The sequence below is a fragment of the Raphanus sativus genome, chromosome 7 (genome assembly GCF_000801105.2).
Source record: "Raphanus sativus cultivar WK10039 chromosome 7, ASM80110v3, whole genome shotgun sequence".
Taxonomy (NCBI): Eukaryota; Viridiplantae; Streptophyta; class Magnoliopsida; order Brassicales; family Brassicaceae; genus Raphanus; species Raphanus sativus.
The window spans coordinates 9213186-9283734 of NC_079517.1; the positions used below are offsets into that span (position 1 = coordinate 9213186).

The 70549-nt window shown below is 34.3% G+C and overlaps 7 protein-coding genes across 15 annotated transcripts; all 7 read right to left on the reverse strand.

The window, feature by feature from the left end:
- Positions 1-4126: 4126 nt before the first annotated feature.
- LOC108816151 (small polypeptide DEVIL 3) lies at positions 4127-4592 on the reverse strand. The gene has a single exon (XM_018588718.2). It carries the CDS (start codon positions 4441-4443, stop codon positions 4321-4323), a length of 123 nt encoding a protein of 40 aa, XP_018444220.1. The 5' UTR covers positions 4444-4592; the 3' UTR covers positions 4127-4320.
- A 14920-nt stretch (positions 4593-19512) lies between these two features.
- On the reverse strand, positions 19513-23661 carry LOC108814685 (uncharacterized). Of its 3 annotated transcripts, none has more exons than XM_018587302.2 (21): positions 23308-23661; positions 23043-23140; positions 22888-22974; positions 22673-22805; positions 22549-22567; positions 22380-22447; positions 22270-22288; positions 22109-22197; positions 22001-22019; positions 21841-21929; positions 21729-21747; positions 21563-21648; positions 21456-21474; positions 21179-21378; positions 20952-21094; positions 20675-20866; positions 20512-20602; positions 20279-20438; positions 20089-20199; positions 19926-20022; positions 19513-19808 (listed from the first exon to the last, which is right to left on the reverse strand). In XM_018587302.2, the coding sequence occupies exons 1-21, from the start codon at positions 23410-23412 to the stop codon at positions 19760-19762; spliced, it is 1893 nt and encodes a 630-aa protein (XP_018442804.1). In that variant the 5' UTR covers positions 23413-23661; the 3' UTR covers positions 19513-19759. The 3 variants fall into 3 exon arrangements, with proteins under 3 accessions (XP_018442804.1, XP_018442803.1, XP_056847497.1); XM_018587301.2 differs by having other exon boundaries at positions 21450-21474; XM_056991517.1 differs by lacking the exons at positions 22001-22019; positions 22109-22197 and having other exon boundaries at positions 21450-21474.
- A 1489-nt stretch (positions 23662-25150) lies between these two features.
- LOC108818482 (probable lactoylglutathione lyase, chloroplastic) lies at positions 25151-27448 on the reverse strand. Its single transcript, XM_018591468.2, has 9 exons — positions 27214-27448; positions 26921-27101; positions 26714-26838; positions 26562-26626; positions 26252-26464; positions 26087-26134; positions 25799-25906; positions 25555-25695; positions 25151-25446 (listed from the first exon to the last, which is right to left on the reverse strand). Exons 1-9 carry the CDS (start codon positions 27335-27337, stop codon positions 25405-25407), a joined length of 1047 nt encoding a protein of 348 aa, XP_018446970.1. The 5' UTR covers positions 27338-27448; the 3' UTR covers positions 25151-25404.
- A 643-nt stretch (positions 27449-28091) lies between these two features.
- Positions 28092-30394, reverse strand: LOC108817196 (aldehyde oxidase GLOX1-like). Its single transcript, XM_018589837.2, has 2 exons — positions 29835-30394; positions 28092-29594 (listed from the first exon to the last, which is right to left on the reverse strand). Exons 1-2 carry the CDS (start codon positions 30252-30254, stop codon positions 28263-28265), a joined length of 1752 nt encoding a protein of 583 aa, XP_018445339.2. The 5' UTR covers positions 30255-30394; the 3' UTR covers positions 28092-28262.
- A 2639-nt stretch (positions 30395-33033) lies between these two features.
- Positions 33034-37592, reverse strand: LOC108817959 (probable plastidic glucose transporter 2). Its single transcript, XM_018590792.2, has 12 exons — positions 37433-37592; positions 37041-37290; positions 36889-36956; positions 36663-36795; positions 36356-36568; positions 36145-36238; positions 34296-34455; positions 34040-34183; positions 33877-33950; positions 33698-33786; positions 33494-33608; positions 33034-33401 (listed from the first exon to the last, which is right to left on the reverse strand). Exons 2-12 carry the CDS (start codon positions 37259-37261, stop codon positions 33219-33221), a joined length of 1494 nt encoding a protein of 497 aa, XP_018446294.2. The 5' UTR covers positions 37262-37290; positions 37433-37592; the 3' UTR covers positions 33034-33218.
- Positions 37593-39574: 1982 nt separating this feature from the next.
- LOC108817396 (calmodulin-binding transcription activator 4) lies at positions 39575-49647 on the reverse strand. 6 transcript variants are annotated; one of them, XM_056991215.1, is made up of 16 exons: positions 44786-49647; positions 44626-44679; positions 44391-44516; positions 44272-44305; positions 44154-44234; position 43976; positions 43683-43771; positions 43541-43595; positions 42852-43461; positions 42683-42771; positions 42459-42543; positions 42169-42374; positions 41464-42077; positions 40348-40900; positions 39985-40272; positions 39575-39898 (listed from the first exon to the last, which is right to left on the reverse strand). In XM_056991215.1, exons 2-16 carry the CDS (start codon positions 44633-44635, stop codon positions 39797-39799), a joined length of 2943 nt encoding a protein of 980 aa, XP_056847195.1. In that variant the 5' UTR covers positions 44636-44679; positions 44786-49647; the 3' UTR covers positions 39575-39796. The 6 variants fall into 6 exon arrangements, with proteins under 6 accessions (XP_056847195.1, XP_056847193.1, XP_056847191.1 ...); XM_056991213.1 differs by lacking the exon at position 43976 and having other exon boundaries at positions 43982-44305; positions 44786-45793; positions 45882-49646; XM_056991211.1 differs by lacking the exon at position 43976 and having other exon boundaries at positions 43982-44305; positions 44786-44880; positions 44991-49646.
- Positions 49648-54718: 5071 nt separating this feature from the next.
- Positions 54719-57123, reverse strand: LOC108814765 (ranBP2-type zinc finger protein At1g67325). 2 transcript variants are annotated; one of them, XM_018587390.2, is made up of 9 exons: positions 56974-57123; positions 56752-56797; positions 56503-56618; positions 55911-56267; positions 55776-55824; positions 55559-55668; positions 55411-55438; positions 55174-55328; positions 54719-54952 (listed from the first exon to the last, which is right to left on the reverse strand). In XM_018587390.2, the coding sequence occupies exons 1-9, from the start codon at positions 56980-56982 to the stop codon at positions 54950-54952; spliced, it is 873 nt and encodes a 290-aa protein (XP_018442892.2). In that variant the 5' UTR covers positions 56983-57123; the 3' UTR covers positions 54719-54949. The 2 variants fall into 2 exon arrangements, with proteins under 2 accessions (XP_018442892.2, XP_018442891.2); XM_018587389.2 differs by having other exon boundaries at positions 55411-55444.
- Positions 57124-70549: the final 13426 nt, after the last annotated feature.

Genomic DNA, 70549 nt, shown 5'->3' on the forward strand with positions numbered 1-70549 from the left:
GTGGCATAGTTATCTGTGTGGCTTACTTCCAAAAATGTGAAGATTGAAGTATAGGTTCAAGGGGAGTTTATCTCAGGGTTTAGTGATTCTGATAAAGTTTGAACTCTGCTTAATCTTATAGAGTTCATGTCATAGAAAAATGCGGTAATTCAAAAGAGGCATGCTTATTTTACGCGTTTGTGAATTAGTGTAGTTTGTCTTTTTCTTCATATGAATTTGAAATCTGAATAACATCTCGGAAATGTAGGAACGATCTCGTAATCAAATTTATGTGTCTTTTTTTTTTTCTAGCTTCATCTTATGTGTCTTTTATTATTTTTTTTTTCTAGCTTCATCCGCATATCATATCGGTCGTTTTCGATAGAGATTTATGAAATAGGACAGAGTTTAAATGAAAATCGATAAAAATGGTGTAATAGATTTTTTTTCTAGGTTTGGTGGGTGGTGATCTTTTTTTTTTTGTAACTATGAGGGTGGTGATCTTTTGAGTTTAAATATCAAATCCTATTTTGTGAGCTTGAAGATAAATTAATTTTTTAATAACTTTGTTCTTAAATCCACCCAAAACATCAAAATCATATAAAACGTATTAAAGTTCAAATTACTCCAAATTTATTGTTTGATACACCTCCCCTAGACTAGTGCATGCTATTTTTCAGTTGAATTTTGATCATTATGACAATTTTACCTATTCTTTTAATAATTATGGAGCGAGTGATTTTTTCGTGGTGCATATTTGCATATGACCACCTAATTTATCAAATGAAGTTTTATAGTATACACCTATTTAATATTTGATCAGAGCTAGTCTTTGACATACATAACCAGAAGAAACATTAGCATCGGGTTCTCCAAAATTATGAACTATAATAGTCATAGACATAAGCATTCAATTTGTTAAAAAAAAATTACATTTTTATTATAACTTCGAAATTGCTGATTTTGATCGTCTTTTAAGTATTGTACAATGCATGTCTTTTTCCATAACATGCTATGTTGTCAAAATTTATATTTCCATCATATATTATATACAATGTCAATAATTATTTTTAATTTATTTTACTCATTTGCTATTTTATTTTAAACTCTTAAAAATTACCATTTATAGAAAATTTCATTTTTGGCAGTGACTTCAGCCTCTGCCAAAATTCTCTATTTTCCCTAAAGATTATATCTTCGAATCAAATCTCTCAGGCTCCACAAATATTTTTTGACTCTCGCATCTGTTATTCAGATGCTGCTCGGAACAGTTTAATCGGTGATAGTGGCTTGGGATGGGTAGCAATGGACCCAAATGGAACTATCCGGTTTCAGTGATCATCTGCCCAGCATCACGTAGCTTCAGCCTTGGTTGCTGAAATGCTGGCTCTAAAATCAGGGCTTTCAAAGGATATCTCTATGGGGTTCAAGGACTTAATATACGTGTTTCAGACTTTTAGAGTTTAATTGGCTTCCTGACAGAGAAGTTTTCTATGATTGTTCTTTAAAGAATCCTCCATGACATTAGTGTGTTGAGTAGATCCCTGACATCTATTTTCATTATATATTTATCTCTCGTAATCGTAATTCAACTGCTGATCGCAGTGTGAAAAGTACTCTATTTGTACTCTCGAACTCTCCCTCCGGAATGAGAAACTATGTGTCAAAATTCTAGTGAAGTAATAGTTTGACCAAAAAAATCTTCGTAATTATTTTCTATTTACATAAGAACATGTTTAGAAATAATCTCATTTTGAAGTTTGAAAGTGTTTTTTCTAAAAATAAAGTTTTGATTTTACTTTAAAAGTATTATATTTTACCCTATAATTTTTTATTGATAATTTTTTTTATAAAAATCACAAAAATTATAATAGTAGATCATACAATACAAATTATAAATAATATTAATTAGTAAACTTTAAATAAATATAGAATCATTCATTATAATTATTGCCATACTAAAGTTAAAAGTGGTCAAAATTTGTATTTTCGTTAATCGATGTAATATTTATGTTTTCATAAAAAATGTATTTTTGATTTTGTATTTTGTATTAAGTTTTATAGCATTTTTTCTATAATATTTTATTTAATTGTGATTAATGTATTTTGTATTTTGTATTAGACTCAAAAATATAAGGACCAAATTGATAACTATAAAAGTTAACAAAACTATTTGAAAGACGGATGATTGAAAAGATTTTTAAAATATGGAATTTTGAACAGTGAATTTTTAAATATGAAATTTCATTGTTCAAAAAGTTTGGAAACTGTTTTTAAAGCATGTAAAACTTTGTATTTCAAGTTTTAAAGTTCTTTTTGGAGATGCCTAGTATTATATGATAAGCATTATCTCAAAATAACCAAACAAAGTCAAAAAGTTGAACGACTATAAGCAACCACTCACCAACTATCAAATCTATTGCGTGTTTATCAGTATACCTATATTGCTTTCCTCTATGTGGTGGTATTCATGGATCAAAGTATCAAATACACTCATTTATTACAACATATACCCATTTAGTTAATATAATTTTCGAAAGATCCGCCTACATGAAACTACGATCACAGACAAGTCTCAACCCACATTTTGCTGTTATGCTTTTAAAATATTTAAAAACACACTGATAAGTGTCGGTTCAGTATATCGGAACGCTTAAGGAATGCTTTTTTTTTTTGTTAACGGAAGGTGTTTAGACCAAGTCCAGCTAATTTTTCAGAAGGAAAATATTGACAATCAATCTAGTTACATATTTTCTAATAAGATCTAAAACATATCTCTAGGCCAAACAATATATTTATGGAAAATTGAAAAAAGAACTAACCAATTCCAACCTCACCTTAAACCAAGTCTTACCACCAGATTGTAACCAATTGATTATAATTAAGGAATGTTTCAAAAAATAAATACGCCGACTTTGTCAAATTGATGGCTATTCTTCAACTGTTCAGACAAGTGACTAAAAGAATGAAAATATGATATTATCATATTAGTTATGTATGCTAAACTCTCTTTAAACCATCTTATCTCTAATTACCAGAAACTCACAATCGCCAAAAGGTAATTACTAACGCGGACTTCTTAAAATGCCACAAGGTGTGGGTCATATTTATTGGAGATGATGTGGCGATCGGATCTGATGGTGTATGGGTCCTAGAACATTGGCCTTTGCCCGTGGGCAGACATAAAAGCTGTCATCACTATGAGCATGTATACTTTTACCCAGTCGCGGCACGTTCTCATTGGCCAGCTTTGAATATCTTGTCAGTTCTTCTGAATATCAATCAAGTAATGCATTGTATATTTCATTACATATGAATCAGTATATCTCCCAAACTCGGTAATAAGACACAATGCAAAACAGTAGAGACTAATGACTCTTTTTCTTTCTTTTTTCCTTTACAAATCATGTCATGTTATTTTGATGAAATATCCTTTTCTCTCCAGCCACTGATAGATCTTGTTTTTTATTCTAAAAACAATAAATGAAAGTTTTTAAAATGGTCATGTAAATGTAAACAGTCGCATTTAATAATGTTGTTGAATTAAAGTCGGTAGGTTCAAACAAACACATGTGCTTGAATGTTCAAAATAGGGGAAATATATGGTAAAAGTTTGATATGATTGATACTGAATTTCATTTAATATTCGTAAATGCTAAATTATTTATATTCACAATTTATTATGTTACCAGTTCTTTTTCTCCTGAATATGCAATCACCGAAATAGTTTTTTCCATATCACTTTGAGTTTGATATCTGCGTGCGCATGTCCGTTAGTACGTGCTAAATGCTATATTTCTGTTTAAACTGTTAAATATCATTTTCTGATGGAAATAGAACCAGTTTTAAGAGTAACTGACAGAGTACAATTATGCACAACAATAAAAATAGTAATTGGCATCTTTGTTTATTACTATTGTTGAATATCAAAACAATGAAGATAGTCAGCGAGAGAGAAGTATTTCCCTAGAAAGTATCCTATATGCATTGACAAACTGTGCTCATATTTTCTCTCTTTACTTTATATCGTACACTAATATAAAAAGATGATATCTAATTAATTATTCATTTCCATGCTAGCTAATTCAAGAAAAAAAAAATTCAAGAAAAAAAACTATTATCTAAACTTATATCTCTTAACACCTCGGAGATAACAGGATATATGTCATTCACGAATGCTTGAACTCCAGCTCGTGGACTCATCTCACATCGTTTATAGCCACAAAGATCCAACACCTCTCTTCAATCATATATCAGTAGTACAATACAAATAGATATTGTGTGCACAATATGCTGTCTAGTACTGATGTGTATATGTAGAGGTAGAGGAGCCGCAAATGTTTAGTCACGCCAACAAATGAGCATGACCACACATCTTCTGATGATGTACAGGCGTCCCTTTTGCTCTCTCAAATATCCTCCAAGCTTCTTGCTGCATGGCGTCTTCTTCTTGGTGTCTTCCATGATAACAAACTCTAACGAGAGAGAAACCTTTAGTCAAAATAAATAAAACTCTAACGAGAGAGTGAGAAAGTAGAGAGTATGTGTGAGTGAGGGAGAGAATGTGAGACCATAAAGATATTGTGCAAAGAGAGTAAGACTTAACCTATATATACTCACATACACGTAGACATCATACCCATTATAGATAATAAAAAGAAAAAGAAATGACTAACAAGGGAACTGTATCCCATACTTTATCTCACCATGCATGATGCACATAATATTATATTCTTTTGTATATCAAGAAAAAAGAGCTTTGATATTTTATTTCGAAACTAAAAGAGTGTCTATTTCTCTCTCTTAGTTAAGGGTAGTGTGCCATGTCAACATTTCTAAGAAATAGCAAGATTACAAAGGAATCTTAAGCAACCCCACGCGCATGGTGTTCTTTTCTCTTGTATGATACTGTGGAGTTTGGAAGCTGTCCTTGTCATCGTGTGTCGGATCAAATATCCTTTCGGCAACCCAATTAACCCAAGATCTGAATACTTGGTTATTAAAATAACAACCGCTGATTCATTACTAAGATTTACTCCAAAATTCAGTAACTTCAAACCAATTAATAGGGCTAACATTAACAGGCCTAAAATGTAATTTCACATCATCAGTTCTTTTCCACGTATTTTTCAATTTTTTTACTTATTTAGTTATTTTACTAATATGTTTTGACCAAAAAAAAGAATAGTTATCTCATCAAACATTGCTTCCAACATATAGAAAATCAAGCTCCATTTTAATCTTTTATCTACAGTTCTTTTTACTAGCTAGTAAGAGCAAAAGTATCAAAGGTTCATGTGAAAATTTCACACAGTATCCAAGAAAAAAATAATATTAAAATATTCAAAATTGATGAACCCGTATCGCAGAGGTTCGCGGCAGTGAACCCGTGTTTTGACTGTTACGTGGATCTCACGACGCGTGGCGACCACGATTGGTCTATTATTAATTTTTTTTTAAAAAAAATCAAACCAAAAAACAAATAAAATAATAAAAAAAGAACCTAGGGAATCGAGCCCCACAGGTTTATCAATGCTGATGCCCTAAGTACGCACCTCTTGAGCAATCGAATAGTGGTAGAATCTTCTATAGAGCATCTTCAATGTACACTTCTATATTTTTCTCTAAAATAGAGATCTCTATAATAAATGTCAATTTGCTCCAATGTACACTTCTATAATAGAGTTTCTCTATTTTAGAGGAAAATATAGAAGAATTTCACTTTTTGCCTTTATATTTAGACTATCTCTAACCTATTGCTATTTTCACCTCTATAATAGCATTTTCACCAACCCACCTCTATTTCTTCCTCTATAATAGAGATCTTTATTTCTTCCTCTATTTATAGAGAAAGAAATAAAATTCCTATATTTTTTATTCTACAAAATAGATATTGATATTTTAGAGAAATACATTGGAGCATATCTCACCTCTATTATAGGGTTTCTCTATTTTAGAGGTGAAAATAGCAAAATACATTGGAAATAGTCTTAGAGATGAAAATGGCAAATCTCTATATTTTCCCCTATAAATAAAAGAACTCTATTATAGAAGCATACATTGGAGCAAATCCACTTCTATAATAGAGTTTCTCTATTTTATGAAAAAACATAGAGATATAAATAGAGATGAGTTGGAGATGGTCTAAGGATTTCCAAGTTTATTTGAAGTGAAAGTTACAAAAAAAAAAAGTGAAAGTTACAATCCGCTCTCCACATCAACATGTTTTGTTTGCACACGTAAGTTGCAGCTCTCGAAGAGATTAATCCCTTGGAAGCCCATACTTTATCAACTAAAAATCTTGTAGTCATTTTTATTACACAAAGCACTAGTTGGCGGGAAAAGATTGATAAAGGACAACAAACTGTAACATATTTTCACCAAAAAAAGAACTATTACATGTAAGAAACAGTATCTGTTCAAAAAAAAAGAAAAAAAAACATGTAAGAAACAGTACTAAATATTGAATACTAATACTCATAGTTTTTCTCGCTTTTGTGAATGCTAACCATTAATGGTACAACGTAGCCCTTAGCATCAAACCCTATTTTGTTATCAGCATCGGTAATTTTGATTTTATATATATATATATATATATATATATATATATATATATATATATATAGATCAATTTATGATGCTGAATTACGAAGAATCCTAAATTTTGAGAAAAAATAAGATTTTACTCTAGTTCAGAAACTCGTTAGACGTTACACATATGTTTGGATAACACTTAGCGATGAATAAAAAAATCAGATTATGCGGAAATTAATCGGCAATTTGTTTTGGCATATGATACATTTGCGAAGGAACAAAAAAAAAAGTTGCATAGTGTAGCGGTTAAGGTTACCATCGTCTGTTTAGCAACCCAGGTTCGAGCGAAGGAGAAAGAATTTTTATAGGTTTTTAATATTTAAGTTAAATGAATGGTAACATTGTTATTTACATGTTGTCTTCCTCTTTACATCTTTATGTTTTCTGCAATTTCATAGTCGACGGCTCCCTTTTTTTACGAGTTTTAGATCAAGTTTCTTTATATTGTTTTCTTGCAAATTTCATAAATCCCATGCATATTGGTCGTTTCTTTGGGCAAAACGAGCAATAATTTAAGATTTTCTTAGACATCCAGTTTTTTTACCAATTTTCTCTTGATGGCCGGAGACTGTACAGCTGTCAGCGGAGTGTTTTAAAACATGGAGTGATATACTGTAGTAAAAAATTGTTAAAGATACTACAATAAAATCAATTACCCGATGAAAGGGTATTAATAGTTATGAAATATAGTAGATACGGAGAATGTGATTAGTTAGTTGCACACTAAGCCCGACGGACCATGAAGGTTGCCAAATATGACGCGGTTTTTCTGGGGACGCTGGCTCGATATGCAAGTAGCATATCCGAAAGCTACACTGTCTCCCGAGAAAAGCCCATGACACAAAGCTTACTAGACCTGCGCACATTGCTTCAAAGTTACATATTGTACTTTCTGTTTTCATTTTCAACTCATTGACCAGTTTGACGCATCAAATTTGAGAATGCTATAAGTTAATAATTTCATTAATTTGAGAATGCTAGAGCCTAAGTCAAAACATTACTATATTTTATTTCTAACCCATCATTTTTAAAACGCGTGGGCTTTGGTTTGATTCTTTTGCAATCTTTGTTCAATAACTAAAAACGAATTAAATAGCACATTTGTACGGTTTAAAGCTACTATAGATTATTAACTTCAACATTATAATATTTTTTATTCGTTCTGATGTGAATGACAAGATTAATCAGCTAAATTCGTAAACCCTTTATCAAAATATTAGGAAATTTTAGACCAGCAAAAAAAATATTAGGAAATTAAAGTTCTCAAATAATATTTTAGGAAATTATGAAGAGGTGAGCATTATGTCGGTGTTACGGTAATGTTGCAGGGAAAAGAATATTGTTTCTAATTTGTTACTTCTCGAAAAAAGGAAAATAATTATCTAAAATTTTACAATCAAAATAACGTTTGATAAAAGAAATAGCCAAAACAATTCAAGAAAAGATTCGTGAAATTATATCCTTATAATATTGGACAATAATTATTAGAGATGAAAGTTTTTTACTAAGTTTTTATTGGGGTCGAAAGTCGTAAACATGTTATATGGAACAATAATGATCAAGTTTTACTTTAACCACATATGAAATGTCCTAGACATGCATTTTATATGTGGGTCACCCATTTAAACAGGCTGCATACTCGCTCTTGTATTGCTACATGGGATGCGAACATTGATAAATCTTGTCTATTGTGTAATCAGTGTTGAGACTAGAAATCACTTATTCCTTAGGTGTTCCTTCAGTGAACAGTTTGGAAACTAGTCATCCATCGCCTAGGTTACAGACCTGTTCTGTTCCATACTTGGAGTGCTCTTATCACTTGGCTCGACACTGATGACAACGTCTGTCCTTTGACACTTCTCCGGTTAGCTGTTCAAGTTGTAATCTACAGCCGCGCAATAACCGTTTCCATAGTTCAACTTCATCCGTCCCACAGCGTATCTTCAAGGACATAGCCCGGATGCTGCGGAACACAATCCTTGCTAGGAGAGGACGCACCAGCTTTCGGAGACATGCAAATTTGGCTCAAGTTTTCCTAGTAGTCTGTTGGCGTTTTTGAAACCCAACTTGTAAGCCTAATGCTGTTTTTAATCTTTTTTGGGCATAATTCGGCTTAACCAATCTAAAACTTTGTAGTTTGTACAAATCGGCTTTTGTTTTAATGAAAACTAGATTTTGACCCGCGCTTTCAAAGCGCGGATTTATTTTCTTTTATTTTTTCTTTTAAATTGACAAATATTTAGTAAATGTCATATTTTGTATATTTGTTTTTTTATAAAAGACTTAAGCTTTTTTATTTTTCTTTATCGTGTTTCATTTTAAAAGAGTATAGGCCAGAGCACAATATCCGAACCCGAAGAACCAACCCAAAACCGACCCGAAAATCAGGGTTTCGAACCCGATCAGACCCGGGGTAAATATCCGAATGAGTTCTAAATTGCTATATCCGAAGAATCGGTCCCGAATCCGACCTGAACCGAGAACCAAATGAGTACCCGAAGATATCCGAAATATATCTAAAATATATATGTTATAATTATATTTATAATTATTTTAATTTTTAAATTGATATTATAAGTTAATTATAGTAGTTATTTTCGGTATTTTTGAGTATTTTTGGATAAAATATGATAGTTTGGATAAAAGTTTACCCAAAAAACTATATAAAATGTATATTTTTGGTTACTTTTGAATAATTTGGATACAAAAATTTGAACCGAATAAGATACTTTGGTTACTTTGAGTACAAATAACTGAACATGTTAGATACTTTGGTTATTTTGGAGGTTCTTATGCATGAGAACCGAATCCACCCGGACCCAGAAAGACCCGACTCGAACCTGACCCGAAATTTTATAATACTCGAATGTGGTTTAATTTCAAAACCCGAATGGGGTTTAATTTCAAAACCCAAAAAACTCGATATCCGAAAGAACCGATCCGTACCCGAATGGGTATCCAAACGTCCAGGTTTAGTGAGTATTTATGTTTAGAAAATTAAACTTTATTTTTTAATGAATTAAGTTGGTATAACTCTGATATATTAATTTTATTATGTGGTTAGTTTTTTAATAAAAAATTATATACTTTTAATAAAGATTTATACTTTTCAATGAAAAAATTCAAATTTTTTTATGAATGCTTAAATTATATTAAAAAGAAAAAACATAATAATTAAGTTATTAATTTTTGTTCACTACACAAAATATAAATAATGGTTGAAAATAAATTATTTGAATTTGGAGAAAAAAATAAGAATTAGATGTTATTTCTTAATCGGCCCAAATGGCCCAAAAGAGATGATGTAGGCAGTGGGCTGGATCCAAAAAAATAACCCAATAAAAATGTGTTATTAATATTACTTGATTGCCCTTAATGAAATAATCAATCTTAGTTAAAGAAAGGGTAGATTTAGGTAAAAAACACAATAAGATCCTGCTTTAATAGTATAGATTCATATATTTATAAAAAATATTACTTTAACTTATGTCGTTCATATTTAAAGTTTGGCCCCAAAGAATATTAGGTATATTACATCTTACATCGGGAATTCTAAGAGACATCTATACTATTAAAGCAGGATCCTATTGGTTTTTTTACTAAATATACTTTTTTTATTAACATTGCTTATTTCATTAAGGACAATCAAGTAATACTAATAACATATCTATATTGGGTCATTTTTTTGGATCCAGCCCATTGCCCACATCAGATCTCTCTTGGTTGGGCCATCTGGGCTGATTAAGAAATCAGATCTAATTCTTATTTTTTTCTCCAAATTCAAATAATTTCTTTTCAATCATTCTTAATATTTTGTGTAGTGAACAAAAATTAATCACTTAATAATTATGTTTCTTTTTAATATAATTTAAGCGTTCATAAAAAAAATTGATTTTTTCACTGAAAAGTATAAATATTTATTAAAACTATATAACTTTTTTATTTAAAAAATTAACCACATAATAAAATTAATTTATCAGAGTTATACCAACTTAATTCATTAAAAATAAAGTTTAATTTTCTAAAACATAAATACTCATTAGACCTGGACGTTCGGGTACTCATTCGGGTACGGATCGGTTCTTTCGGATATCGGGTTTTTCGGGGTTTGAAATTAAACCCCATTTGGGTATTATAAAATTTTGGTCGGGTTCGAGTCGGGTCTTTCCGGATCCGGGTGGGTTCGGTTCTCATGCATAAGAACCTGAAAAATAACCAAATAACCAAAGTATCTAAAACGGGTTCGGTTATTTATATTCAAAGTAACCAAAGTATCTGATTCAGTTCAAATTTTTGTATCCAAATTACTCAAAAGTAACCAAAAATACCCACTATATACAGTTTTTTGGTAAACTTTTATCCAAACTATCATATTTTATCCAAAAATACTCAAAATACAGAAAATAATTACTATAGTTAACTTATAATATTAATTTAAAATATTAAATAATTATAATTATAATTATAATTATAAAATATATTTTTATATATATATTAACATTTCGGATATCTTCGGATACTCATTCGGTTCTCGGTTTGGGTTGGGTTCGGGACCGGTCCTTTGGATATAGCAATTTAGAACTCATTCGGATATTTATCCCGGGTCTGATCGGGTTCGGGACCCTGACTTTCGGGTCGGTTTCGGGTTGGTTCTTCGGATCCGGATATTGTGCTCATGCCTATACTCATTTAAAATGAAACACAATAAAGAAAGATAAAAGGCTTAAGTCTTTTATAAAAAAAAATAAATATATGAAAATATGACATTTACTAAATATTTGTCAATTTAAAAAAGAAAATAAAGGAAAATAAACCCGTGCTTTCAGTTAAATATTATATAAAGAGTTAGGATCAATCCACTAATCACCAATAATATGTTAGATTCAGGTTAATTATGAGTTTCCAATTTAAAACTAATTCGTGATTAGTGGATTGGTCTTAACCCTTTATATAATATTTAATGTTCTTTAGAATTCTCGATATGGGATGTAATATTCCTAGTACCCCTCCTTGAGATGATGCTCTTATCGATCAGAAATCTTGAAACTTTAAGACACTTATATTCGGTCGAGCGAGTTAATTACGACCTTTATATCCGGTCGGGTAGGATTAATTACGACTTATAAATCCGATCGGGAATGGTTAATATTAATTATGGGTTTAGGGTATATAGGATATAGGCTCTGATACCATGTTAGATTCAGATAATATTATGAGCTTTCAACTTAAAACTAATTGGTGATTAGTGAATTGACTTTAATCTTTTATATAATATTTAATGTCTCTTAAAATTCTGGACGTGGGATGTAATATCCGTAATAGATAATTCTTTTAGTTGTGCTTGTTTTTTTCTACAGAGGAAATTTTGTTCCTGGTGTCTTAGCATCTCAAATATGTATTCCACAAATGTATCCTTCTTTACTGAATGAAATCTTTAGTGTGAAAAAGAAATGTTATGTGGGGCATAAATGCCCCAGTGATATGACAAATACGAGACAATACCATTAAACTTATCGCGTTACCTCGAACCACCGGATCCAGAAATGAATCCGAATTTTCTTGTCTTTTTACTTTTTTACTTCTTTTTTTTGGCTCAAGTCTTGTCTTTTTGCTTGTTCATCTTATTGTAGGGTCTATTGGTTTTTTTGTCAACTTTTAATTTTTATCATCATGAAATCCAAGTTATGCAATTTCTTGGGTCTATTAATTATTCAAGGGATTATTAAACTGGATAAGATATTTGTTTAACTAATAAGAAATAATACAAAAAGTGTTATTTTTCTAAGAGGAAAGGAAACAATTGTTCCCACAGCGTCTAGTATAATAAACATGTAATGTACGGATGAACACCGGTCGACATGTGATAATCCTGTGAAGAGCATGCTCTTTGCCTCTTCAAAGGTCGACAACGATGGACTTTACATGTCTTGTTAAATAATTTTTATAATAATTATACAACTCTAAATAATGGAGTCGTAACTAGTTGTTGGAAACTATAATTTATGTCTTTAGGTGATACATGTTCTTACTTCAATCAGTATACTACTCTCTCAGTTTCGTAAAATTACATATTCTATAAAAAAAAATTGTTTCGAAAAGATCTATTTTTTTACCTTTCCAATATATATTTTATTTACTAATTACAAACTTTAATAAACTTGATTACACTTATTAAAATTTTATTGGCTTATATTTATAGAACAAAAAATAATCACAAAAAATTATAGATATATAAATGAGATTTAATATGTTTTATTAATATGTGTGAAAAATCTAAAATATATAACATTTTGAGACTGAGGAAATATATTGGTTAATAGCTGTATAGAAAATTATATTTCTTAGGCATTATATTGCTTAGTAATTGAATTAAGCAACCGGTTTATTAATTGTTATGGCAGGTATTTAAAATTCCAAGATAAATTAAACCCAATGGTTTTGAATTAAAATAAAACACACCAGGTCGAATTTGGATCACGTTTGGATATTTTGAGAACTCCCTATGGATCTGTAAAAGTTTAGGGGAAGGCTGACATGTTATCAACGTAGGACAGCTTCTTTCTATGAGAAGCGAGATAAGTCGAAGATTTCAAGGGAAGTAGACTATAAATATAATCTAACATATGTTGATTCTATGAAAAGTTGGATCTATTTGAAGCTTCAAGGAAAGCTGAATGATTCAATTGAGTAAAATCGCAAGTTATACAATTGGACAAACTGAGTAGACGGTTGGACATTTGCACAAATAAATTGATATTTTTGTTTACCCAATTAACAACAAAATTTATAAATAATTTTTGGTAAAAAAAGTTAAACTGTTAAACTGCAAATTTATTTGTCGCTAGATAACAAAATTTGGATTCAGTCCGGATTCCTCATTTTCATTTTCTATTTAATATGAGACATTTTTAAAAAATATATTTTTTAATCACCCATTTTAACTCTTCATTTTTTCATTCAAAATAAATTACTTCATAATGCTCACGGTAAAATTACATCATGTCTAGACATCCCCATCCAAAAACCAATCAGAAAAATGTTTCATACCACTTTATAAAAGAACGAGTTCTAACAACTAGTTCAATCTGACGTCAGGATTTATATTCAAAGTGCTTTTGTGTTTGGGGTCTAATTCGTGTCCAAATGCTTTCTTTTCCTTGCGTTTAAACTGAGGTACATCAAAAAGTATAGACAAAACTATTAATCATCATAAAACGCATAGATATAGGGGTTGGCAATAAAACGCATAGGGTGGTGTGGCCATGCCATTGTTTGTGACTGAGACAGAAGAAGTTAGGCTTAAAGTCCAAATGTTAATGTGCGGAACAATTCTGCTCTTATTCTAACGAGTAACAGAAACAAATATATATTAATTTTTTTATTGTTAACTATGGTATAATGCAGTTTTATCCATCATGATTCAAAACCTTAAATTACGAAGAGTGGGTTACTTTTTAAGATACATTGTTCTCTTTTTTAACATGATATTGCACTTTCCGCGGGAGACACACAATATCCTCTTTTCCTTTATGTATTTTTACACATGTATCTCTCTCGTATGGTTAAAGGAAAGAAGCGTGGTTAATTTTTTTTTTTAACAGGTTGCTTATTTTTTATTATTATTCATTCTATTTTTGTTTTTGGTTTGTTTTTCTCAGATTTTAAGATATACAAAACAAATATAACTGTTACAACAAATTGAAATTTCTTTTTCTCTATCTTTTAAGATCCATATATATATATATATTAATTATTTTAGCAATTATATAATAATATGCATGGACATAAAAAGTGTGGATGAAAAAAATCTGGACATATACAAAAATACATAAACAAAAAAATATGAATAAAAATGAATGAATAAGGTAAAAAAAAATTAAAAACTCCAGCACAAAGGATAAATGTTAGTGTGTTATTGTGAAAGATCGTTTGTATTTTAAGTGAGTCTTTTTGAGAATTTTTTATTAATCTTTTGAGGTATTAAGATTGTAGATTAATAGATAAAATGTTTTATTTAATACATTAAATAATATTTTTTTCTTTATATTTCAATATCCACTCATGATATTTTTAATATTTTAATATTTATATAAAATATATAGACATGGACTATGAATTGTGGATGTAACAAATGTGAACACTGATGAAAAAGGTGTAAACCAAAAAGACATGAACATGTTTGTGTGAATATGTGGAAAGATGTTGTAAGACCTATAAAAACGAGTAGGCATAGAAAGTCTAAAAGTGTGGACATAAAATATGTAAGATTCAACACAATTCATTGTACTCAATCCACATATTTTGAATCATAAAATCTTTATCCACATTTTTGGTATCCACAAACATTGATTTTGTATTTTTTTGTACCCGAAGAACATAAAACATGACTGAAATGTATAATTATAAAATTTGGGACTAATTAAAAGAGAAATCTGAAAATTTGGTAAGTCTGGAGGCAAACTCAAAAACTTACATAAATACAAAGACCAAATATGCAAATGCATAATTCTTGATTGCAGATGCAATCGAGCTTTCTTCAATGGCGATTCCGAGATCGGACGACTGCAACTTCACCAAGATGATGGACGAGACTTATAGACCACCGGCACTGAATCTATTAAGTCGGATGTAACTGCTCTTGGTGTTGAGATGCTTGGTCTTCAGTTTCCTCATGGTTCGCGGCGGGGTTTGAGTGAGAGTGTTATGACTGCGGTGAATTCGAGACGAAGAAGTTGACGCAGAGAGGATGAGACAGAGACTAAGAATAGAGAGAAATTAGGGCTTGAGAATTGGGAGAAAAAGATCTAATTTCGAAAGTTCGTTTATCTTTCTATTTCTTTTTATTTTTTAATTTTTGGCCAACGTGACATGTGAATATTTTGGTTAACTCAATATAGTTAAAGACAAGTGTAGTTAGGTTAAGATTGAGGGTATATATGACATTGTAACAAGATAAAGTGTGTCACATGGGTGAAGTGTCTTAATGTGTAATATGAAACACAAAATGTGTCTTAGAGAGTTAAAAAATCAAAATTCCAATCATCTCCAGACTCGGACAAAAATCTGGAATAGACCAAATGGTCTCAGAAGAGTCTCACACAACCAAAAAAAATCTATGTGGACTACGTTAGGTTAAATAACAATATTATCCTTAATGATAGTCCCCTCTCAACCATTAGATCATTTTATCTCTCAATTAATCTGAACCACACGATTTTTTTTATTTTTTCTTTTCTTCTTTTCTTTTTTGGCTAGGACCCACTTCATCTTTCTTCAACCATAAGATCATTTTCTCATCTTCAATCACAGCCACACGATTTCTCTTCTCTCCTTTAGATATGTATGACCAGTATAACCCATACAACTAAACATGTTAATAAATCATATAATTATTATAACTAATATAATTGGTATAGAAATCATACAATTCATCTGTAATATACAATTCATGAAACTGACACGACTAATAAATTAAGTTTTCTATATAAAATAAAAAAAATATCTTAATTAGTTTGTGGTGACAAAAATACATTTATTTTATTTGAAGGGTTTTAATATTTTGTTAAATTATTACATTATACTGTTAATTTTATATTATATACCTTATATTATAAGGTTTCTAAATTATATTATTCACATTATTATGAAAATAAAATATTCAACATAATTTTACAAAGTTATGATGTGAAAAGATTGATGCAACTAATACAACTATATATCAAATCATACATGGTATACTGGTATAACTGGTACAAATATGTGATGTGTAAACAAACATCAAACAGATTTTTACAAAGTATTGATGTGAAAATATTAACAAAACCCCTAAAACTAGCATATAAACAATTGATATAATTTTTTATTATATATTAGACGAGTATTACTGGTACAACTAGTACAACTTTGACATTTCATAAATTGATAAAAAACAATTTCGTATTCCATATGAGAAAAAAAAAACAATAACATATCCCAATTGGTATGTATTCAAAAAGTTTCTCATAATTTTTTTGAAGTTTTGAAAAAAACATTAAAAGTGATTACACAATTTCATAAGTTTACATAATCTACCTTATACTTTTAAGGTTTGTTAACTTATTTGTTCATATAATTTTTGGAAAACATACATGAAATGTATTTTTACAATATTGATGATTTCATTGTAACCGGGCAATGTCATGTAAACATAAATAAGTTGAACAACTAAGGTAATTGTATTTATTATGTGGTACAACTAATATTTTTCGATTTCACTTTCAAAGTACAACTATGTACAAACTGGTACAACTGAAAAACTAGTACAACTATGTATCGACGGTATAACTAGAAAACTAGTACAACTATTTGTTATTTTATTTAGTATAATTTTAAATGTGCATCACGTTTAAAATGTGTATCATATTTTAAACATTGTGGTTGAACACTAACATCGAGTAGTTGTACTAGTTGTACCATTCATATATATTATTATCACTTGTCATTATTTTTAATCAATTATTTTTTAAACCAAAAGTATTATGATATATTATTTTTTAAATAAAAAGTATTATGATATATTGAGTAAACCTTGTTAATTTAAGAAATATAAGAATAAAAAGCTATATGAAATCATTTTTGTGAGTGAACCTTTTTAAATCAAAATTTACATCACTTAAAAAAAGTGACTCTGAAAGTGGTGATGTAAATAATCAATTGATGTAAAAATATAAATTATTTGCATAAATTCATTGTACACAAAATTAGTATAATTTTAAGTAGTTATTCAAAAATCTGTATCATTTACAACTACTGATTTATATAATTTACTAATTAAATGTAATTTTAACAAAATTATTTGATTAAAATGATTTATTTTGTTAAATAATTCTTAATTAACATTTTTACTGATTAATTTTATTATTCAAAAGTTATCCAAAAAAACAAGTTTAACATCAAAAGAAATATAAGCTATAATACCAAAAAGAGCATAATTTTTACCACCAAAACCAACATATATTTTCAAAGCAACACCAAAAGCTATCACTTCACCAACCTGTATGCCTCCTCCTCATGTCAAACATCATCCTCAATCCAAATGTTTACTTTTTAAACTAGTTGTACCCGTTGGATTATAATTATCATAGTCCAAACACTAAAAACGAATGATTATGCAATATTTTGGAACTCGTGATGAATTCTAAGTTATATTTAGTATACTCTTCTATTGCAAGATTTTCGGCTTTACTACTGTTTTCTTTGGATTCAGTATTAAAGATGATTTTTTTTGGAAAATAGTACAACTAGTACTACTGGTACAACCGCTAAAACAAATAATTATCTAAATATATATTATATAAAACAAAATTTTAATATATTTTTACAAATCCATAAAGTATAAGATTAGACCAACTTTTCATTTATTTTACATCATCATCTTCTATAGCATCATTCGCACGCTGATAGTTATACTAGTTGTAGTTGTACTAGTTATACATATTTTAGTTGTAATAGTTATACTAGTTATACATGTTCTAGTTGTACTAGTTATACTAGTTGTAGTTGTACTAGATATACTAGTAATATTATATGTTCTTCATTGTCGGAAATTTTGTACATTGTAGATGAGATTCGATTTTATATGAGAGAAAATGGATTGATAAAGATGTGAAATTGACCGATTTGGGATGATAACGAAATTTTCTAAGGTTTGGAGATTTTTTTCGATTTTGATTTGGATTTTGGGATGGAGAAATTTTGATAAAATTGAAAAAAAAAAATCTGGGTACTTAAGGTTGAATCAGGATTGATTATGTAATAGATGAAAATGGAACAATATAGAATGGATTAAATGAGTGTTAGTTTGGTTTTTGAGAAATAGGTATGTTTGTGTTTAAAAAAAAAATCATTTTTCAAAAAAGTTATAAAAGATGAAGATGAAACGTGAGAGTAACAATTGAGATGGAGAAATTTGAGAAATTAGGGATCCGGATTGAACAGGGTCGGATTAGTGGGCTAGGATAGTAAATGGTTGGGTTAGTAAATAAGTAGAACTTCTTAAATTTCATGGTCTTTTCATTTTATTTCTGATTTATTTTTAATTCATTTATTAAATGAAAAAAAGAAGAGGTCCATTATAGATTTTTTTGACCCCTCCTAGTCCATCTCAGCATTTGATTCTCCAGACTCCAAGCCACCCTATACAGACAGACTCAGGGAAAAGAGAGCTGTGGCACGGGTGCCAACCTTTTTACTGACCTATATATAGGTTCAACTATGTACTATGTACTCAGTAAAGTTTTCGGCCAGCCCCTGCCTCCATACACACATTCTTGTAACAACTCCAAATTTAGCAAATACGTAAGAAGACTGCATAAAAAAGAACTAATCCACTTTCATAGCATTAATCACTTCACTATTTACCTAATCAAATTTTGAAAGTATATTAACTCTCTGTGCACCAGTAAATTTTTTGTTAGATTGGATGTAGTCTTGCTGAATGTAGACACCGTAAACGCAAGAAAGATAGACTCAAGTTCCATTGGATCGGGTGTAGTCTAGCTGAATGTGGTATCGTAAGCGCAAGAAAATAATTATTTTTAAAATAAACATGCATTCCTAAAATGAAAAAAAAATATTAAATTTTGAAAATATAATAAATATGGATCTAAGAAATTGCAAAATTATAATATATAAATTCTAAACTAATATTTGCCTCAATCGTTTTCCACTTTCTTTATTTTTTTTTCAAATTTTGATTTGTGTTTGTTCACAATAAAGCTGATTGTTGTTTTGAAAAGTTAATCTCGTACAAATAAATTATAGCAGGACTAATATGTACTCATTCTGAAAACACTTTAAATTTATCTTGTCAACATTTTCAGTTTTATATAACCAAACATGTTGATACAATTATTTTAATGAAACATCCAAGATTAAGGTTTCCCCATTATAGTAAGAGTCTGAGGCATAGACAAGCATATCATGTCCATATCATACAATACAATTAAGCCGAACTTACAAAAGAAGCCAAAATGACAAACGGAGAAGATATAGTAAGAGTCTGAGGCATAGACAAGCATATCATGTCAATATCATACAATACAATTAGGCCGAGCTTACAAAAGAAGCCAAAATGACAAAAAGAGAAGATATGAGTTGAACTTTTTAGAATACTGAAAGTTGAATGGTGATGGCCTATTCTCGTTCTTTAATTGATTTCCACATTTGCATTCTTTTGTGCTAGCATCATTTTCATCCTACAAAATAGAAGCAAGAATTGACATTGTTTCATGCCCAAGAATTTGATCAACTTTAAGCTTACAAATCCAACTATTAACAATGCTAATAGCCGGCTTTCTGAGAATTAGCTTTACCTATTAGAAGAGATATACTTCTCTATCTCTTGTTTCTGCTCAGGCTTGAAAGCTAACCATTTTTCATCTGGAGATAAATCATCAAAGGTTCCTAGATCTGTGCATGAATAACAGAATGAGATTTGAAACACTTCGTAAACAGAGAGTTCAGTAAATTTCACACCTTGAAGCAAAAACTTTGGTTCTTCCTCAAAGCACTTGAGTTTCCAGAGAGCAAGACCATCATCATTCAAAAGGATCGGGTCAGTTCTAACAGCATCACATCGTTGCCTCTCTGCAAACAGGTTTCATCAGTTTAAGCATGAAACACAAAATTTGTAAGACCATTGATGATAAAGAATCTTTAGATTTACTTCTAGAAGTTGCCTTCAGCATCTCGCCATGAGCTTCTTTAGCTTCAGCTTTTATTTGAGCCAAAACTTTGTGATGCTCTTCAATGGACAATGGAGCTCCGTTTTTTTCCATATGGGCTTTGATAAGATCACCTTGAATCTTCTGCCTCTGTTGTTTCTCCTATAAAGAAAAAAAAAACAAAGTTTAGCATAATTAGTTTTGATTAAAATCATCTTGCAGATTATAGAAATACCTTTTCCTTTGCAGCTGCAGCCTTTTCTTTTGCTTCCCTTTCCTTGGTTTCAGACTCCTTACTTTTGTCCTCAATGAAATTTCTCATTTTCCTATAATTTTTTTCATACAAGCGAAGTCAAAACGAATCATAAATTACAAGAAAAGTGAATGTGAATACATACAATGTGCAAAGTGATTCATCACATAAGAAGTTGAGAAGCTTGAGCCTTGTTGATGCATCCATTTTCTTATACTCTGAGACACCGGATTTGAAAGTTTCAGGTCGGAAAACATCACTCAGAACTCCTGACTGCAATAGGCACTCTCCAAGAGAACTGAACCAAGTGCTATCTGTTGCACTTAGAGACAAAGACCTGTAAAAATCACGTAAAATGAATCAGAGATAAGAACAGTATATATATACACGTTGTTCGAAGGCAGAAGTAAAAACACTCATACATATCTCTATCATGTGATATTAATTGCATCAACTGGATCATCATCGGTATAACAGAGCAATATTGTTGTCTCCTTGTGTTACGCCCACTTCCAAAAATAGCAGCAACTATTGACTTAGCATGTCCTTGCTTCAAATCAAGAGCCTATTAGAAAATTCAAAATGAAACACAGGTTAAGAGTAAACAGCACAAGTAATGATTACAGATGATAAGTCAAATAACCAATACCTTTCCAAAGGCTGAACAAAACTCAAGAAACTGCAATACATTTCCAGTTTCTTCAATGGGTATGTCAATGCCTGAGACGTTAGTCAAGCTTATACCATTAGGAAGTTTAGCCTCAATCTGAATCTCCTCCTCTTTCACTTTGTTAGTGACTTTGGCTTTCTTGATCTTGCCAGCCGCTTTGTTGTTCTCCTTGGCAACATCTGATTCATAACATTAAAACTTTTAGTTTAGTCTCCCCGTTTTATGACAACTTCAAAGCAAACAGACGCACATGTACCTGCAACCGAAGCATCCTCCTACAGAAACAATGCAACAAATAAGTATGATATAAAAAGTGAAGCTTAGATCGCAAAAACCTTATATATAACATAACGAAATGAATACCGGTTCTGCCTTTGGAAAGCCATTTTTGGTCTTATTCAAAGCTTTCTTGATCTTGCCTGCAACTTTCTTGTTTTCCTTGGCAACATCTGATTCGTAACATGAAAACAGTTAGTTTCATTATCTCCAGTATTAGGATTACTTCAAAGCAAACAGACCCCACTTGTACCTTCAGTGGAAGCATCTTCCTGCAGAAACAATATACTCAAATAAGCATAATATATTAAAAAAATGGAGCCCAGGTCACAAAAACCTTGGATACAAGATAGAGAAATGAATACCGGTTTTGCCTTTGGAAAGCCGGTTTTGGTCTTATTCGAGACTTTCTTGATCTTGCCCGTCGCTTTGCTGTTCTCCTTGGCAACAACATCTGATTCATAACATTAAAACTGTTAGTCTCCATATTAGGACAAATTCAAAGAAAACAGACACCACTTGTACCTTCAACGGAAGCATCCTCCTGCAGAAAAAATATACTCAAATAAGCATAACAACAAAAATGAATGGTAGATCACAAAATCCTTGAATGCAAGATAGAGAAATGAATACCAGTTTTGCTTTTGGAAAGCCAGTTTTGGTCTTATTCGAGACTTTTTTTATCTTGCCCGTCGCTTTGTTGTTCTCCTTGGCAACAACATCTGATCCATAACACTAAAACAGTTAGTCTCCATATTAGGACAACTTCAAAGCAAACAGACGCCACATGTTACCTTCAACAAAAGCATCCTCCTACAAAAGCAATATAATCAAATAAGCATAATATAAGAATATCAAGCATCATCTCGCATAAACCTTGAATATAAGATAGAGAACTGAATACCAGCTTTGCCTTTGGGAAGCCGTTCTTGATCTTGCCCGCCGCTTTGTTGCTATCCTTGGCAATAACATCTGATACATAAAACATCAAAAACCGTTAGTCTTAGTCTCTCCTTCGTAAGACATTTTCAAAGCAAACAATATATAAATCAGCAAGTGCTGCAACTTTCTACCTCCACTGGAAACATTCTCCTGCACAAATAATTTAATCAAATAAGCATAATATAGTAAATTAAAAATAATCAAATGAAGCTCATATCACCAACAAAAAAGAAAAAGAAAAAGAAAATTGAATACCAGCTTAGGCTTTTTCTTCTGATAAGAAAACTTATCATCACCCTCAACCTCTAGAAGCTTAGAGACTGATGATAGCCCACTTGCTTTAGCTATGTGTGTCAATATCCCTGTTGGACTTTGCCCTCGTTTCTTCCTGTAACATCATCATCATCATTAACACAGACATTCACTCTCTCTCTCTCAATAAGCAATAAGGAATATCTGAAAGATGTTACCTGCAGAGACTACAGTTGCAGATGCCTCTGCACTTAGGACAACGCCAATCAGCCAAGGCGCCCACCTCTTCTGCCTTTTCACCATACCTATTGTACATATCGAATCAGTAAACACATAATCAAAGGGGGAAAAGAAAAAGCAAAGCAAAGTAAACCTGTTAAGTAAGCACTTATGACAATAGCTAATGGCACATTGTTTCTCCTTCTTAATGGCTTTGCAGGAGGCAACAATGTCTAGCGTCTTCTGTCGACACTGCAAAGAGAAATTAAAAACCAAATTCAAATTCAAACCCCCACACACAACAATCGATAATCGATTTAACAATTTGGGGAATCTGGGAGCTCGGATTAGAAATTAGTAACCGATCTAAGTTGAATCAATCAGAGTGTAAAGAGTTGTTGTTGTTTGTTTCTCTTTACCTGGTGACAGCATTTGCCGTTACTAGAGTGGTAGATTCTTCCACCGACGACTCGAACGCCCGGGTTCGTTTTGCGATTGGAAGGTTTCACGTCATCCAGAGCCATGGCAAGAAGATGTGAAACAAACCCTAGAAAGAAGCTGAGATACGTAATTCGAAAGAGATACTTCTCGATTGGGTTTGTGGAGTAGACTCCAGAATCAGAGGAGGGAGCAATTTAGGAGAAACGAAAACAGATTGTGGAGAGGGAAAACGAAACGACAATAGCTTTCGAAATTTTTTAGAGAGAGAGGGAAACGAAAGTGTTGAGGAGGGAGAATATTGGCGCTTTCTTATTTTCTTTTTTTTTCATTTGCAGGTGACAATATTTGGAGTTGGTTTGAGAGCATGTCCAATGGTAAAGTTCTCAATTAGAAAATGATGTCATAGTAAGAAAAATATTTTTTCTTTTGCATAATATCTCAAATAAAAACTCTTAAAATATTTTAATTTGAGTAAAAACCCGGTTGATCTATTGGTTTGATTAAATATTCATCAATGTTTCTTCTTGAATTTCATAGGATAGTTTTGAACGGTGAAATTAGACGGTATAATCATATCTATTTAATATTCTTATTATTGTAATAGCATAATTAATTATATTAATATATATATATATATATATATATATTTGTAAATTATTTTTCAAAATGTGATTAGTTTTAATTTTCTTTTAAATAAAGTCAGTTATTTTTTAAAGAATATATTAAAATAATAATATTTTAAAAGTTAGATATTTGGTTAATCAAAAGCAACATCGTGACTGTCTTCAGTGAGATATTGATCTCCATAAAGTTAATCAATGAGACTGGAAGTAGGTTTAGCTGAAAGAGATGAAAACATGATAAATCCTAAGTCCAACCATTCTAACCGAAAATCAAAAGTTAAACCAAACTAAATCAAATCGAAAGAACTAAAACAAAAAAAAAGTTTAGGAAAATTCAAAAACAAACAGAGAAACTGAATTAAGAATCAAATGAGTATCTAAATATTCAAAATATAATTTATTAGCAGAAATATTTAAATTATCTAGTTTTGAAATAAACAAATACCTAAAAAGAAAGTTTAACCTAAATATTTATATCCACAAATATCTAATATATCCAAAAACTGAAATACTCGAAAAGCTTAACTTTCTGTATTTTTTAATTTGAATTACTTTATACTTATCAAAAGGTGTAACCACACCATAACCGGATTGATCCAATTAAATTTAGATATTATACGGTTTTCAATTTTTGTTATCCAAATCAAATCGGATTTCATAAATAATCGAACGTTTCAATTTTTTGAAAGAACTAAAAACCTGAACCAAACTGAAAACGGACGCTTTGAACTAATGCACACAATAAACATGTGCGGTCATTGTAAAATGGAAGTATGTATAAATCGTTTCTTCTTTCTTTAGCCTGAAACAACAACAATCCAGGAAACATATTGTACTGGATTTTGTGTGAGAGCTATAATTGAGATAAAAAAATGCTAGTTCATACCAACGCAGGTGAGAATAAATGCTTCTCGCATTGGAAAAATGAGATGAATGACAGATTGACAGGTAAACAATCATCTAGTTTACAGAGATGAAAGAGTTAGGAGAGATGCGGAGAAGAATAGAGGTTTATATCAATTGTCTTAGTCGTTTTAGCTTTGCCTTCCGAACTGAGTGTCGCTGAACATTTTCTAAAGTACTAACATTGTCATTTCACCAACAACCTTTCGTCAACCATCTATACACTCTGCAAACACTCCTTTCTTCTTTCTTTTGCCAAAGTTTGGATTATATCTTTTGGTTCTGTTCTTATCGATCATTCACTTATCATTTTATTTCAGCGGCAATAATGGTTCAAGTAAAAGTGATATACAAGACGCAACAAGGGATAATTCTGTAGAATAACTACACTAGACTTAGAAAAGTAAATCATTCATTTTGAACAAACTAGATACTCACACTGAGAGATAGAGATATACGAAACCCCAACTGATGTAAAACGAAAAACCCATCCTCCTGTTTCCTTCATAGGCTATGAAACTAGCCATTTTGGTGGCCTCCTTTCTCCTATCACTCCAGTTCTTTGAGAAAATCAACGTTGTCCACAAACACCTGAAAAGCCCAAAAGGTTAGCAACTCGAACACAATTATTCAGAGCTAATTCCATGGAAATGATGAACCTCTCTCTCTATCTCTTTCTCTCAGCATCACAAATCTTACCGACTTCCAACCATCAGGATCCAAACACGCGGTGATCTTCGTGCTTATACCTGGTAAGGGACCAGGCTCCCTCGTGATTTTCCCACCAAAGAGTTTTACAGCCTCTGCGGTTTTGTACACGTCATCCGTCCCTATTGCAATCTGACAATAATTATTTTTGTAAGTTCCAAAAAAATATAGCTAACAACCTCCACATCGAAAGAGATTTTGTATACCCCGAAATGTCAAAAAAAATTATCATTACCTGAGCATAAGCATTTCCTTTATCATATTCAGTGACACCATAGTTATATGTCAGCTCCAGGACTGCAGTTTTATCTTCTGGACCATATCCCATCATAGCTATCGTGTACTGCAAACAAACACTTAATCGAGTTAACACAAACAAAACAAACCACACCAATCAAACAAACAAGCTTAGTAGGATTTGCAGGTAAAACTGAACAGAAAAAAAAACAATACATATAGAAAGTGAAGTTTACGGTCACACACACGAGTAGGAATTAGATTCATGAGGCATATATCATGTTACCTTGTACTCTGGGTTGTCTCTTGTGCGCAGAAGCTCCATTCCAAAAGCCTATAAAGAAAGAAAGAAGCACATGTGATCAGAACATAACAATGCATTCTGATAAAAACGCATATTGGTCCAGCTATTCGACTCTCTTATATCACAAGAATTCCATAGGACTTTAACCTTCTCATAGAATTTGATGGACCTGTCGAGATCACCAACACGGAGCATAACTTGACAAAGAGGTTCAGGTGTAGGACCTCTTTCCAAGAGTTCAAATTTGTAACCATCAGGATCTTCAATGAAGGCGATAACAGTTTTGCCACCTTTGACAGCACCAGGCTCCCTTGTTACTTTCCCTCCCTTGGCTTTTATCAGTTCTACAGTTTTCGCCACCTATTTTTTTGGAAACCGAAAGAAAGAAAGTTCAATTCTTAGGGAATAAAGACAAAGACAAATGAAGTGTAAAAGGGCAAACAACAAGGCGGCTCACGTCGTCGACAGCAATACCAAAGTGACCAAAACCTGCTCCAATGTCATACTTGTCAACTCCATAATCTGGAAAACAAAAAAAAAAAACAACACTTAAAACATAAGCCAAGCCATAAAGCTAAACAAAGAGGGGGCTTAATAATAAACACTTACTATAAGTGAGCTCAATGACGAAGTGTGAATCTTCAGGACCATAACCAAGGAAAGCATTAGTATACTTCTCTTCCGGTATATCACGCTTGCGTAGAAGCTTCATCCCAAGACATTCCGTATAGAATCTGCCAGCAATTAGATATGGCTTTCAGTTTAATAATCTCTTTTGGGCATTTAACAGTAGAAAAAGAAAAAAACAGATTGTACTTAATAGTGCGGTCCAAGTCGCCAACACGGTAAACGACATGAAGCATTCTTCTGTTATCATTTTTGACCCACTTGAGAAGATCCTCTTCCGTAACTGCTTGAGCCGCGTTTCCAGATTCAGCTACTCCTCCTAAGCACCTTACGCTTCTTCTCACAGTCAAAGCCTTTGACTGATTAACATCTGTGGAAACAACAAAACAAAAGATAAATCTAAAATCAAATTGAAACAAGTGATCGATTCCATATATATTTAAAAACGATTGATGATGAATCTAAAGAGTGGAGAGGATTACGGGAGAAAGAAGAGAGGGTGGGGCGAGAGAGATTCCGGGAGGAGACGAAGGGGAAGCGAGGAGATGCAGAGAAGCAGCCCAGGGAAGGTCGGATGGTGGTGGACGCCATTGAAATTATCCTCATCCTCACAGTCTGTCTCTGTGATTCTGAACCTCCGTCGAGTGAAGCCAACGGTGAAGATAAAGCTCTATCAATCCCCTATTTTTTTTTAATTGTCGATTTATAAAAATAGAATAAAAGGAGAGCAGGTTTATCAATTTTTAGCATTTTCCTTTTCTTTTTGATTATTGTTAGTGCATAATTGAACGATGCTCATGAATCACGATATCTGGAATCACGATTCCATTACTAATCAGATTGTTACACGCATAATATATATATATATATATATATTTTTTTTTTTGGTGTAAAACGCATAATATATTTAAATTTTAAGATTTCCAGAAGTATATCAAGCACATTATTAGTAGAGTTTGTGAAATTTTATATTATTTGATTTTATTAAATTATAATGTTTATATGAAAGTTAGAATATTTAAACCAGATAAATTTATATTTATATTATAAAAATAAAATAGTTAAATTTGTAAATATTTATATGGGTAATTCTCTCCAATAGTTATTTTTAATTTGTCATAAAAATAGTTTTCAAAAAATAAAACAACCAAAGAAGTTTTATTTTTTTAAAATTTTTAATTTAAACTAAAAAGACTATCCAAGAAAAATTTTCTATTTTATTTGTATTATTTGCTTATATGGTGACATGGAAGAGCTAGTTTAATGTTAAAAAAAATGGTACTTAAAAGTTGGGTAATAAAATTCATGCATACAACTGCTAATTTCTACAAATTCTTTCTCAATTTCATGGCAGCTTTTACTTCAATGCTCTTATATATCAATCAGAAAAACTTACAGTAATTATAGAGTATCAAAAAAACTTATTCACAATGAGCAAAAATATGGTTTTATTTTACATTTATTATGGGTGAGGGTTGGTATAAAAAAAATAAGGTCATTATTAAATTATCCTGGGAGGAAACTAAAAAAATCAGACGATTTGGATCCATTCTCCAACGCTAGGAACACCTTGGTAGACAACAGAGAGAAGATAATAGCCAGGAGGAGCAACTTTTCCACTGGGAGGAGCAACGGCATGGATCTGATGAAGGTCGCGAACCTCTTTCTTGATATCAAAGATACCCAACATGAGCAACCTCATGTTCATCGACACGGCGTGCGTGGTAAACGGTGGTGCCAACATTGTAACTATAACGTTCTCCTTCGTCACGTCTTTCTGGTTAAGGTTGATCCTTATGTTAAACCTCTCTCCGTACCTGATCTGTTTCGGTGTGGCGGTGTTCACGATGGATGGTCTCAAGTAGGCGAGAGCCGGGTCGAGGTAAGGCGGGGAGTATTTCTGGATGCGGAGCTCGGTCGGGAACATGACGTCGTACTTGTAACCGTCGTTAGTGTTGCTTCCACCTACGAGGACTTTGCCGTCGGGGAGAGCGACCGCGATGGAGTGGTAGACGCGGGGGATAGGGGAAGGAGCGAGCTCTTTGAAACGTTGGCCTAACGGTTTGTTCGGCGCGTAAATGATCGGGGTGAATATTGGGTCTCTGCCGTTACCCCATCCCGAGGTTCCACGTCTCACTCCGTTGATGATTAAAACTTCTCCGTTGGGGAGGAGGACAGCGTCGCTCATGACACGTGGCATCGGCATCGTCTCGGTGATCCATTGGGGGTTCCTACTGGTGATGGTGATCCTGTTGCAATCTTTCAAGGCTGGTTCGTAGACCTTCTTGGTTTCGGCTCGGTAGAACGCGTCTTGTTTGGCGCCACCGCAGATGATGACGTCGGCAGGGATGACGGCGGGGTTTTCGGTGCCGAGGCGGATAGGGAGAAGAGCGGAGGAGGCGGAGCCAGGGTAGTTACGAGCACCACCGGGGAGCTGGGGGAACTCTCTGATGACTCTGTTTGTGTTGGGGTTAAGAAGGATGGAACGGTTGTTGGCGAACATGAAGAGGTTACCATCGGTGTTGAGCCAAACGAAAGGGTATAGATTGTTTTCTGCTGGGTCATCTGTTTCTCTAAGGAGCGGCGAGTCGTAGAGTTTCTTGTTGTCCATCCCTTCGGGAAGGATGTACTCGTAGTTGAGAGCGTCTCGGCCTCCAACGACGACGAATCTGCCGTCAGGGAGAGTGGCTTGGGTTGAGTACCATCTCCTTGCAGCTAATGCCGTTGGATACTCCACCCAGCCGCAGTTTTTGCAGGTCGCAAGGTATCTCGCCGTGTTTCCTCCTCCTTGGAACCCTCCTGTGCTTACCAATGTACCATTTATGGTTAAGCCTCCTGAGGAACACCATGTGTCCGTTGAAAGCTGCCAAATATTATTTCCATAAAAACTCCCATCAAATCTTAAAATAATTATATTCAGATATGTATTTTAAGCATGTGGAAACGGGTGCTTTTAGACAAGATTTGCGATAAATTACCAAACACTTTGGTGTGTTTAGCAACCAAACATAACTTGAAAGAAAAATTTAGCATGTAATTAGAGTCCATATTTCAAATATTCATAATGTTTGGCAGAACAGTAGCAATGAGTAGTTTTTATTACCGCGAGAGGCCTGATGTTTCCGGTTTCGATATCGACGAGAACGGAGTGAGCCCAACAATCAGTGGCACCTGTCTTTGTGTCATAAACATGGCAAGGTACACCAGGAGGGAGTTTGATCTTTGAAATTCTCCAGATGGTTGCATCATAAAACTGCACTTGGTTGATCTTTGGCATAAGAATGGCGTGCATAGCGGATACGCCAGAGTTCTTCAGGAATAACTCCCATTTTCCTGGCCAATTCATCTCAGGAAGGTTTCCTTGTTCCGGTTGTTTTAGCTCAGCCGCTTCGCGTCTGTTCCCAGTCTCGGATGAACCAGCATTGGCTGGGCAGTTTTCTTCCTCAGAGAAGGATGGTTGAGAATAGACTGCCAACAAAACAATGACAGATAGTTTCCATAAGAGTCTTCTCGAGGCTCTCATTTTCTTTACTTTTCTATATATATTTTTTTGGCTTTGACAATGAGAAACGATGTATCAGGTTTTATTGGTTGATGATTTTCTTTTTGGAGAACAAGCTCATGTCTTTGGGAATTTATAAGCTTATTTTTTGCTTGTTTTTGTCATTTCTTTTTTCTTTCTAAATGAGTGGTTAGCAAATTATTCCTCGCCTCGTTGTCTATTTTTCGTAGGGTGGTCAAGTAAAATAAAAATTATTGGCTTTATATTCGGCTATGTTTATGCATGTTAACTGGGTCTTTTGTATGGTGGTTTTTTTTTTCTCTATCAGTTTATTTATGTTCCGCTAAGGTTTCTCTTTTTTTTTAGGGAAAATTTCGTAAAAATACATGAACTAAATTTTGTTAAGTTTTTTAATACCCAAACTTTTTCACTATCCAGTTTAATACCCCAACTAATTATTTTACTCATTTTAATACTCAAACTTTTAAATCTGTGCCCACTTTAATACTTAAACTTTATTTATTTTAATAAAAATACCAATAAGTTTCAAATAAAATTTTAAAAAATCTCTAAAATCTAAGAAAAAAATATTAAAAATTCTAATTTTATTTTAAGATTTAGAAAAGAAGGTAGATAAACCATGGAAAAATTATTTTTTAAAAAATAAATAAATTTGAATGATAAAAATAAAATTTTCGTTTTTTATTTCAGAAAATAAACTAAATACAATATTTAAAACTTAAAAATTTTATTACAAAATTTAATATTTTACACAATTTAGTTACTTTTATTTCTCAAGCACCAAAAAAATTTAGAATTTTCTGAGTTTGTTTCGTAAATTTAGAGATTTTTGAAAATTTTATTTAAAACTTATTAGTATTTTTATTAAAATAAATAAAATTTTGGTATTAAAGTGGGCACATATTTAAAAGTTTGAGTATCAAAATGAGCAAAACAATTAGTTAGGGTATTAAACTGGATAGTAAAAAAGTTTGGGTATTAAAAAGTTTAACAAAATTTAGTTCGAATATTTTTATGGAATTTTCCCTTTTTTTTACTATTATTACATACAATAAACTTAAAGTGTTACAACTATCCCTCAGGGTCATTGCCCATTCTTCCGATTCTCTCTACTTCTTCTTTATTTAAATGTTCGCCAAGGTTGCTCATGCACATACTTTAACAACCTAAAGCTGATAATGCTTTCAATTGAGAACTTATATATTTAAAAATTTATATTTAAAATTACCTTTTAAATAAAAGGGGTTCATTACTATTTGTTTTGCATGCTACATGCAATTTTCAGTTTTGAATAAAACACACATTTTCAGAGTTTTGGTAAATAAGCACTTTTAATGTTTTAGTAAGAAAATAAAATTTAGTAAGTTTGGTGAAAAAATACATCTGCTGTTTCAACAAAAATATTATTTGCAGTTTTGACAGAATATGCAATTTTGCGTTTTAACAAAAAAATGTTTTATTTTATAAAATAAAATAATTGTAAATTCATTAAATTAGTCGAAAAACAAGACCAATAACATGTGATGAAGAATGTCACACATTAACAGTTTATAAGTTTAAGTTAAAGGATTTATTTTGTAACATTTTTATATGAGGTGGTTTTTATTATTCATCTTTGATTGGGGGTTTTAATTAATAAAAATTCAATATTTAAATAATAATATTTTTACATTAGATATACATTTTGAGTTTCTTCTGGATGGGAATATTCTTGTAAATCTTTCTTTCTGCATTCCTAATCTCAAATTTTAAACGACATATCAAAACTTGGTCTCTTATCTGTAACACTGTGAAGATAAAAGATGGTTTATGTATTAGGCAAGTTGGTTTAACAGTGCAAAAGCTATAGGTCAAATTTCAAAAGTTTGTATCATCTGGGTTGAATGTCAAAATATTATTAAGTTTTTTTGTCCAAATAACTAATTTAGGTGATTATTTCTGGTTATATTTTATAAATGAAATAATCAATTTTTAAAAACGATTAAGAAAATCTCATATATATATATATATATATATAATAGTTTAATTATTGTTTCTAAAACTTTAAATATTTGATTATTCGTTTTTTATGGAAAATAACATTCACAGTTTTGATGAAAAATGAAATTTCATAGTTTTTTGCGAAAAAGTTAAATTTGCAGTTTTATAAAAATATAATTTAACAGTTCTTGCGGAAATAAGATTTTGCAATTGCAGAAGAAAGATGTAATTGTACAGTTTTGATAAGAAAATGCTAGATTTAATTATTTAGTAAGATAATTGTGAAGTTTCATTGCTTTTTTTTTTTTTCCATCTAAAGCTTTCATTAAAAGGCAGAAGCCATAACAGAGTACACTACAGATGTTATACAAAAGAGGTATCATCAACAACACAAGTTAAAGGACCAGCAAAATATACAACGGCCCTCCCTGTCAAAAACCATTCACTAGCCACCGGGGATGACCAAGAGCCACATAAGACTGAAACCATCTGTCTTTCACTGCACTCTGAGCAATAAGTCTAGCTCCCCTATTTGCTGCAAATGATTCAAAGAAAACCTTCCACTCCAAAAAATTACCCAGAATATATCTGATTTCTGTAACTTTAAATTTGAAGGAAGGCCACGCCTTTGGTCTATTAATGGCGTTCACCAAAGCACTTCCTTCAAATGAAAAGTGAACCTTCAAACATCTGTGGCTCACTAAACTTTCCATAGCCCACAGAACACTTAAAAACAACGCCTCATCCTTAGACCCCACCGATCCAAAGGAGCGACGACTGTGCAACAACACAACCCCAATTGTGAAGTTTCATTGCTATGCTCATCTAAAATTTACATTCAAATAGTTCATAAAGATAAGGGTATTTTAACAAAACGCTACCGAGAAATACAATCGTATCTTATTTAGAGCATATTTTGATCTACAAACTCAAACAGTGGACAGTACAGTGTGAAGGAATAGGTAGGAAAATGGAAACACACATTCATGGTTTGGCTAGTAGAGAAATCTCAATCTCTTGAAGTGTTTTCCCTTTAGTCTCGATCACGTTCCTCTTCACGAACATCACTGCCATTAAACAGAACGTTGAGAACATCGAGTATAGTAGCCGAGGACCAAGCTGCTCAAGCAATTTCAGGAATAGTAACCCCACGAAGAAATTTATGACCTGAAAACAACATTGTTAAGCAACGTTATGAGCACAATCCATGTGATGATTAAAAAGGACAAGTTTGTTATTATTATTATTACTATTATTACCCAATGCACAGACAAGCAGAGAGCCAAAGCTTTTGCTCTGATTCGACTTGGGAAGATTTCAGGCAGGAGTAAACCTGGTACTGGACCAGCTCCTAGGGCGAATGTTAGCACAAACCTGTATCAGAAAATGACAATATTGTTTTTGCATTTAGAACACCAGAAATGATGAAAAGCAAAATATCTGATTCAAAAGAGACTTCTTACACAAGAGTTCCACCGACTGATAAACACAAAGCCGGAAAATGTGGCAAGTATGAACTTGTCGCACCAACTTGAAGTGCCATTGCTACTGCCTATACACATCACGATAGATCACATTAGCACTGATAATAAGAACAAAAAGGAAAGAGGGTAATTACGCGAATAAATGTGTAGTAACACACCATGCCAATGAAACTCCAAAGGAGAAGAAGCTTTCTTCCTAGTTTATCCATCAACACCATTGCGATTAGAGACCCTGATAATCACAACACTGTTAAAAACAAGATCCATATAACCGAGAAGTCGATGGAGAAGGGAAAAAAGTCGAGGAGAAGGTCACAGTACCCAAGAGGTTTGAAATTCCGACAAATATGTTGGCCATGTCTGATGGAACTCCGGCACTTTTGAAAACGGTAGAAGAGAAATAAAAAACAGCATTTATACCAGATAGCTGTTGCAAAGCAAACAGGGTTGATCCAATAAAAACAACTGCAAAAGGAACGAGTGAATAACAAAGTACTATACAGGTAACATATAAAGACAAGAATACATTACATGTTTGCATTTACTTCTTCGCGAAAAATGGAAAAACATATTATACCTCTTGAATGCCGACCATATAAGAGCTCGGTGAGAGTCACAACATCTGGCTCATCCGTTTTGTCTAACTCTAGTTTGTGTAATTCTGCCATAGCTGTTTTCACATGAGATCCTCCAAGCAGCCTCTCAAACTCAGCTTCCGCTTCAGCTATCTTCCCTTGCTGCATAAGATGAGGAAACTTTCATAAATAATGATCACAAAAGGAAAAGAAAGAGGAGCAGTATTGTAGAAACTCTGCAATTTTCAGGCTCAAAAACGGCAACATTGGTGTGAAGTTCATAATCCTTGGGTTTCTCTCTCTTCTCTACTGTTCACAAATCTCTCTCGCCTCTCACTACAAACTAAAAAAAAAAAAAGAAGATCTTGCTCCGGCGACTGGAGACATCGGCAGTTGGCCCGGTGTGCGTTAGCTCCACCGCCGGAGGCGCTCCTCCTCTCCTCTCTTCCCCCCTTTTTTTCTTTTGCTTCTTTCTCTCACTAGTCTTCCTCGTCGATATGTCGGAGTTGTGGAGCGGTCATGAAACTGGAACCCTAGATCCTCCCGGGGGGAGATAGATCCAGTGGGTATGGCTGTATCTGGAGGCGAGACGAGGCGTTGAAGGCCGTGAATTAGATCGGAGTCGGCTTTTAGGGTTTGGAATCCAGCGTTTCTCTTTTTTCTCTTTGTAGATCCGTCTGGTTTCCATGGCGGTGGTGGTGCGTGTTACTCGGGATCTCTCTCTCCTCGTTCCAATTGTTCGGTAGTTAAATCTCGAGGCTTCTTCCTCGATGTGGAGTGGGTTGTGAAGCTTTCTCTCTCGCCGGAGCTGGGTGTCCTGCTTCGAAGGTTTGTCTGCTTTCGACCAGGAGAGGCGGCGTCTCTTCTACGTCGGTGCGTGCACAGTTTCGCGGCGGTTGTGTGACAGTTGCGTCTCTGTGGTTTGGCGTATGCAATTTCGGAGCCGGTTGAGGATCTGTCGTCTATGACAGTGTTCTCGTTGTCTCTTGCGGTTGCTCTTTCCTTGCAGATTAGTTCTCATGTCTGGTGCATTCTTCGGACCATTATCGCGAGTGGTCTTGTTTCTTTCACCCCTTCCTGTCAGTCGCTATGCGTGTCTCCAGCGCGGAGTGTTCCTGCAGTTCAAGAAAGGGTCGACTTAGGTTCTCTAAGTTCGGACCAAGTCGCTTTTCTGTTACTCATTTGAGTCTTCGGGTAGCAGAAGGCGAGGAGGCTTGGGAGAGTTTAGTCATCTGCGTGCAGAGGAGGCTTCTTGGTCTTCTTTGTAGGCTAATCTCTATCTTTTTTGCAGGGTTGTGAAGTGTTTGTACTGGTGTCACCTCCATTGCAATCCGTTTGTCAGGAGGGTAGAGGTCTTTTTTCAAGCTGAGTAGTCCCTCGGTTAGGCGTCTTTCTCCCTCTGTTGTTTGCGGTTCTGAAGTTTGATGGCACTTCAAAAAGGTTTGCTATCTCCCTCTCAGTCCGTGGGTCACGCTTCATAGACAGTTTAAGTTATGAGCTTGAAGAGATCCTCAAAATCCAGCTACTACGGTGATGTCATGAGAAAACCGGCATCCTAGGCAACTAGGTAAACCCCACATTCGAGTGGTTAACATTATCGGCAGAGAACGGTGCTTGATATTCTAGGGATTTCCGAGCGAAGCTTGCGGATGGCGTCGGATAAGTGGGCGAGCGAAGCGAGTTTAGTTAGGTCTGATATAGAACATTTTGGTTGATTTAAGCTTGTAATTGACGCTGTAATTCCCGGTTCGGGTTGCTAAATATAATTATCTATTAAAAAAAAAAAAAAAAAAAAAAGTTCATAATCCTCTGTGATCATATTCGGTATAAGTTGTGAAATGTAAAGCGGACCTTAAATAGCCACTGGGGAGACTCGGCACAGAAGAACATCCCTAGAGCGAGTGCTGCAGCAGGAATGGTTGATAACCAGAAACAGACACGCCACCTGTGCACCACAACGATATATATAACTTACTAAAATATGATCAACAGAGGCGTACCAAAAGGTGATTCTACTAATAAACAGCCTATGACAGATCGTACAAAAGATGAAGTTTCTTACCAACCAGTAATGCTATGGACTGGAATCCCTATAAACAGGGCCGCCATCAATCCCAGACATGTAGCTATCTGTATGAAGCTTCCATAAGTCCCCCTTACAAAAGCTGGCGATACCTCTGTGACATATAGTGCAGCCACAGGAGGGCCAAGACCCATGCCAGTCCCAACCAAGAATCTTCCCAAAAGCATGACACCTAAGCTGTTACTAACTCCACTAAGAGAGAAAGAAAGATATTACAGCATAAGCAACAAATTATTAAACTGATGGAAACAATGTCAATATTGTGAAAGGGATCACACAAAAATACCTAACGAAAGCACCTAAAATCATAGGCAAAGCAGAAAGCTGAAAGGCTCGCCGTCGTCCGAGTCCATCAGCAGCTCCACCGCTGAATAAAGAACCGATAAATGCGCCACCAAGACACACACTAACCACCAAGCCTTCAACATTCCAACAGAAACATATATTATAATAAATAAACAAAGTAGATATGGTGATGAGTTGATGAGTAACTAAACTAATATGCCAAATACCTTCAGCTAATGTGTTTCCAGTAAAGCCAAGATCTGAAGAAATGCTTTCAAGCGGTTCATTAACAACTCTGTATCACAAAATTCAACACAAGTCATCATTAATAGCAAATATTGAAGAAGAAGAAGGAAGGATTAGGATGATGATGACGAACCCTAAGTGGTAGCCGAAGAGGAAAGACGAGAGCGTAGCGACGAGGACGTGTGGGAGAGAGCAGATCCATGGCGGATTTGTGGTTTCCGTTTCCTTGCTCACGTCGACGTCATCATCAACCAGTAAAAGACGTGAGTTGTTGTTATCTTCGACGTCGACCGCTGGAGAATAATCTCTCGATGACGTTCTCTTGTACATCGAAGACGATTGCGATCCCCACATGCGGCAAGAGCTAAGTGATTTTCAACACTCTGTGTATTGATTCAGATTCGAAAACAAAAATTAGAAAAATCCAAAACCTAAAAGATCATCATCAAAAAAGTTTCCAAAAATCGGATAATCAGCGAGAATCATTACGCGAGCACGGCGAGCAGAAGAAGATGGAAAACTTACGGATTAGATTACGATGAGAAAGTAGAGAAGATGCCTTTGGTGTCTCTCAATAAAGAAGGAGGAGAAGCTTCAAGAGGAAGAGGAAGAAGAGATGCAAGGGTGAGCAGTGGTGGCTAAAGTGCGCGTTGGGCCAATTAGACGACAAAACGTCAAATGAGAATCATGTGCTTTTCTTCTCTCTCTTTTGCTTTCTTACCATCATCATTTGCGTCCATTAATTAAATGCACGTGTCACACTCTCATAAAATTTGTTGCTGTTGCTAGATTTCTCTTTTTGTCGGTGACATCAGTTTTTTTTGTCAACCCTATTAGATAGAGAGTATTAGTCTTATGAATTCAACGAGACTTAACCCAATACAATTAAAATTTAAGCCCATTCGAAGCTCAATAGACATAGAGAGTATTAGTCTTATGAATTCAACGAGACTTAACCCAATACAATTAAAATTTAAGCCCATTTCGAAGCTCAATAGACAAGCCTTGATCTTGGAGCACTGGGGTCAACATCACATTCTTTTAACCAGTGTTTTTAAAGGCGGTCTGAAACCGAAATTTTTTTGGTCTCGGTTTAATGATTCGACCAGATCAAATCTGATTCAATATATTTTTGGTATATAAATTTAAAAATAATATTAATAAATATGATACATAATTAAAACATAAATAACTTTTGAACATAAAATATTATAAATATAAATTAGTTCTATGTTCATATAAATGATTTAAAGATTTTTGATAGTTTTAGTAGTTTAATAATTTGGAGAACTAATCTGATTACGTGATTGGTTCATGGCCGAACCAATTATTAAATCCAGTCCGACTATATATCTGATTCTAGGCCGATCCAATTTTAAAAATACTGCATTTATCCAAATCAGCCACATATTAGAGATAAAATATGCATGCAAGAGAAATTTTTTAAATCATAGGGATCAATCGACCCTTCCTCTTCGGTTCGTTCCGCCACCGATAGATGACATCATATTTAATTAATTACTAAATTTTGTATTTAAATTTTATATTGAATAACAAATGATTTCAAATTCTTTTAGTGAAGAGATTGTAAATATAAAAACCAATAACACTAGATTTTAAAATCTCTTAACAAACTATTTAAAATACATTTACCAATAACACAAGATTTTGATAGAAGATTTAAAATCAATCATTGAATAACACTACATTATAAAACCAAATGAATTAAATTTAAATCCACTAACCAATAACACCACCTAACATTTTTCATTTTATTTTCTTATTTTAGCATGTATAACAAATAATATTATTATTATTAAAAGAGAAACATAATATTGGACCAACTTACTCTTAATAATTATTTTAGCCAAAAAAATTTACATTTAAGTAGAATATTTTTTAAAAAACTATACACGACAATATGTCACCTAATTCATTCATCATACACCCTAAGATCTAGGATAACTATAACAAGATATTTTAAAATTACCAACTAACTATGCCCAAATATTTATAGTGTTTATGATCCATTTAGAAACAAAACATTTGTGGGTAGTATCGGGTTTGGATTGAATTTCTATTTCTATGAAATCTGAAATAAAAACTGAATTAGAAATAGTTTGATAACTGGAAAAACTCTAAAGCCCGAGTTAAACGTGGAAAAAAATGTTCATGTAATTAAGGTTTTTGAATAGTATTTAGTTTATAAATTATAATTTATACGTATAGAAATAATTAATTATTTTATTATATTTAAAATATTCTGATATCCGTTCGGCTTTGAATTTAGTTATGGTTCAGTTTTAAAATTTTGAACTTAAAAAATAAGAACCATCCGAGTTTGGTCATCTAGGTTCGAGTGCTGACCACTGTAGATTAAATTGGGGTGAAAAATGATTCTTTTAGATGTCTTCGGAGGACTTTCCGGCTTAGCTCCGGTGGTCGATAATTAAACATTAGTCGGATCTCTTTCGAAAGCATCCATATATCAGAGTTATCAAAAAAAATATCTCACACACCGACAAAATCTAGTAAATTATTAAAAGCATTGACATTTATGTTAAACACTACTGTTATTCATGTATTTGATCTTTTATATCTCATGAGATCTCTCCAACTTATATTTTCAAAGTTTGAAAAATTTCTTAAAAATAATTAAGCTGACCGTTATTGAATTTATCAACTTTTTAATGCATGTAAAATAAAAACAAAGTAAATGCATATTTGTTTTGTAAAGAAATCATTTACAGACGCTAGTCACTACTACTACCAACAAGTAAGAAGAACATCTTCTTCCTTGTTTTCTTCTTCATTGCAACTTTACAGAACTACTCACACTTGAAACTTCATAAGATCTAGTGATCTTACTACTACACACTACTGAAACCTCTAAAGTGCAAACAAACTGTCATCTTCCATATCAGCCAAGTCAAACAAATCGTCATCCTCGTCACCACCTGCTCCTAATGACTCTGTTTTGCCAAGCTCAGCCTGCAAACAAGAATAAAAAGATTCATTCAACAGACGAGAGTCCCCAACGCATCCATCATTCCCAACAGAAATGGGACTAAACTCACCTTTGTCTGACAGTATCTCTTGAGCACGCGGTGGTACTGCTGGCGAGCCTCTGGAGAGTTAGCCATCGACAGAACACGTGAGAAAGCCTCGTTCACTGCAACGTCTACTTTCTGCTTACGGAACACCTTGAGAATGTCTTCCTCCTCTTCACTGTCTTCCACGTCTTGCCTGAACCCTCTTAGCCCAGCTCCTTTTCTTCTCCACCTCAGCACAACCTTATCTAATATCCCTACCGCCCAGCAGATAACCTTGTAATGCTTCCTTATCTGGTAACCTCGAACATGAGCCTGCCCACAAATAACAAGTTAATAAAGAAGAACGCTAAAGGCTAATGAGAAAGAAACAACCATCTTCTTTCCCACCTGTATCTTCACAACTTTCTTGCGAAGCGAGAGAAACTCTTTACGGCGTTTATACCGGCGGTAATTCTTCTGAATAGACAAAGCAGCCGAATGGTAGTTCTTTACATTTCCAAACGCTAGCTTAGACATGGCCGAGATGCCTTTAATATCTGCATAGATCCCATACTCTCGAAAGTAAGCAGCTGCTTCTCTCTGCTGTCGCTTTCTGAACGAATGTGCACGAAACGCTGCTTGGATTCTCGCAGCTGCTTGAGCTGCGTTTCTCACTGCAGCTAGTGTGTCTTTAAGTGAATATGGACTTCGTTTTGAGATGGAGTTCAAAGTCATCTCTGCTTGCAACTGAGCAGTCTCTTTAGATTTTTCGGTTTCTTCGAGTGTGAGCGAGGAGAGATGGTTTGTTAACGCCACCTCTGATAGATAACCTGCAAGACCCTTGTGGCCATTAGAGGCAGCTATTGAAGCTGCGGTTTTACCAGCCGGGTCTTGTGCAGTGGGATCAGTCACTGCTCCAGCTGATGCCCCTGAAGCTATAAGGGCAGCTACCATCTTTTCACTGCCACAACAGAGAAAACAGTATCAGTTATTGTCTAAAAAGAAAAGACAGTGTTGGTCTTAAACTCTTAATGCATGGGCACATTTATCCAGAACCGAGAAACCAAACCGAAAAATGAAGTTCGGTTCGGGTTTGATACTATCTTATATTTCTAAAACCAACCATAACTGAATTTCTATAATATAGTTTATGCACTTATAAATATTAACTTATTTAGTTTTAAAATAATCAAATAATTTATAAATATTATTTATAAATTGAAATACCCAAAAAACTTGAACTAGCTGAATATTTTTTTATCCAAAATATATAAAATTATTCGAGTTATCCAAATTTGTATCAGAATATAAAAATATGATATTTAATCAGAAAACTTCGAATTTTCTGACTTTTTCTCCTAAATTAGCTAAAAAAAACGGATCTAAGATCCGAAATTAGCTCGGATATTAGCCAGTACCAGATCCGAAATAAGCAAACTGAAACCTAACCAAATTTTTAAATACCAAAGGAGTCCAAAGAACTAAAAAAAAGGGCTAGTTGGTGGTCATATCTAGGCTGCTTACCTCCCGAAACGTGCAGCCCAATGCAGAGCACTCCATCCATTAATATCACGAAAATCCACACTGACTCCACAGGCAAGAATTATATGGAGTGCCCACTCGAAGCCAAGGCCTGAAACCATATGAATAATGCCTTGTTCTTGCTTTGACAAAGAACAACAAGATGGTTGATCTTCTTCATCTTGGCGGGTTCTTGAAGACAGCCACGCATCCAGCTTGTCTTTAAGCAGTTCTCGTAGAAGCCAATCAACTGTACTTGATGATGTTGCAGTGCCATCTAGAACCGTTTCTAAGATATGGCTCCACGGCTCTAGGTTACTTTTACTGTCTGATACAAGTGTTTGCACAAGCCTTACAAGTAACAAAAGCTCATCTCGACTGCACTTGGGGAAAGAAGATGTGTCAGGCTTGTCATGATACTCAAACTCCTTTGTTTGGCTACACGAGAGTCCATCTCCAGAAGTAATGCATAAATTGACTTTTCCAGGGCCACATGGAGGGGCTTGGCACCGTAAGACGCCTTCCTTGATGATCTCGAAAGGAGCTTCAGTACTCCCAAACATGCAAGACCATGTAGATTGTTTTGGATCACAGAGAAATGATCCAACGATTATCACCTGCTTTTGTTAAAATGAAAAATCCAATTACTCACCAACCATATGTTCTAATCATATATGAATCTATCAAGGATGGACTAAGAGAATAGACCTTTGTAGTTTCATTGGCGTAACCCCACTCTGGTGATATGTCCTGGATAGTAAACTTTTGCTTATATGCAACCGTCTGACTCATTACTTGCTCGAAAGGCTGCTTCATTCTACTGTTGTCGGCATTATTTTCCCGAGCTCTCAGCTCAGAATAACAAGTAGGAAGTTCAAAACAAGAACCAAGTTCTTGAGGCAACAACAGTGTAGCTGATTTTTAAATCAGAACAAATCAACGTCAAACAAGGTATGAAGAAGCCTAACGGAATGCTTAAAGCAAAGCAGATGACATACCTTGGTCAGCCTGGTTGCTGTAACTCCAGTTAGAATCTTCCTGCATTCCAGCTAACAATCCTTTCGCTGAACTTGGTGTGCTTCCCTGTTTTCAACAAAAACATTATAGATTGAAAAATCTTACTCCTAAGATTCATAGTTCTTTTCTTTTACTGAAGACTATAATTAACAGATACTAAGATAGTCTTGATCCCACATTTCATTTAATTATATGAGAGGATTACCTCAGAGGTAAGAGCTATAGAAGAATCACATGCCTCCAGCACATCTTTCCAATACTTAGGCTTTTGATCACCACTCCCTCCACTACCATCTGTAGGAAGAATGATGAAGCAGTAACAAAGAAAACAAAAACTGATAATGAAACTTAATGATGCATAAGTTTTGGCCTACCTGAATCATTCTTTACGAGCATGAGATTGTTGGAGTGATAATCGGCTCCAATATGCCCTCCTAAACATCGCTCCAGTCTGTTACTCTCCGGTCTTTGATGTCCAGCTGCTGGTTGAGCAAGGTGGTTGGTATCCTCACTACACTCTGAAGATAAGAGACTCTCCAAACTCTCTTTATGATAGTAGAGTGGACCAACAGTATTATACTGGGGTCCAACAGACCCTCCGTAACATCTCCCTAGTTTGCTGCTAGTCTCTGGTCTCTGATGTACAATTGCTGGTGGAACAAGGTGTTCAATATCTAGAAACTGGAGACTATCCAAACTTTCGTTTTGAACAACATTATCATCATCATCACCAAGACTAAGTTGTTCCTCAAGCCTCTTTAAAGCCTCCCGCTCATAAGAACTTCTTCCACTGCCTTTCCGGGTCTCAACTCCTCCGTTACTATTAGAGTTAACCTCTACGTTGCCCGCCGCCGAAGTAGATGAATGCTGCTGATGACGTATGTCGCTAGAGACACCAATGCAGTGACTACTGTAGCCTGGACTTGTAAAGAGAGTTGAAGGATTCAGTGAAAACTGCAGAACAGTTCCACCAGTTTGTTTTACCTGAAAAAGTTAAAGCCTGTTTTTACAAAGAGTCATGCTTATAGTAAAAACAAATATAGCTTAATGGGAGAAAAGTCACCTCTTTAACATCACTCACATCCCTGTAATGAACAAGGGCAATGTGTTCGTATTCCCTGATATAAACCGAGTAGTAAACTTATATACGTTAGTATACATTTTTCATACATATCTAACGAGAGAAAGAGTATACAGAAACTCACGGATCTAGTATCCAGTAGATACGCCTTTGAAAAGAAGGCTCATGCTCTCCATGTGCATAATAACATTGTAAAGCCTCCGCGTTACCCACCTGTTTCATAAACAAACATCATTAGCAACCTTAAAAAGAACATATCTACAGAGGTGGTCCTGAGCATATCGAAGTGAAACATTGGCTTAGGCCTCCATTTTTTTTAAAGAAAAATTTATATAGGTAATAGCATAATGATTGATAATAATCGATCCAGACAAAAAAAAAAAGACCTCCAAATTTTGTAATTAAAAAAAAAAAAACTCTTACTAAATTGTTTAGAGCCTTCAACATATCAGAGACCCCCTGCATATCTAAAGTAGAAAAAAAGACAAAATATCTTGGAAACAAAAGTAGAGCAATAATCTTCAACTATTATCAAATCAACATCTAGTCGCCACGAACATAGCAACAAATTGAAGTAATTTTTTTTTAAAAAAACTTAAGCCGTTCGTGAGCTTCAGCAATAGCTCTACCATCCTTCTTTTTCTTCCATTGATGTCCATCTTTACGGTAGAACTTTTTTTTTTTTTTTTTTTGATCAAACACGGTAGAACTTAAGAACCCTTTTATTGTAAAGAAACAAAGATCCACCTGATGAGACAGGAGCAAAATGTCAAGAAAAGCCAGTTTTCGTTCCATCTCTAAAGAAAGAGAGCAAAAGTCAAAAAGCTTTTACTTGAAGGCTTATGAGGTGGCTTATCAGTTAACTGATATCGTTCATGATTCAGCAAAATGAAGTGCACCTCGGGAGGTTTCAACCAACGAGTCTGCCCTTCTTGGTACAGAGTAGTAACATCGTATTCTAAAACAAAATGAAAAGGTTTTTAGCCTTTTTTTAAGTCAAACGGAGGAAAACGAAAAGGTTAGTAATCTGAGAGAAAACATCATTTTGTTGTGTTTAGAAAACTCACGGGACTGCATAGCGACTACTTTTGAGATTTTCCAGAAGTATTTGAGAAATCAATCTACAGAACAAACATGAGGGTCAGTTTGGTCTTCGTTGTTCCTTTGGCTGTTCGCAATGATAGGAAGAGAGAGAAGAAGGTGTAAGAATTTGACTATGGACTTGACCAATATTCTTTGGGACACGAAGATGGATGTTATGAATTATGATGCCCAGGTAAGGTGAGATCCTCTGTTGTGCATCCCATGTTATCCAAGCTTGACTAGTTTATGATAATACTTGTGAGATTCCTACCATGAATCTACTCGGATTTGGAGATCAATCTAAGAACAATCAAGAACAAGCACAAACGAAAGAGACACATGATTGTACCCGGTGTTCACCGCACTCCTCCAACGTGGAAAAGCCGCTATACTCACCGGGGCTGGCTCAGCCAGCAATCCACTAGAGTAACTCAAACTAGAGCTCTCATCGGTTACAATGGTGCTCTCTCTCTCTCTCTGTGCTCTGTTACAACAGACTCATCAAGATCACAAAGATAAGAGGAGGAAGACGACGTTATCTTAGTCGTTTACAAAGACTACACACGTGCAACACATGTGACCTGGTTATTACCTAAACCGGCTAAACCAGCTTCCTCACTCTCTGGTTAAGCATACCAAGAGATAATTGCTGATTACGGACACAATCCTTCACAATCTCCACCTTGTCCTTCATCAGCTTCTTCTCTAGTGGATCATCTCGGATTCAACCTCCGACTCTAGGAGCAAACCCGCTCAACTTCTCTGCAACGTCTTTGCAACTACTCTGCAACTCCTTGCATTCTCTGCATCTTCCCGCATCCTATGCATCTTCTTGCAGTTTCCTGAGATATTACTTTCTCAGCTTTATATCTTCCTGAATAAAACCCATCCAGCTTGATATCTCCCTGAATAATACTCATTCAGCTTCTTATCTTCTGAGCAAACTTGCTCAACCTGAGCTTCACCACTCAACTCCAACGCTTCTTCAAATTTCTCCAAGCGTCCCTTAAGTATATGTCTTGATACAACCTGAAAACCTCCTTGATGCTTCCTTTGAGAACCTTTAAACCGATCCTCTGTGCTTCAGTAACTTCAGCCTCCAAACTCTTGATTAACTCCCAAAACAGACTTGACATACTCACTGAACTCTAGCTGTAACATGAACCACACCACCATCTTGAGCTATTAAAAAAAAAAAAAAATCTCAAGTCTTATTAGGTTGCAAACAAGAGCCATACACCTTTGAGTTATACTCAACTTGATTCTCCTCTGGCATTCTCCATAACCTGAACCTTAGATGACCACTCTACAACACCACCAAGATAAAACCATAAGCTCCACCTTTAACTGTTGCTGCAACTGAAGATCACCAACTATACTGCCAAAAACTGTGAATCCAATGCTCGAGACTTCTTGAAGAACTGAACACCTCTGCCTGCTTGAACTTACTGGACTTGAACATTACACTACACCGCTGCTGATGATAGCAGGACACGCCGCCTAACTCAACTCGGATAAGAAGACTTTCGATGTAGATAATCTCTGTTCAAATTCTGCTCAAACTGATCTGCATCAACAAATCTTCAACTAACCAAAACTAACCACTTGATGCCTTCTTTATCCCTGTCTCAAACTCACAAAACCGCAATACCCCTGAGACACTTCTTCTGATCCAGTGACCTGCAATGGCTCTTACCCGCCTGCAAACTTCACCAAAATACCTCTGTACCTGCATCTCTGATTCTTCTAGACTTCACTGCAATCTCTCTCTGTCCATCAGCTTCATTTTACCATGCTTCTGATCTTTATACCTTCACTTGATTTACCCAAGCGCCTTTACTGAGAAGATTACTCCAAGCCTTCATATGATGCACTTAAAACAACTCAGAAGTCCTTTGTAGTTGTCCTTACTACAAGCAAACAATCTCTGACCTTTAAAACTGAAGTATTACCCTTGAGAAAACTTATCGAAACTCTGCTTTCCATCTCCTTCAGTTTCTGCCTTCAAAGAACTCTGCAAACCACTTCTATAGTCTCTTTTCTTCTTGCTGTAGCTTAGTCTTGAGGATCTGAACTTGATAGAACTTGATCATCTGTGAAGCAGCTCCACCTTGAACTAAGTATCCTTTTGTTCTGTAGAACCTGCAAAACAAAACTTTAGTTCTGTTTAAGAATATATTCAGTATACCTGCCTTGACGTCTCTGAACTGACGACTCTGTAGCATTTCTGTGATGAACACACTGGCTGGCTGATTACACACTCTTCAGTATCCAATAACCACTGAACTCATCTGCATATAACCTCGCTGAGCTTTCAATCTGATGATGACAACTGTCTGCACTTGACTCTTTGTTCATCATACCACACTGAACCAACCAGAATCTTCATAACTCTTGCAAACTGATTATCCTGTCCTCATCAAACTGAAATAACCTGTGAGACCTTCTGAATAAACCAAGCTCCCACTGGAGTCAAAAACACCTGCTGGTGTGCACTACAAACCATGTAGTAACAAGACTCCACCTGAAGCAAAACTCATTCAGACTTCACTTTTGATTCTCACACTTAGCTTCCATTCTCAAAACTTAAACCTTCTGCACTTTAACTGATGATACACACAGGTCCTCTCGCTGCAGCTACTTCAAAATATGTCTTTACATCAAAGGACCTGACATAAGCCTTGCTTTTCTTCATGCTTCACTCAACCGTGCCAGCTTTGAATGTTCTGACCATTCCTTCCTTTGGGTGACTGTAACTGTGATAATCCCTGACATCTTGACTCTCCTTGCTGTGCCTTCTGATGAACCCACTCAGAACTTGAAGTCTCTGAAATTTCCTTTACAAAACTTCTCATCTCCTTTTGCAGAAATAAAGATCTTCCTTGTAAACAATACTGCAAAATTACCCTAGATGAATATCCTGTGACTTCTCCTTGCTGTCTTGAGTCTTTCCTGTCATCCTTAAACACCAGCCAAGCTTCCGTTTACTTGACTCATGAACTAGTGGAAAAATAACAGAAGAAAACCTTTTCTCCACTGATTTCTTTTCTACTGATTCTACCATCAGTATGCGCCATGACTCTTGTCCTTGTACCTTGACGTTCATCTCCTCATGGCCTGTGAGAACTCCAACTTGCTGCGCTGCCATCACTCATTCTCACTTGTAGCTTTCTCATTATCAAACCGTTCTGGCAAACCCTTTATTGAAGTTCCTCTCAGATTTCTTTAGATTCTGAAACTTCTTCTCCTGAACCTTTCTTTGATCTTGTGTAGACTGTGGTTGACTCCTTTAAGCTCTTCCTGTAACACCTTCTTCATGTTTCATACCCTGAAAGCTCACCATCTTACTGCACCACTTTTCGTGACAGTACTCAGCCCATATCTGACTTGATCAAACCTGCATGACACCAACCTCGACACACATGTCTGATCCCTTGAACTTACGACTGATACCTCAAACCCAGGCTGCCTCCTACACTTTCTTCTTACAACCAGAAGCTTCTCATTACCCAATGAATCTGACTTATAATCCTGCGACTGAAACCTCTGAAAACTTAACCTGAAATCGTAACCGTTTACCCTGAAACCTTTGATCCTCCTAAGGTTTCACAACCCAACAATCTGCAGAAAACCATTGCTTCATAACAGCATATACTCTTCTTCTCAAAACCACAGAGCGTTTAACCATTTCTCAAATAAGCCAAAGAGTCCTCAAACTAAGGCGTCCCCTAGAGTAAAGAATCTCACTTCAACAGCTTACTTGTCTTGAATGTGCTTGAACACCAAACTGATAGCAAACCTTTACCAAACTGATTTGATCAAGGTACATCCGGATTTGTACCTTAATCTAGACTTAATACCGATAAAGCCTGTAGATAAATCTTGTGTTCCACCTATCTTGCACTCTGATTTTGAAGAACCATCCATGAGCCTCCAGAAACAGTAACATATCTCATCACAGTATCTCTGTGATTGCAGCAGATTTAAACTCGAGATTTGAACAAGCTTTCAACCACTTATCAATCTCCTTCTTCAATCTCATTCTGTTGTAGCAGCTTCCTTTTCAACCTGATACTGCTTGCTTCAAACTCTGATTCTTATTCTCTGTACTTGAGATGTCTTAAGAACCTGCAAGCTCCATATTCTTCTCGCAATAACATACATCTTCATCACCGGAGAGTAGAGAGTTTAACTTACTGCTTCATGATTTCATAATCTTGAAATCATCTGATTGAGTTCTTCCTATCGAGCTTGACGTCTTCTCTGTAACTTCGACGAGTGTTTCCAAGATCATCTTCATCCTTCCGTCTTCTTGCACAGTCGCGTACCTTCCCTCGCGTTACACCGTCGCATACCTCGGAACTCATCTTCGATCTTACTCTTCGAGTCGCGATGATTGGAGAATCTAGATCCTCTGATTCTTCCTTGCTCTTCCTCCGTAACGATCTTGTTCTTCACAACGATGCGATTCGTTTCACCCGAATCTTTTCCTTCGATTCCGTATCGCCGATTCCACATCACCAAAGCTCGCGATGTCACCAAATCCACGAATAGCTAAAACCAGGCTCTGATACCAATTTGTGAGATTCCTACCATGAATCTACTCGGATTTGGAGATCAATCTAAGAACAATCAAGAACAAGCACAAACGAAAGAGACACATGATTGTTTACCCGGTGTTCACCGCACTCCTCCAACGTGGAAAAGCCGCTATACTCACCGGGGCTGGCTCAGCCAGCAATCCACTAGAGTAACTCAAACTAGAGCTCTCATCGGTTACAATGGTGCTCTCTCTCTCTCTGTGCTCTGTTACAACAGACTCATCAAGATCACAAAGATAAGAGGAGGAAGACGACGTTATCTTAGTCGTTTACAAAGACTACACACGTGCAACACATGTGACCTGGTTATTACCTAAACCGGCTAAACCAGCTTCCTCACTCTCTGGTTAAGCATACCAAGAGATAATTGCTGATTACGGACACAATCCTTCACAATACTCTTTTACTTTTCATGTCTAACTGTGAATAATAGTGAAAGATAATTCGTGGAATCTAGGAATTAGATTTAGATTAAGATTATAATTGTTGGTTAGATGTTTTTTTTGTTAAAGCAGTCGACACGATATGTCATTAAAAGTTAAATTAGAACAGATTTTAAAACAAAGTAAAACACTTATATTTTATAAATTTTAATAATTAATTAAGACCACCTACCACTAGTCTTCGGCCGGAGGGGTTTATTGCACAAAAACGCTGGGACGCAGGCTCCCGAAGTGGGAAGCCCAACGAATGTCAGATGGTTTATGATTTCTAATCAAATTTGTCGTGATAAAAATTTGAAATTACATGTATTTTGTTTTAAATGAGTTAAACATTATAACTATATTTTAACTATTTATATTTTTTTTTGCCCGTCCATATGGCGGGAGATTCATAGATCGGGGATGGTGGAAAAGATAGAATGAGACGAGAAAGATGAGGAGGTTGATTGAGGTTGGTGTTAGAACACTAGTCAAGAGATTTGTAATGTAGTTACCTACAAAACTTCCTACAAAACTTCTCCATAATTGCTGAAAAATTTTATGAGAAGATTCTCGTTAGTATTCGATGAAATCCCTTTTCTTTGGTTTATTTCCATTGTCAAAACCTAAAATAGATTTGAATGGATATTAAAAGAAGATGAAGAAAAAATCAAAAGATGAAGAAAAAGAAATGAAAAACTGAAGAAAGAGAAAGACAATAAAATGAGGGCAGGGGTGAGGGCAGGAGTGAGGGCAGGGACAAAACCGAAAAGAAAGGTAGAATACGCTACATGTGTGATAGGTTTATTGGGGTATATGGTAGTTTGCCAATTACGACTCCAGTTCAGGCTAATTAGCCAATTGTCAACTAGAGAAATTAGGCTCTATATACACCAAAAACACCAATATTTGCTCAAACTACCCTAACACTGATTATGTCACTATTAATATTTCTATAATACAAAATTATCTCTGCCCAAATAGTTTCCTTCCTTCTCTTTCTTGTAGATTCTACCCGAACAATCTTCTTCTTCTTCCTTTCTCTCTTTTCAGATTTTCTTAAAATCAGTATACACGATTTCTTTTCTATTAATCGTCAATTGTCTCTATACTATATGCAATGTGATCTGTAAATATTAGAAGCCATAATCTTTTTATCCAACGTTTTCATTGCCAAGGTATGAAAGAAAACAAATGCTACAAAAGAGGAGAAAACAAACAAAGAGTGTCAAAAGTAATTACTGCATGATCTTTTAAAGTTAGGAACTTGACTGACTCCATTTCTGATATTGTATCCCAGCTACAAAATCTATTTATATATGCTCTGGCCAAGTCAATCATATAACTTTTATAATATGTGATTTTATCATACCAAGCGACTATATTTTATGTGTGCCAAAACCAAAAGGGTTTATACATTTCATGTTTTAGGAGTTGAATTTTCTCCAATTGTTTACCAGATACTTGAAAATGAAGCCTCAGATGCAATTTTATCACAAACCATCATTGGAAAAAGGACATCAAAAGCATACTGCTCCAACATTTGCCTTCTTTCACGTTCATTGTCTTAAATCATTGATTTGGATTGAATTGCTAACACCTAAACACAATCACTCCCACTCGTTAGTTATTGTTAACCCTGTCCTATTTTACGTACCCACCATAAATGTTTATTCCTTTTTCATCTTCTTTTGCTATTATTTGTAAACATACCACGAAAGGTACAACTTACAAGGAATGAAACGAAAGAAGAATAGAAAGGTACAAACATCATTGAAAAATTGGTAAACGTTACCATTGTCCTTACAGTTAGCTACATTGCATGTGAGCATGTCGGTGATCATTGTATGATGTACTACGGACTATTGTAAATTCACAAAATCTAACTCTGCGCCTAATTGCATACCATTGTGGAATAGCAAGTAAATACGCTCCTTTATGTCATGGATTCATCATTTACTACATTAAACCAATACGATGATTAAACTGGAGCAGCTGGCGTCTTGGATTTCAAAATCTTCTGATTCTCCTCGAAGTATTGGTTCGGATGGTTGATACCAGCATTACCGATATATATTATAAACAGTTTCAAAGGTCAGTGTCATGCAAGCTTTTAATATTGTAGACATGTAGGGTCTGGGAACAGTTGAATGAAATATTGGTCTAGACATTCAATTTTTTTGGAAAAATTTTACATAGATAAATGTCCCTAAACTATGCAAACTTCTTTTTATATGAAATTCTTAAAAAAATGTTTCACCGAAATCTCAGATCCGGCCATGATTATGATTGTAGAATCTTAAACTATACGAGGGAGACCTTGTTAGTTTTGCTAGATATCGAAGAAAGTATTCAAGGTTTAGTGATAATAACTTAAAAAGAGTAGTTACCTGATAGTGTTTGTTCCGAACATTTCCATTACATCTTTCCACGATAACTCATTCAAATCCCATCCTACCAAGTGCTGCGCTCTCAAGTTATCCACTCTGTCATTTTTCACACAACCAAGTTATAAATAAAAACAGGGTCACTAATCTGTAAGTTTAAAAAGAAGCATAGTGAAAACTATCTATACGTGATATAGTATAAGAGCTTCGTTCAGTAATTAATAATTATTAATTAATCTCCTAACAAGACTTTTGACGAGTTCTATATTAAAGAAACAAGTATAACTCTATTTATGTAAAGGATTTCATAGTCATTAGCTTAGTACACAATCCTAACTCCCTTGTATCTATATACGTTCTCCTCTGTACATTTGCTAAGTAATAAGAATCATCTTTTATATGGTTGAGAAAGGCGATTTACGGACTCAAACAAGCACCACGAGCTTGGTACTTGGCACTGAAGCAACACCTCACAGCAACTGGATTTCGGAACTCTCAGGCAGATGTTTCATTATTCACAAGAATTGTCAAAGGCAGCTACACATATGTCCTAATCTATGTAGACGACATTATCGTTACCGGTAACGATAACACTGCCATTGACATGATTCTAAGCTCGTTTGCTGACCGGTTCTCTATCAAAGACCCTGTTGATCTGCACTACTTTCTTGGTGTTGAAGCGACAAGAACACCAACAGGTCTCCACTTGTGCCAGCGTAAATACATTATGGATCTCTTCATCAAAACGAATATGCAAGATGCAAAGCCTGTGACGACTCCGTTACCAACATCGCCAAAGCTTACTCTCACTGGTGCTACTCTCCTCACCGATGTCACAGAGTACAGATCAGTGGTGGGTAGTTTACAGTATCTGGCATTCACACGCCCATATATCTCATACGCAGTAAGTAAGCTATCTCAATATATGCATCGCCCGACACTGGAGCACTGGCAAGCGGTGAAGAGAGTGCTCAGGTACCTAGCGGGGACAACAACTCATGGCATTTTTCTCTCCCAGTGTTCACCACTCTCCCTACATGGGTTCTCCGACGCAGATTGGGCCGGTGATACCGACGACTATGTCTCCACAAACGCGTACATCACCTACCTTGACTCCAACCCAGTTTCTTGGTTATCAAAGAAACAAAATGGTGTTGCACGCTCCTCTACAGAAGCCGAATACAGGGCGGTGGCAAACACAGCAGCTGAAATAAGGTGGCTATGTTCCCTTCTACTCGAACTTGGCATCCGTCTTCCCTCAGCTCCAGTCATCTATTGTGATAACATTGGAGCCACATATCTGTGAGCTAACCCTGTTTTTCACTCTAGAATGAAGTACATTACCCTTGACTACCACTTCATAAGGAATATGATTCAGTCTGGACTGCTACGGATATTCCATGTCTCAACGCATGATCAACTAGCGGACGCTCTAACCAAACCTCTGACTCGCTCCAAGTTTCATCATGCTTGCTCCAAGATTGGAGTGACTAAACCCCCTCCATCTTGCGGGGGTGTATTAAGGAAACAAGTATAACTCTATTTATGTAAAGGACTTCATAGTCATTAGCTTAGTACAAAACCCTAACTCCCTTGTATCTATATACGTTCTCCTCTGTACATTTGCTAAGTAATAAGAATCATCTTTTATATTCTATACATTCAAACTCATTATCTCCAAAGCGAACTTGTTCAGAGTCCTCCGAATTAACTTGTCAAATTACTAGATTCCTCTCTTTTGGTCTCAGCCCAAGGGCCCTCCCTTGCTCTCAGACTTGACAGAACGAAACTAGTTTGAGAGCCAACACCGCATATTCTACATTTGGTAAAGTCCAAATATTTATCCAATCCCTGATGATCTATCTTCTAACAAACTGTTCCGTAAATAAAGTATGCACAACATTATAGTTGCATCAAAGCCGTCAATAGCAGTCTTGACTAAAGATAATTTAAGCCGCCCTCCACTACTCCGTTGAATACATTTAGGCATTGATCTAAATGTAATTTTTATCGAGAATCTGATCTTCCGCGAGGCATGTATTTACCATATCCTCATCATTTCTTTATTTTGTTTGTCCTAACTGAACAGGGACATAAATGGTCTTGCAGGTTTTATAGGATTACTAATATAATATGGATTAGGTTCAAGTGTTGATGAAGGAGTAGTCTCGTTCTAGCTTTTACTCCCTCCCAGTGTGTCAGTTGTCATCACCATTCTCGGTTGGTCAATCTTCGTTCTATGGTCTGACAGCCGCAACATTGCGCAAGTTTTTTTTTTGGTTGCTGCAGTCATTCCATACGTTGCAAAATTATATTTATAGTGTTCATATTAGTTTAAGAATGTTGCCATGTAGTTTTTATAATTCTTTAGTTTTTAATACATTCTTTAAGTAATCATTGTTTTTCATTTTCTAAATCATTTTAAGATTCAAAATTTCAAACGACGAAAACCAGCACCAACTAAGATAATTGTCAAGTTTTGTATAGATACATGTCTAATGATTTTTCTAACCATTTTGTATTTATGCTTTTCATCTTAGACAAATCAATCACTTTTACTAGTTACTTAATTTCTACCTACCATACCCACAAATTAGCTCCTACTTTCTTTACCCTAACATATAACCAATCAATGTATAACCAAAAGTACCAACTAAGATCTCAGGATGGACTTGGAGGAGAGGTTAGGATTCTATAGCAAAGATCCATAACGACAACAAAGTAAATCAAAAACAAACAAGTTATGCATTAATAGTACAACACAGCTGACCCAAAAGAGAGGCTTAAGAGACAAATGCATAGAAGCAACCTGACGACCACTGCAACATTTGACAGACATTACCGACACCTCCTGGATCAGACACCCTTCTCAACCCCCACAAACATTGTCTACACGACTCACTGGAACATACCACACATTTCAAAACACACCGATCAGATATATTTTTGATATCCTTCCTTCTCTAAATTGAACTTTTAAAATATCTAACAAAGTCAGAGCGATTGCATGAAATTTTCATAAAGACAAGAAATCTACACAGGCTGTTACATCTGCAAGTTTTTTTAGGCAAACAGTTTATTAACAAACAAATGTGACCGCAGAGATACATCGTATGACACACCTGATCGTTATCTTCTGGTGCATTGGAAGGAGATTCGTTCGACTGATCCCCTGGTTTATCAGCTCCACAGTTTTGCCTGTTGCATTTGCTCCTGAACGGATAGTTTATGTTTCCACAGCTATCACACTTCCAGCTCCCTTCGGGTACCTTTTGGTCTGATCCACAACAAATATTAATATGCCAATCTCAAGATCCATTACATAAGCCGCAATCATTTTAAATTCCTGAGAGACTTACTGGAGGTTTTGTCTGAGCTTCCACCCTGCTGCAACTATAAGATTTAAAGGTCAGTAATGTGTTTGTTTGATACTTAACTTAATAGTCAAGCCTTGGATTTAAAGTTAATGAAGGTATATGATAAGGTCAAAAATAAAGCGGCACAAACCTGGGGACCATGCTTTGGAGTGTTGCACTTTCTCATGTTACACATAGTTCTAAACGAGAAGTTTACATTACCACAATTCGGACATGCCCAATCATTCTCACGAGATGAATCTGTAAAATGACCATATTAAGTTGACTATCACAGTAAAATATATAACTTTACCAGCTGAAGTATTCTAGAAGTTGGGGAAAAAGCATAACCAGAGACTAGCAAATACCTCTCTTTTGTGATTTTTCATCCGCAAAGTACCCTCCTGGTCTTGGCATCTGCAAAGAACACATACTGTTAAAAAAAGTTCCATACCTGAGATTTTGCAAATGATCAGAACCATGGATCTAAGTTATATACATACCATAGCGGCGGCAGCAGCAGGACTCATGGCCATCCCAAAGCCATACCTGTCCATGGGTGGTGGAGGCATTCCATACATTCCACTTCCCATCATAGACCGACCATGGTACGGTGAAGGTGGTCCAGACATATGGAAAGGTCTGTAATGAGGCCCAGCAGGAAACCGGCTGTTATAGTTAAAATGATAAGGTGACCCCCCAGAGAAGGGGACGTCATAAGGAGGCATAGAGGAGCCGTTAAAGAGAGAGGAGCCGTATGGCGAGCCGCCCATAAGTACTGGAGAGGGACCCCCAGATCCTAAATATCGCCCCGGTGATGAGAAACTGTGTTGCGGTTGCATAGGTTTGGGGGCAGACTTCTGTGAACAGATACACAACATAAAGGTATGTAAATAGACTGATTCAACCCCTTGCCTTGCAAAATCAATCCACTGAACACAAACTGTTTCAACGCAGAGACACAGATATTTGATGACGCAATAAAAAGAAAGACTTTTTTTTTTTTTTTAACTCAACTTCAACTTTTCATTAGCCAAATGTTTTGATACAAACATTTGGCTAGCCAAATGTTTTGATACAAAAAGAAAGACTTACAGCATTGTGATCAGCAGGTCTAGACTGAGTGCAATTACGCATATTGCAAGTAGTCCTGAATGAAAAATTGACATTGCCGCAGCTGGGACAGGTCCAATCATCTTCTCTCCGTCCCCCTATCCAAACCACCAAAACATAATAAACCAAAGAAAACAGCTATTCACATTTGTAGTATAAAGAAAACACAAACTCGAATTTGTCCTAACTATATTCACTTCAGGACACAACCGTATAGCTTAATATTCATACCGTCAGTTCTAGCACGCTTAGCAGCTGACGAGTTTCTGCTGTCTACCTACACAAAAAAAGAAAAAGAAAAAAACAGCAATTAGACAAGATCCAAGATCAGTGGTACGAGGAAATCGAGTCAGAAGCGCTCAAGCAGAAGAAAGAAGCTCCGTCTCGATTCAGTGTTAGATCTGCGATAGTGTTTGCCAGCAGTGTACCAACAAAAGAAGGTGGGAAGTGCACCTGAGACATAGAGGCGGGAATAGTCTGCGAGACAAGCGGAGAAGGAGGCGGGGGCACGGCACGGTGGCGACTTTTTACCCTAAAAAGATTTAACTTGGTCAGGGGGGACAAGTGAAAGTACCACAAGATTGTTTTTTCTTTATTAATTGACTAGGCGCGTGTCCGGACTTCGCACTGCTTTATTGTTTTATTAATTATGAATCAAAAATATTACATGCTGAAAATCTCTTATAACAATTTTTCCATAATCTGCATATTTGGTATAAAAGTATTATTAACATTTTTTTTATAATCTGCATAATTTATATTTTTTTAGAGTTTGAACTTCAGATTTTTAGTGTAAAAGTATTAGTGAACCATTAGTCAAACCACTGTACTAAAGGAACTTTCAAATTGTTTTATCGTTTTGAAGTATGATTTTTTTGAATGATATAATTATATGGTTATTTGTTATGAGAATTATTTCATAATTTTATTGTGTTATACTCTCGATGTTTCTTTTTCTAATACACTTTATTATAAACACACAACTTTTTTTAAAAAAAATTACTGTTATCAAAAAGTATTTGATTACAACAAAAAAGGTAATTAATTATTACTATTTTGAATAAATAAGGCAAAAACTATACAATAATTTTTAATATTTTAATCAATTACATTAAAAATCTGCATAGAAAGTTTCAAAACATCATACATATTAAAACAAAAATATTCTCTAAAACATCATACATAAAAGAAACATAGAGAATATGATAGTAGGTGGCAACATCATACATAAAGAAACAGAGAGAGTATAATAGTAGGTGATAAGTTAATATATTTTATGTTTGTTTTCCAATATGTATTGTTGTATGTACAGTAATACTTGTTACTGATATAAACGTTGATTTTAATATCAATGGTTTCACCGTCAAATTTGTATTTTTTCAACATCGTTCTTTTAAGATATTTTCATTTTCTCGGTATTTTGACTTTGAGTCATCATCATTGTATTTCATTTAATTTTCGGTTTGTAGTATTTTTCATTATCATCGGGCAAATATTCACTTCTGTACTCTTGTTCTTCTTTGCTTTTTTCTCTTATGAGATTATTTTGTATTTTTGAATATGGGATTTATGAGTTTTTAGTTATACGGTTGTTTCTCACTGCTTTGTAGAATGTTCCAATTAATATTGGATGCTCCGCTTTTTCCTTAGATTTTGGTTGATGTTAGGAATTGAATTTCCGTAAGTTGGATTAGAGTTTAATCGTCTTTGATGTTGCTTTTTTCTTAGTTGGTTTACCGTCAATGTAGTCCTTATTTGTTTTGATTTTCAAGATCTGAATTTTTGTTATCTGACTTTTATGGTCTCTTTCATGTTTTGAAGATGACTTCACGGTTTGAGCTTGTGTCTTCCTATTTCGTAGTTACTTTTGGTGATTATTTTTTCTGATCTAACTTTTTTTTGTTTTTTCGTTGGGTGTTTAATCACGTTTTTTGTGTTCTGAATATTGTTTTGTCTCATGCTTTATCTTTTTATTTTTTTTTTTATGGTCTCTACCTGTTCTGGCCAAAACAATTTATAGTAAGGTGAGATAAATTAATTTTCTTTCTTGATCTTTTTCATCTCTGAACTTTTGTTGAGTTAGTATTACTATAACACCTTTTGTGATTGTGGAGGTTTTAGAGTTATAATATGTGTTATATTCTACTTTCTTCTTTTTCTTACTTTGGTTAATAGTAAAATAAAATATATAATTTGTAAATAAAATAGTAGAAAATATCAAAAATAAGAAAAAACTGAAATTTATGTCATTTTGGGTGTAAATAAATTAATTATTTAAAATATATTTATACTATTTTACTTGTTTTTATTCATCTTATATTTTAGTTACCAATACAATAGATTACTAAATTTCATATGATGATAATTAGTGTAAGAATGATTAGATAGTGCACAGTTACAAAATGATAAGTCAAATCGCAGTAATCCAAAAAAAAGAATGACCTAAAATATAAAAAAACATGAGAACACATGTCATCAAACTTCTTTTCTACATGTCGTAAAAAAAAGTATATATATAGATTAGACAATTACTTAGAAACTACTAAACTAATGATTTGAAAATTGATCTGAATTTTTTTTTAGATTTGGTTAGACATGATTTAATCTAATCTGATTGGGTTTAATTATAGAACAATAATTTAAGGTGTTTATTGTTTCTAGTTTTTGGATAATGTTTTTTTCCAAAAATCATTTTTTTCCTATCAGAATATTGAGAAATTGATTTGCTGAAGTCTGGAAAAACTAAAAAAAATGAATAATTGTCTATTTATAGATAAAAGAAGTCCAACTTTTTTTATTGCTTGTAAATAATTTTATATTTAGTTCTTTATTACGAACACCAGTATATGCTATGCATTTTTGTAAAAATTACAAATACTATTTCTAATCCTACTACGTGTTATGAACCGACTGGTTCAGGTGGATGTTTATCCAAAAGATACTTACTAGGCTTTGGCCCATTAGTAGTCCATCTTATAATTCCCTATATAAGGAGTTCATATTCGACATTAATAAGACACACACATTCACAACACGTTATCAGCACGAGCTAAGCTCAAAACCCTAGCAAAATTCGTAGGTCACCAAAAACCTTAAAAACTAGCCGCATCTTAAAACAGTCATATCTCCCTAACCGTAACGACCTAGAAGGCGAGCCACCTATCAATCTGAAGATCTCGACGAGACGAAGCCAGCGCCGCTAACCTCGCGAGGATCCGATCTCCGACGCGCCGACACACTCTGTTTTAGTACGTGCCGTCAATTGCTCAAGAACCCTAATTTTGACGCAACTTCAAATCGATCGTTCTCTCAAACCATAACGATCCAAACGACGTGCGATATACCAACTTGAAGATCTTGAAGAGAAGAATCCATAGCCGGAAACCTCGCGTCAATCAGATCTCAGACGCCCCGCCAATCTCTGTTTTAGTGCGCGCCGTCAATTGCACAAAAACCCTAATTTTGATTCAACTTCAAATCGATCGTTCTCCCAAACCGTAACGATCCAGAAGACGTGCGATATATCAATTTGAAGATCTGGACGAGGAGAATCCAGCGCCGCAGACCGCGCCGCGATCAGATCATAGACGCGCCCTCACCGCCATCTACAAGCCGCGCCGTCAAAAGAAAACCTAAGGCTGTTAACTTCTCTTTCTAGTTTGTTTATAGCCGATTTATTATTTGATCTTACTAACTTCCTTTCATCAATTTGTTTAAGGAAAACAAAGGATCAAATCTAATCAGATCAATTGAGGTTGAGATTTCCAAAGGAACCAAGGAGCAAATCGAGATCTAAAAGTAAGTCATCAAACCCTATTTGTTTGATAGATCCGATTTCATAAAAGAAATGTTTAAGTTTATATCTTGATCGATTGAGATTAGAAATCTAGAGAACTCGTATACCCTGATTGATTAAATCATTAGATTTCTAGATTTGATATAATAAATTTGTTTAATAAACAAACCCTAAAGTTCATGAAATTTAAAACTTGTATAAAACCCTAAACCGAATCGAATTATGAAACCCTTTAAACCATATCGATTATTAAACCCTAATCTAAACCGGTTTATGAAACTTATAAAAATCAAATCCGAATTGTGAAAACATTAAACCAAATCAGTTTATAAATCCCTAAACCAATCGATATTATAAACCCTAATTTGGTAGATAGAAAGTTTTCATTTCTAGAAAGTTTCAATTTTTAGAAAGTTTCCATTTTTAGAAAGTTTCCATTTCTAGAAAGTTTCCTTTTTTAGAAAGTTTCCATTTTTAGAAAGTTTCCTATTATAGAATTTTCTGGAAAACTTTTGAAATCAGTTCCTCAGAACATATTACTAAAATCTAACTAGAGAAACACTAAATATTTTAGATGTCGAATTTCCTCCATCATAATCTCAGGAGAAAACTACTTGCAATATATGCAATGGGCACAAGATATTAAAACCACACTTGAGTCTGATGAACTTAGTGAATGCATCACAGACGATAGCATTGCAAGAGAACTCCTGAACACTCGCCATCATATTTGTGAAAAACTCAAAAGTCTATATCTGACCGATGATCCCTCAAAGCTTTGGACAGATCTAGAAAATAGAAATTGTATCCAAGAGGTTATACATACCAAAGCTTTACGAGAATGGATCAACCTCAGATTCCGAGACTATAAAACTGTGGGAGAATATAACTTTGCCCTACTCAAAATAGTTTTCGAAATGAAACTATGTGGTGAGGAAGTGACTGATGAAGATATGTTGGAAAAGACATTCCACCTTTCACCCTACCAACTTATTGTTACTACAACAATACAGAGAAATGGGCTTCACTACCTATACATCTCTAATAGCAAGATTGTTGCAAGCTGAGCAAAATCATGAATTGCTAATGAACAGTAGTGAAAGAGAGTTTACGAGGCCAACTCCATTACCACCAGCTTATGCACTACCAGCCGAAAGGGCTGATCTAGAAACCAACCGTGTCAAGAGAGGATATGGACATGGGGGATGGTCTAAGTTGTGCAATAATTGTGGAATGGACAACCATTTGGCTAAGAGATGCAGAACTCCTAAGTATCTAGCTACTCTTTATCAGCAAAGCTTTAAAAGAAAAGCTAAGATGGTTCGGAAAGATGAAGGAAAATTGTCAAAGATGTTCCCATGGATCATGACAAGTGTGATCGTATGGATCACAAGAAAGGATGATCCAACAAAGCATAAGAGAATAGATCACCATGATGACTCGACATCAAGCCCTTAGTGTTCTTACTTAGTTATTTCATACCTTATTATTTTCCTTTAAACATTATTCCCTTCCTTTGGTTGCTATCTTTGAAAGAATCAATAAATGAAAGCTTTTATATCATAAAAAAACGTTCATTCATGTGAATACCCTTATGATGTACAGTGGATCAAACCACAGACATCTTAAGACACAAAATTCACGACCAAATATCCAATTGCCTAAAAGGTACACAAAGAGAGGACGTGTACAATATAGAGATCGTGTGCATTGTATTCACATTTGAGGCTATGTACACAAAGAGAGGACGTGTACAATAATCATTCTTATAAGTGAAAGACTTAAGAATTGATGAATGGACAGTTTCATAATGAATCCATGGGCAAAAGAAACAAAGTGTTTCCTTAAATAGAAACCGCCCAAAGAAGATTGTATAATGGTAAAAGCTAAGTTAACTCACGCTAAAAGTATCCAAATATGATATGTCCATGGGGGTAAGTGTTAATCATTTCATGTAACATGGACATACACAATATTGATACATCAAAAAAGTTCACAAGAATAAAGATAGACTTATCCCATTCGGATTAAAACTAAGGATAAAGGAAAACATGTTACTTCAAAACGTCCAAGTGAATATAAATTAAAGTGCTCACGTCCCAAAGGGTTTGATAAACATTATATGATCATGGAGAATGTAGAAAACATTTCATGACTCAATATGGACACGAATATTCACAATGAAAGGACAAGAACAGAAAGAAAAATCGCCTAAAAAGGCTACATATCTTTACATGATTCACATTCTAAAAGTATTTTAAGAATGAATGATATGTCCATGGGGGAAGGATAAGAATAAAACCCACATTTTATTCTACATGGACATACACACACAGAAATGAATATTGATACCCATCCCATTGATTGAAACGGGTCAAAGGCCAGCCACACCTCATCTTAGCACATAAAGAAGTGCCACTTATAAATTCTATCGCTCCACCACAGAAATATAAGATGAGAGGATGAGAATAGATGTTGGATATGACTTGATATAAGTTCCCCACGTTCATAAGAACCTTGAGCCAACCACGGATGATTAAAGGCCAGGTACAAGGATAATCACCTCAGTGAATCCGAACATCCAACATCAAGGGGAGAAAAGAATAAGCTGGATAAAATGAGATTACATGGAATCATACATCCTGATATTGGCAAGATCCTCAGACTAGAGAATGAGACTTAGAAAGTCCAGAAGAGTATACAAAAGCTAGCTTAAACAATTGCCAGATTCCAATGACCCGAATAGAATGACTAAGTCATCTATACCAGCTATAAATGCACCAAATTCGTTTGATGTTCAAGAAGAACACAATCAGGTTGCTACTAAGTCTAAGACATGTTTTGAAAACATGATAGACCAATGAATTCCAAAGATAAGATCCCTCGTATAAATATAGAAAGGTGCAAATGAAACCGTGGATGAGGGACTCCTAGACATAGTCGATCCAAAGATGGACAAACCTAAAAGCCGTGGCCACGGATGAGGAAACCATAAGATATGGTTGTACCTAAGGTACCTAATGATGCTTGGGACGCCAAGCTTCAGGGTATTAAAGGCTACAATGAAACCTCAAAGAGTTAAGTCATGTCTAGGACTCAAAGGAACAAACGAGCTCGAGATTAATTATATACTATGCATGCAATGTAGCACATGAGATTATTAATGAGGATCATAAACCCACGTCCATAGATGAATGCATTCAACAAGAGATTAAGATCAAATGGATAAGGAGACGTGGAGTTAAGTTCATAAAGAAAGAGAGGTTTTGGTCCTATAATTCGGACACCTCTAGACAGAAAACCAGTTGGACAGGAATGATTCTTTGTGAGTAAAAGAAATCAAACATGGTGAGATAGCCAAGTATAAGGCACGACCATATGCACAAGGATCTCACAAAGACCAGGAATCAATTATAAAGGAGACATACTCCTTGTGGTGGATGCAACAAACGATTAGATTCCTAGTAAGTCTGGCCATAAGAAAAGATATTAGATTTTCGGTTTAAAGGATGTAAAAACCGACTATGAATAAGTCCACTGGATAATGAATAGAAATGAAAGTCTCAGAGGATATTGAGTTGCCAAATGCAACAAGTTCTCGAGAACTAAAGTGTATAAGTGTATGATAATGATCTAAAAATATCCTAGAAACCTCTATAGACACTTCCCAAAAGACTATCTAAAGAAAGCATTGAAATGAATGTTTTGGGAAAGATTAAGTTTGGGACAAACAAAGATTGTTTGGGATTACAAAATAAGTATCTTAAATATACTTAGAGATTAAATCCTTGTGCATCAATAAGGCATATATAAAAGATGACAAAACATTAGGCATGAACCATTGTGTGAAGTCTATAAGGTTCATTGAATCTAAATGTTTACTATATAAATATGGCTAGCCCCATTGTATGGTAACATAGTCCCATAGTCCCTAGATCCGGACATAAACTCATTAGGTCATAAGAAGGACAAAGAAGTTGTACCTTAGTCTGGATACAAGCCAATGTAAGACCCATGGTCGAATGGTTTTCACTCGGTCCAAGTACTGACCCACTTTGTCCTAAGGACGAACATGGTCATAAGACCATCTAAGATTGGTCACGGATCCTTTGATCCTAGATTGGACAAAGACATATGTCCTTAATCTAGAAAGACTCAAGGCACATCCAGATGTAAATATTCACAAGTGAAACCATAGTTAAGTCTAAACTTAATACTATACATCTAAATAATTTCAAAGTGCAGTATGATCATATATGTTGTTAATGATCAGACCATGAGGCATTGGAAATAAAACCATACATGTCCCTTGTCAAAGGTGCCATTGGCGCCTTGCCTTGATGTATTTGTTATACACATATGAACATGAGCTTTGAACTAAGCTTAAGCTATGTCCAAATATAAAGGCAATGGGACAGGATTGAAATATCCTTTTATTATGTTTGAGATTATTTTATACTAACCAAACCCAAAGATGTGTTTGCTTGGTTTTATTTTTGATTATGATACAGGTTATAACATTGGATCCATACATGGATAGTTCTCAAACAAGCAGTATGCACACGTTGGAAAACAAATATGAAGAAGTACGAGTCCAACCAAAGACATGTCAACCTGCTTCTTCACCATGTCTACAACAGCACCACGTCCATGAGACCTTCCTATCAGTCCAGGACGTGCACATTAGAAGACCAGCTCAAAGACTTGGCGTCCATGAAGTTCCCACCAGTCTACCCATGCGCCAACCTCAAGATCATATACGGAAGTACAAATCAGGGGAAGTGATACATGTTGTACTCTTTTTCCTTCACCATGGTTTTGTCCCATTGGGTTTTCCTGGTAAGGTTTTAATGAGGCAACACCAAGTAATTGGTAAATTGGTAAAGTGTATCACGAACCCAAAAGGATTTGGTATCTGGCGAACTCAAGATGGATTCAACATCCAAGGGAAGTGTTATGAACCGACTGGTTCAGGTGGATGTTTATCCAAAAGATACTTACTAGGCTTTGGCCCATTAGTAGTCCATCTTATAATTCCCTATATAAGGAGTTCATATTCGACATTAATAAGACACACACATTCACAACACTACGGTAGTTTTTGTCTACTAACCAAAACACACCATTTTCTTGGGCTTGAGCTCAGGGTCATCGTTTGTTGAAATAGTTGGATTACTACTATTTGGGCTATAAATCATGTTATGGCCTGAATTTTAGTCTTCTTTGTTTGTTAATAAAAAAAGTCTTCTTTGTTTGTCCTCATCGCCTCCTTCTCTATTTTATTTTATGTAATCTTGCGTCACTGTAATTACGCATAGTTATCTAGAAAGAAAATCAATGTGAATTTTTTGAGCTCTTAGCTTAAAATTTGATAGTGAATCATTACTATCTCCTATCTATTTTATTAACTGTTGCTAAAATATTATCGACAGATCAACTACTTGTCAATAAACCTTGAGGAGATTATCAAACAGACCAAGTCGTTCGAAATCTTTGTCAATATGAGAGTGTTGCATTTTTCTGATTTAAGACTCGGATTGGAGTGTATCAAGTCTGTTAAGATGTTCGGAAGACTAGCAAATGCTACTAGATGTCCAAATATGATTGCCTTGAGGATTTATGACTTATGCTCTTTGTCTTTGTAATTGTACTTTAGTATCATCTCTTAAACCCTTTTTCATTTGCATCTCTTTTAACGAGCTTCCTACATACTCTTATCTTATAAAACAATTAATAATAGGTTGCATGCAATATAGACTTAAAATGAAATAGTTTAGTCAATTCCAAATAAAATAAGAAAGATGCCGATAGATATGTCCGCAATAAATTCGACAAAAGCAATCAAAATATTATATAAAAGAACAATGAACCAGGACTTAATATTTCCGATGGCAGGTTGCGTATGTGTATATAGATTGGCAATTTCTGTCGTTATCACTAAAGAGTTTAAAAAACTATTGACTAAAGACGAATAGGCTTCAATCATAACCAACCTTTTGTTGTGGGAATTACATCTCATATTATCAAAATAATATTATGCTCACACATCACAGTTTGTAATAACATATTATTTTGAGAATGGAGGTAGACACACAGAAATTGGTATCTTGTCGCGGGTTTAATTTGCATTGCTCAGTTGAACATTGTGATCTTAATAACTCGTCACAATTCATGACTTCAAAATAAAAGTAAAATTTATACAAAAGTATGCAAAACGCATTGACAAAAACAAAAAATATATGCAAAAAGCGTGTTATATATGACAGATGGATAACTGGTCACTGGTTATTTGATATTAACATGTTGATATGTTTGTATTACATTCGTTACTAAATCTAAAGTTAGATTAGTTAATAACATTTAAATGTTTTAAGAGTTAAATCGTTAATATATCGGTACGTCGGTCGATTGATATGCATAAAAGGCGGATGGACACATCGTAAATATTTTATTTTTATTTACAATTGTACTAGATCATGACCCGCTCGACCGAGCGGGAATCAATTTTTTTTTTTATCTTTGTTTATACTAAATGTTATAAATGATTGCAATGTGTATTAATATAACATTTTGATAAATAACAATGTGTACTAATGTCTTTAAATAAGCAATGTGTTTTAATTACTAAATTTGATTTTTAAAATTTATGATAACGTAAAGTAGATTTTTTATATATTATTTAAAATATATAGTGCTATATATTTTATATTTTCAACATTTATCATACAAAATTTATATTGGAGTATTATTTATAATAAAATATGTGTATCATAATATATTTATATATTATATAAACATATCTACGATTTTTTGTAAAAGGCCATGCGCACCCGCACTGATTTTATTTTTAAAATGTATTCTATATTGTTTAGTTTTATGTAGTATCGAGTTTGTATAATTAAATTTTGTGTTTAAAGAACAATATCAAAACTGTCTTTCGTATGTAAAAATAACACTTTGCAAGCGCGAATTGTGTCTTTTTATTGTAACACAAAATTTGATATAAAACTTATGTTTTTTTGTACATTACGAAGTTTAATTTTTAAAAATAATATTATATAATTTCAAAGTAAATTTTATCTCTGAGGTCAAATATATTTTATGTGTAATGGTTCAAAGCATTTTGTCGATATATATTATATTTCAGTTTGGTTTGTTTTTAGTATTATTGTATATGTATATACTGTACAATATTATTATATTCTATACAATATATAAAGCTATGTGTTATTTGGCCCAACGTAGTTAAAGAATAGTCATATCTTTATTTATGTGTCTATGAATTATCTACTAATGTTATTTGTATAAATAAAATCAATATGGCCAATGAAAATATACTGATCAATTTAAAATGAATTATATAGGGTAATTCTAGTACGATTCATATTTTTAGTATTCTTTATTCGTACAAATAAATCTATTTTATTTAAATCGACATGTAATAAATGTGAACTATAAATGGAATATTGACAAACAGAGGAATTGTATTTAAGGAAATATATCAATGCAAAGTTAGACTATGATACATATTATATATAAGAAATAAAATATTTAATTTAAATATATGAGGTCCACCTTTAAAATCCACCTAGAAGAAGTTGTAATGTTTCTGATTTAATAAGATAGATGTGTTTCTTTAAAATATAATGGATCGTCATGTTCATGTTCCTAAAATATTATGTAAATCTACTTAGTAACCTCTTGTAATTTCTGACTTGTTATTACACTATTTATTTATTGTTCACTATTTATTTAGATTACTCACGAAAATAAATTTCCTGTTTACGATTCAGCCACTTCGTATTTACCAGTTTGGGATAGTTATATAGTAAAGAAACCTAAAACAGTATTACAAATCAAGACATAGTTGTAATTAGTATATTAAATTCTAGCAAGCAACTGGTTACCGACTACTCAGCATGCCATTTACCTTTTTCACAAGGAGACAAATGGATAGATTAACCAATTGAATACACAAATAGTCTCTATCATAAGAACAAAATACTCAAATATAATATATAATATTAAGTAGAAAATGAAATCACCAGTCTTGTAATAAGCGTTCGATAATCTAGATCGACATTAGATACCGACCATCTTTCTTTCTTTCTCTTTTGTCAAAAGTAGAATTATTATATATTGAACTAAAATAGGATTATTTTAAATTTAGGGCAACAATTGCTTGTAAACCTAACTGTTCTACCGCCTCTCGCTTTCAAACTCAAATCATAAGGCCAAAGTTTAAAAGGCGGCGGCTGCATATGTCATTTGAATATGCAATTAGCCTCTGATTTGTGACTACAAATGGATAATATATTTATATATTTTGGATCAACGTAAAAAGATTAGTGAGTAGATTGAAGTTAGATGAAAGGGCACTCTCAATCTCAACTTGATTGATCCCTTCTCTCAATGCATGGGATCTGTATCCAAAATAACTAAATTATTTTCAGAATCCAAAAACTGAAACTGTTAGTTAATCTTGATACGGCTAGTAAGCTTTAAAGGGAGTATACAAGAAATAAATTGCAACAGTCAGCTTAGACATCTCATTAATGTATATTGTGCGTCGACTATGTCTGATAACAACTAAATAAACTAGCATTACTACGACACGTATAAGCTGAGTTACGAATCAAGGGTAGAGAAACATGTTGAACTAGCTAGTATTACTCTTACATAAAAGTATAAACAACAATATATAAAAAGAAAAAGCTCACGTCTCGAGTGTCTGTTCCAACAAAATAGCCAAGTATCAATCGAATGTCTCGTAAAATATCAGCCTGAGTAATGATGTCCCGGAAGTTATCGAAAATATCAATTTACCAGCCTGAGAATACGTATCGTAAGGTATCGAAAATATCGATTCGCCAACAATCACAAGCCTGAGAATGCGTACCGCTGAGTTTCAAAAGATCGTTTCTTCAAATTACTGTTCCTGCATCAAATTTTCATTAATTATCTTTAAAAAAGAGTTTCAAAATACCTCTTAAATTATCTTAAGTATTCTGGATTTTGGTTATTCTGATTATTATCACTATTATATAACTAAGTTATCTGGACACACTTAATATAAATAATATTTTCTAGATATTATAAAGAAAGGGAAATTTTGAAGGCTCTCTGCATATGCCTGGTGTAGTTTTAGCTGACCTTACAAAGATATGATTAATAAATTTTGTCGTAGGTTCATATGACGCGAATGTATATATGTATAAGAATACTTTTCAAGTGGTTGCTGAGTTTAGGTTAAAAGAAATAATTTCTTTATAACGGAAACGAGTGAGGACGGTCTGTGCCACAATCGAATTTGATTATTAGGGATATTAACTAGAGTATTTATTAAATCTTGGTTAATGTTACTTTTAGTAAGTGAGTACAGTTTGTCGGAGTGTGCATAAAAGTTACCACCGTCTAGAACATGTTACATCAACCTCCTTAAAAGGCAAAGCAGTTGATAACCAGTGAAAATTTCGTGAATATATCATAAATTAGCAGACCTACGTCCATGAATAAAACTCTTCTTTATGGAAAATGTTTGTTGTTCAGAAAAAAGCAGACCTACGTCCATGAATAGAACATTCCTAACGAGTGTCCTCAAATGAATATGAAAACTCTTACAGATTTGAGGACTCTTGCTGCCCAGAATAATTAAGTTACTGTTTTTTTCTTAACATTAATTAGCATAATTTTAATATTGCATAGCTAGCACCTTTGCATCATCAAAAACATAATTTGATTATATATACAAATAATTTAAAATGACTTATCCTTCGTTTTTTTTCTGAAAGAAGGAAAAATTAGAGGATTACTTAGAAGGAGGTTAAGTTTATTCACTTATCATGCACGTAAAGGCTGTCCAAGAAGTAGCAGGCATTAAGCAATGTTTAAGAGTCTTCTATGGAGCTTTGGTTTTATGATCACGTTCTTGTGAAAACCCTAATTTTAACTTTACTTAATGCCTGCGGTTGACGTACGTCTTCAATTTCTATCCCCTCGTCGATCATGTGACCATGTTTTCTCTCAGTGGTGTTATCCCAAGCTTTCCTTTTTTTTTTTTTTTGTAACTTGGCATAAAATCCCAAGCTTTCCTTAATTACTACTTTTGTTTTCTCTTGCATAAAAAAGTAAAAGATAACAACATAATCGTTACAACTCTTTTTTTTTAAATTAACCACCATGATCAAAGACAACCGACTAATATATGGACTCCAATTGAACTGCAGATTCACG

What these genes read in the sequence shown, in the direction of transcription:
- LOC108816151 (XM_018588718.2), bottom strand. Translation starts at nt 4,443, where the DNA reads ATGGAAGACACCAAGAAGAAGACGCCATGCAGCAAGAAGCTTGGAGGA.
- LOC108814685 (XM_018587301.2), bottom strand. Translation starts at nt 23,412, where the DNA reads ATGGCTCTGGATGACGTGAAACCTTCCAATCGCAAAACGAACCCGGGC. An exon ending in TTTGTTCAGCCTTTGGAAAG is followed by an intron (nt 21,095 to 21,178) that starts GTATTGGTTATT and finishes ATTTTCTAATAG; the next exon opens with GCTCTTGATTTGAAGCAAGG. An exon ending in GCTGAAGGCAACTTCTAGAA is followed by an intron (nt 20,200 to 20,278) that starts GTAAATCTAAAG and finishes ACCTGTTTGCAG; the next exon opens with AGAGGCAACGATGTGATGCT.
- LOC108818482 (XM_018591468.2), bottom strand. Translation starts at nt 27,337, where the DNA reads ATGAGGATAATTTCAATGGCGTCCACCACCATCCGACCTTCCCTGGGC. An exon ending in TTGGTATTGCTGTCGACGAC is followed by an intron (nt 26,465 to 26,561) that starts GTGAGCCGCCTT and finishes CCAAAAAAATAG; the next exon opens with GTGGCGAAAACTGTAGAACT. An exon ending in CCATCAAATTCTATGAGAAG is followed by an intron (nt 26,135 to 26,251) that starts GTTAAAGTCCTA and finishes CTTTCTTTATAG; the next exon opens with GCTTTTGGAATGGAGCTTCT.
- LOC108817196 (XM_018589837.2), bottom strand. Translation starts at nt 30,254, where the DNA reads ATGAGAGCCTCGAGAAGACTCTTATGGAAACTATCTGTCATTGTTTTG. An exon ending in GAAACATCAGGCCTCTCGCG is followed by an intron (nt 29,595 to 29,834) that starts GTAATAAAAACT and finishes AATATTTGGCAG; the next exon opens with CTTTCAACGGACACATGGTG.
- LOC108817959 (XM_018590792.2), bottom strand. Translation starts at nt 37,261, where the DNA reads ATGTGGGGATCGCAATCGTCTTCGATGTACAAGAGAACGTCATCGAGA. An exon ending in GTCCATAGCATTACTGGTTG is followed by an intron (nt 36,239 to 36,355) that starts GTAAGAAACTTC and finishes TGTGGTGCACAG; the next exon opens with GTGGCGTGTCTGTTTCTGGT. An exon ending in TCTGCTTGTCTGTGCATTGG is followed by an intron (nt 33,402 to 33,493) that starts GTAATAATAGTA and finishes TGTTGTTTTCAG; the next exon opens with GTCATAAATTTCTTCGTGGG.
- LOC108817396 (XM_056991215.1), bottom strand. An exon ending in CTATAGCTCTTACCTCTGAG is followed by an intron (nt 42,544 to 42,682) that starts GTAATCCTCTCA and finishes TGTTGAAAACAG; the next exon opens with GGAAGCACACCAAGTTCAGC. An exon ending in CAGCAACCAGGCTGACCAAG is followed by an intron (nt 42,375 to 42,458) that starts GTATGTCATCTG and finishes TTTAAAAATCAG; the next exon opens with CTACACTGTTGTTGCCTCAA.
- LOC108814765 (XM_018587389.2), bottom strand. An exon ending in TAAGCGTGCTAGAACTGACG is followed by an intron (nt 56,619 to 56,751) that starts GTATGAATATTA and finishes TGGTTTGGATAG; the next exon opens with GGGGACGGAGAGAAGATGAT. An exon ending in CTCCAAAGCATGGTCCCCAG is followed by an intron (nt 55,445 to 55,558) that starts GTTTGTGCCGCT and finishes TAAATCTTATAG; the next exon opens with TTGCAGCAGGGTGGAAGCTC.